We start from the raw sequence: 72089 nt of genomic DNA on the forward strand, positions 1-72089 counted from the left end.
GTGTGTGGTGGGCAGAAGAATGGTCCCTCCAAATGGTCCCCCCAAATGGTCCCCCATGTCCTAATCCCTGGGACCTGTGAGTATGTTCTGTTACCTGGCAGGAGGGAGTCAGGTTGCAGATGGAACTGAGGTTGCTAGCCAGATGACTTGGAGATGGCGAGATCATCCAGGTAGGCCCAATGTGATAACTAAGGTCCATATAAGCAAAAGAGTCGGGGCAGGAGAGTCGGTGTCAGAGTGACACAGTGTGAGAAGGATTCAACCAGCCATTGCTGGCTTTGAAGATGGAAGGGCCCATGAGCCAAGGAATGTGGGCAGCCTTCAGAAGCTGGAAAAGCCAAGGAAACACATCTTCCCCTTGAGCCTCAGAACGAATGCAGCCCTGCCAACACCTTGATTGTAGCCCAGTGAGACTCATTTTGGACTTTGGCCTCTAAAACTACAAGATAAGTCTGTGTTGCTTTAAGCCACCAAGTCTGTAGTAATCTGTTACAGCAGCAATAGGAAACACTGTGTGAAGAAGAACTCATAAGAGTCAAAATCTGGAAAGAATCTAAATGTTCATTAATAAAAGAATAGAAAATAAATGATGCTACATTTATATGAAGGAATGCTATACAACTAATAAACACTTGATTTTAAAATTTGTTAAATGTTTATGAGAAAATATTAAGTTGAAAAAAGTAGTTTAGAAACCTGTATCCGATTCTAATTATAAAAATGATACACAAATATATATGTTGTATCAGTTGGGGTTCAACTGCGGAAAAGAGAAATTAGTCAAGCTATTTCAAACAGAAAGAGAAATAGAAAAAATCAGATCCATACAGAATCATGGGGGAAACTGTAGGAGCGGGCTGTCAAGGGGCCTCCTGAGAGATCAAACCACCTGCCAGGGTTATAGCAACCTCTACCTGGATCACAGAGACTGTGGCCATGGAGAGGAGACGGTCCCTTTTCTTACTGCTCCCTCTCACAACCTCTACATTCTACTCACAGGGTATAAAGAATATTTAAATCTAACACCACATTGCTCTGCCTCCTTATTTATAGTACTTTTAGAAGACCAGCCAGAAACAAACACCAAAGAATCTATTGTCATTAGGAATGCAGGAGCCAGCACTGATGGCCTACTGGTTAAAGTTCGGCATGCTTCACTTCAGTGACCCAAGTTCAGTTCCTGGGCACAGAACCACATCACTCGTCTGTCAGTAGCCATGCTGTGGCAGCAGCTCACACAGAAGAACTAGGAGGACTTATAACTAGAATATACCACTATGTACTGGGGCTTTGGGGAGGGAAAAAGAAAAGAGAGGAAGATTGACAACAAATGTTAGCTCATGGCCAATCTTACCCAAGGGGAAAAAAAAAAGCACCAAACAACAATTAAAAACATTAAAAAAAAAAGAATGCAGGCTCTGGAGTTAGATGACCCAGATTTAAACCCAGCTCCAACTCTTCCTACCATGGCCCTCTGGCCAGTTACCTCACTCTTGGTGCCTGAGTACCTTTGTCAGTAAAGGGAAGGATATTTGTACCTACCCCACAGGGCTGTCTGAGGATCAAACGAGATCACAGAGGCCAAGCACTTAGCCAGTAGTTGGTGAAGTAGAACTGCTCCATAAAGGGTAGCGATTGTTCTTACAATACTTTCCTGTAGTTATCAGGTATTACGTATCCTGTATTAATTTTATCATCAGAAAAACAAAAACCTCATTTTAGAAAATTCCAAGCTGGATGTTAACCTTCCCAAAATAATCACAGTCTGATGAAAAAAATATAAATTTTAAAACTTCTTGCCTTGCATCAGGTTCTGTCCATAGTATATCTGCTTCCTGTTGACAAGGGGAATGATAAAGACACAGAAGCGCTATTTAAAAGTCCAGAGTCAAAAGGCCCAGAGCATTTTCACTCTCAAGGCCTTTCATTCCACATAATAAACGTCACCCTCAATTTGTTGCATAGAAAACACCCTATTTCAGCATTTGACAATGAATAAGTTTGGGAGGAAAATTTATGATATAAAAAGGAGTGAAAAAATCAGTTTTCAGTGAAGGTCAGTTTGCTAGTTTGATTATTGATTTGATCATAGAGCCGTCTAAATAAGGACTTTATAACCGATCAAACGGAAACTTCTCAGAGGCCACCCCTTTGGCAGTAGCTATTCAATACGCAGCCCGGTTCCCTCATGAGGACCACAGATTCAGGTGCCACCCTCTCTCCTTATGGGACAGGGACTCTGAGGAGTACGCTTGACAGTTTACACTTTCACATACAGGATTTGTCAGTCAGTGTGATGGTCTCCCTTTGGGATGAGCAACTCCAGATTCTGTTGCCAAAAGGAGACTATAAGTCCAGTCAGGGCTCCTTTCAGTGTCCCAAACTGCACAGGACATCTTCCAAGTGCCACACAGAGTGATTTAGTTTATAATGACAGCCATCCTTTTTAATTAATTTTAAAACCTCCAGGCTAGTATGAGTCAGGTTTTACTCCTTCCGAATCTGCCGCAGGTTTGGGGTTGGTAATACATTCACCAGAACACGGTAGCGGGTAAACCATGATTCTCGCTGAATTTCAGCACGGCGTCTTCTACGGCTTGTGCTTTTTCTGCATCGAACAACCTCATGGTCCCCGGAGAGGAACAAGCATCCAAGTACATGAACTTTAAGAGACCTAAGAACCCCAATAGGAAGAGATTTTACTTTCATTCCCAAATTCCATTACACACAAGGAAAGGAAGTAAGACTAGTAATTAGTCAGCATTCGAGATAAGGACCGAGCAGGAAATGACTTTTCATGTGATGTCATTGAGGGTCTCGTCAGAGCAGGAAGGGCAGGGCCTGTCCTTTATCCCTGACAGATCTTTCCCAGCCTCTCTGAGCGAAAGAATGGCACAGGCAGGGGCAAATTTAATAAGTTACCTCAACGTGGGTTTGCTGCTCTGTGTGACTGTGACGCAGACATTACTCTGATATTGAAAGAAAGAATGAGGAAGGAAAGAAGCCAGGTAGGAAGGGACAGAGGGAGAGGGGAAGGAGGGAGGAAGGAAGGAAAGAGTTAACATCCTAATTATTTAGTAAGATAAACCTTAATTGGAGAAACCAGGGGATGTTTCTAGGAATTTTACATCCTAGTTAAGTAATTGTGTCCTGGTGTCATTTTTAATATGGGCGTTTCTACTTGAGAGAACACCTGGGGTAGTGTTCGCAGTGTAAATCACTTTCATCTCCTCCTTTAATTATCAGGCATGAGGACATGGGAGAAAGATAAATTGCGCTCAGATCCCAGCTTGTGTGACTCTGGGCCAGTTAGTCTTTTCACCTGAAAAACAGACCAATTAATACCTACCACATAGGGCTATTGGGAGGATGAAAGGAGATGATGCATGACCGTGTCCAACACAGTTGGCACTCAATCTCTGCAGTAACTTCTTCCCATGACTGCTTAGTGGATAACTAATTGTGTTTTCAGATTTTTTTTAAAAAAATGTGGTAAAATCTACACAACATAAAATTTACCATCTCAGTCTTTTTTTTCTTTTTTTGAGGAAGATTAGCCCTGAATTAACATCCGCCACCAATCCTCCTCTTTTTGCTGAGGAAGACTGGCCCTGAGCTAACATCCGTGCCCATCTTCCTCCACTTTACATGTGGGATGCCTACCACAGCATGGCCTGCCAGGCACTGCATAGGTCCACATCCAGGATCCCAACTGGCAAACCCCGGGCCGCCGAAGCAGAACGTGCAAACTTAGCCACTGCACCACTGGGCCGGCCCCACCATCTTAGTCATTTTTAAGTGTAGTAGTATGCACTACAGTATGTAGTTTAGTAGTAAGTACATTCTCATTGGTGTGCAACCAATCTCCAGAACTCTTTTCATCTTGCAAAACTATCAGTCTGAGACTCCACACCCATTAAACAACTCCCGCTTCCTCCCTCCTCAGCCCCTGGCAACCACCGTTTTACTTTCTATCTCTATGAATTTGACTACCGGAAGTACCTCATGTAAGTGGAACTTGCCTTTTTGTGACTGGCTTATTTCAGATAACCAATTTTTTAGATTATTTTTTGAGACGACAAATTTTTACACTCAGACAAAAGTTTTGGCAACTGCATGTTATATTGCTGTATTGCATGATTACCCAATATTTAGTTAAAAATAGGAAGCTTTCCAAAATAAAAGCGATCCATTATAATGAGTTAGATCACACAAGGGGCAATGGATGGATTTCACACAAGTACAATCAATTCTCAAATCACACGTGTTGGCACTTGTGTCTTATCTCTTGTACAGCTTTGCAAATTCCTGGAGGTCAAGTAGTGCCTGGCATGCATTAAGAGTATAATAAATACTAATAGACTGATCAATAAGTTAACAAATCAATAGATTCAGATCCTATTCTATGAATTGCTAGCAGGAAAATGTTCATCACAGGGTACTTCCCTTACCGGTGCTTCTGTGTCACATCTTTACTCATCAACTGAGGGTACTTAGAGAATGAAGAATTATTGAAATATTAACCTAAGCAAAGCACAGTTTGAGAGATGAAGGGGATGAAAAACACTACATGAGTCCTTTGAAAGGCAAACCCATCAACTTCAAGATCACAGACACTTCTGTTCCCCATTAGCTTCTTCATGTCAATGTACATGTCAGATTTGTTTAGTTTTCAAATTCTGGAGTACTGACTGATTTTTAACAGTAGAAATGGCAAAGATTTAAAACATTAAAATATTCAAGACTGGTCAGGGGGAGAGAAATAGGGGCTCACATACAGTGCTGGTAGAAAAGTAAACCTTCAAGGGGGCAGTTAAAACTTTTTGTGCATTCTCTCCCCTGACCCCCACCTATACAAGTTTGTTTCGAGCTAATTTATTCTACACAGATAATCATAGAATTGTTCAAAACTGTGGTAAGCTGAATAATAGCCCCCCAAAGATGTCTGCATCCCTGTCACCAGAACCTGAGAATATATCATGTTCATGGCAGGAGGAATTAAGGTTGCAGACAGAATTAAGGTTGCTAATCGGCTGACCTTAATATAAGATGTCTCTGGATTATACCGAGTGGCCCCAATGTAATTCCAAGGGTCGTTTAAATGTGGATGAGGAAGGCAGAAGAGCCAGAGCGACTCCATGTTGCTGGCTTTAAAGACGGGAGGGAACCACAAGCCAAGGATGACAACAGCCTGTAGAAGCCTGAAAAGGCATGAAAATAGACTCTCCTCTAGAGTCTCTGCAGAGAAACGAAGCCCTGCTGACGCCGTGATTTTAGCTCAATGAAACCTATTTTGGATTTCTGACCTCCATAACTATCAGGTAACAAATTTGTGTTGTTAAGTTACCACATTCGCGAGAAATTGTTACAGCCACAATAGGAAACTAAAACAATGACTAAAGATGTTCACTGCAGCATCATTTGTGACAAAAAAATTGTAAGCAACCTAAACACCATCAATAAAAGCCTGATAAAATCTCGTGTCATTGCCATGGATGTTGAAGATTCTAGGCTTTCACCAAACAGAGCTGCTGGAGACGACCTCTCTTCCTGCTTTTGACTAGGGCTTGCCAACCAGTTAAAACAGAAGAAGGGGAAATACGGCAAAGAAATTCCAGTAATAAATTGTCCTGCTTGTAAACGCATGGCGAACAGAACACAACACTGAAGCTGTGGCACCCTGAGTCTCACAGTCCTATTTCATTCTTACAACAAACCTATAAATATACCAAGTGCCGGAAAACAGAGAAGAGAAGCGAACGACTAGAGAAGGAGGAAGAGAAGCAGGCACGAGAATTATACCAAGTGCAAGAAATGCCGAGGCCAAGGAAGCATGGGGAGCTCAGGAGCACGGGGAGGGGAACCTCACCCAGACAGGCTGGGCAGGTGGGACAGGGACAGCTGCCAGGAGGAGTAAACGCCTGAACCCAGTCCCAAAGGAGGAGTGGGATTCAGCCAGACGAACAAGACTTGGAAGGCTGTATCAGCAGAAGAAACAACTTGCAAAAGGCAGTGACATTGGCATGACATCCAATACCGATGTGTGGTGGGGTGGCCTCTGAGAAGCCCAGTAAAGGCTAAAGTGCTACACAAGGACTTTTATATAATTATCTTTTTAAGTTCTCTGAAACTCAGTTTCCCCACCTTCATAATAGAGTCATAAAACCTTCCTCACAGGAGAGGATTGAGGAATCTGCTCAGAGTCCCAGGGCCAGAAAAGGAAGACCAGCTCCTGGGAGCCCCTGCCCCATACACCTTCCTCCAGGTCGAGGCTGCTCCCCAGAGAGACCCCCCGCCCCAGGCAGACTGGAGCAGTCTTTGGTTCTTTAAAGCCCCAGTGCATTAAAAACGGAAAAAAAAATTGTGGTAGATTTTAATCATTTATATTTAACAGATCATTGCTTTTAACACAAACAAAATCCAGTGAAATAAAATGGTGCTATTCAAAATGGATTACAGATTAAACTATATTACTTTATAGTTCATTGCAGGCCCTGTGTTCTGGTAACGGAACAGAGATTTAAATGCATATGATGAACGTTTTCTTCTTTCAATCCCTTCACTGATTCTCTCTGCCTCTTTATAGGACCTCATTTAGAGAGAACCTTTGAGCCCTTGGTAAAGGAGATGCCTCGACAGCCTGCCCATGCTAGCCCCTGTTTATATGGGCTTGAAGAAAGAAAGCAAAGCTGTGCGTCAGAATCTTCTGGGAGCTTTTAAAACATACTAAAGCCTGTGCCCCTGTCTCTAAATTCTGATTCGATTGGTCTAGAGTGGGGTCCAGGCATCTTAGTTTTTAAAGTTCTCCAGGTGATGCTCATGTAAAGCCAGGGTTGAAAAAATACCATAACTGAAAGTAGGAGAGACTGAGAAAGGAATCCTTGAAAGTTTTATTAACTCATTTGCAGATGCTTGTTGAAAGACAAACAATGGTAAAAATAGATAAACAAATGGGAGCAAAAGGAAGGTGCAATAGAAAGGCTGACCAAGGACAGACAGCGGTACAGCAGAGGCACCCTGGCCCACAGGCAGAGCTCAGAGCTCACTGCGCCCCAACCATGAGGAGGAACAGGTTAAATGTTTGCACGTTAGGGAGTGGGAAGGAATCCAAAAGAATTGTGAACTGTCTGTTAAAGTTTGTGGATTCAGTTTGTAAATGTCACATGGCAACATCCTGACCAGGCAGTTATGAGGTCCCCAGGGGGCTGGAGAGGCAACTGCTGGACCCTCAACCCCTATGGTGGAGATTCCAGGCCTGGTCTGAGGTAGCCCCTATGACGACCAGGCAGACATAACCGCACTGAGAGAGAGACAAGATTCTCAGGCCACAACCAGGATGGCCAATCTACTGCTGAAATACAGATGCATGCACCCAGAACCTTGGAAGCCAATTTTCTATGTCAGAACTTTAGACAGGCTATTATACCTGCAGACAGTGGTGAGGTGGCCCCTAAGAATTTACAAATAAAATGAGTCTTCTCTGAGAGCTGACTCATAAAATCAATACTTAATAGATCAGACGACTCACTCTAAAGAGAATGAATGGCTCTGGAATAGAGCAAGATCGATTGTTAAACTATAAAGAAGTTATCGATCAAAAGGGGCAGTCAGCAGCCATGGAGGCACAGAAAACAAAGGAAGGCACTGTTCCTGTGCTTGCCAAGCTCCATACTGGGGACACGGTGCCCTGGTCAAGGGACTCCCCCCACTGTCCTCAGCCTCCCCAGCCTCCACCTCAGTGTGAGCCCATCGCGTGTGGATCATCACACAGACTCCTAACTGGTCTCCCTGCTTCTGCCTTGGCTGCCCCCAGGGAGCAGCCATAGTGACCTGTCACAGCAGCAGGCAGCTCATGCTCCTTTCTGTTCAGCCCTGCAGGGTCTCCCCATCTCACCAAGAGTAACAGCCACGGTCCTCCCCACAGCCTCCATATGGCCTCCATGACCTGATCCCCCACCTCTGGGCTTCATCTCCTCCTCCTCAGCCCTGCACCACCACTCCCCCTCCCATCTCACACTTCCTCCTGCTCTGCTTCAAACATGCCAGGTGTACTCCTGCCTCAGGGTCTTTGCACTTGCTGTTGATGCTCTGGAATGTTCTTCCCCTGGGTATCCACATGGTTCACTCTCAAGTCCTTCAGGTCTTTGCTTCAAGTTGGGAGGCCTGTCCTGACCACCTTATTTAACACAGCAAATTCTCCCACCCCTCACGACTCATGTTCCCACCCCCTTCCCCACTGCATTGTTCCCCACTGCACTTAGCACCACGGACACAGCACACCTTTCACTAATACATTGATTACTGTCTCCCTCCCTGGGATGTAAACTCAGGAGGGCAGCGATTCGGGCTGGTTTGTTCACTGCTGTGTTCCTGGTGCCCAGAACAACGCCCAGAACATAACAGGCATCGAATTAATATTTGCGAACAAATGAACGAATTCATTAATCCCAGTGTCCAGGATGTCTCTGCTGAGACAATGGCTTCAAGCTTTGAAGCTAAACGACTCAAATGTGTGCCGACACTGGGGCGACTCCCTTTTTCACAGCAACCTCTCAATGACGATTTGGTTTCCCACGGGATGAAGCAGGAGAGAATGTGCTGGTCAGAAGACATGAAGTCTGGTCTCCTTCAAAGTTTTTGTACTGAAGGAGTGAAAGAACCGACATGGCAGTTTAGTACTTTTTCATCCTATTTAGGGCTTTAGACTCCAAACAGCCTGATGGTGGTGAGTTCCCGGTCTTGACCTCTCACGAGAGCCCTCGGCCACCCACTCGGAGGCCAGCTTTCCTCGTGATTCCTGGAGCTCAGCTGGCGCCTTTGTTTCAAACTCTGCCAGTTGTATTTAGGGAGATCAAACAGCAGCAACCTGGCCTGTATTGATTTGACAGTCAAAACAACAGCCATTCACAAATGGCTGGGTAGGGCGTGATGCGAGGTCATTGTCACATTGCTGAGGCACGGATTTGAGTCCAGCGGCTCATGCACAGAAGCGGGCCTGCAGTGAACAAAGCCGGCACTGTGCCCGGCGCCAGCCTGCTCCCTCCTCCTGGGGCCGACCCCTCCGTCCTCCTGGAACTGTAATAGAGGTCTGTCTTTGTGGGAAACCGGCCTCATGGGAAGGCCACTGCTTGTGCTGGTGATGCGAACGCAGAGGGCCAGCATTTCAGCATTTCATTTCTTTCTGAAAATGCAATTTTGTGTTATTTGCAAACCTGGTGAGTGTCAAAGGTCTTCTGTTCTCCAAACCACAGTTCTCCTCTTTACCACCAGTGCTTCACAAATTGCGGGTCCCAGCAAGGTGCAAGACAGGGACCAGTCTTGTCCCCAGGGAGACTCCACACCACCTCCCCATTAGCTCAAGCATGTTCACCTGGTATTCTTGAGTGGTTGTAAAGTGATCCCACAAGCTTTGGAGTCAGGGGACCCTGGAGTCAGGTGACCTGGGTTCAAAGCCCAGCTCTGCCTCTCTCTGGCTGTGTGACCATTACTGAACATCTATAAGCCTCTGTTTCCTTGTTTATAAAATGGTTTTGTAGGGGAAGTCTGTAGATAAAATAATGTATGTAATAGCAGTTATAGTACCATACCTAGAGCATAATAAATGCTTGATAGAGTATTTGGTAAATGGTGGGAAAAAGAAATACATCTCAGCCCAGCATCTATGGGTACTCAGTTGCTAAATGCCATCACAGAAGTGATAGGAGGGCAGAGAAGGGGCAGGACACTGGGATTGGAGTATTGTGGAAGGCTTCACAGGAAAGGGAGGAAGATGGGGGGTTTGGGTTTTTTCTTTTTTGCTGAGGGAAATTCGCCTTGAACTAACATCCATGCCAATCTCCCTCTATTTTTCAGTAGGTGGGCCACCAGCACAGCATGGCTGCTAACAGAGCAGTGTAGGTCTGTGTCTGGGAACTGAACCCAGGCCACCAAAGCAGACAACACCGAACTTAACCACTAGGCCACTGGGGCTGGCCCCTGAAGGTTTTTGATTTAGAAGACTAAAGAGTAACCTGCATTATAGAAATCAACAGACTATGGTTTGGTCATATTCCCTCTTTACAGTCTACTTCACACCTTCTCATGACGCTGTTGAGCTTCAAGAGGGAATAACACAAGGAAGGCTGATTTGGTCATTTTGGCGAGTCCATTGTCCATGCAAGATTGTTCCCTCTATGCTTGTACAATTACTTCCAGGGCCCGGAGAGGCTGCCAGAGACCTCTACCCCTACTCCCCTTTTTACATCTGTTTTTTTTTTCATTGCTAGTCCCTCTGTCAATTTTAAAATTTATCTTTAGTTATTTTTATTTTTTAATAGAAAATACATTCAATCATTCAAATTCAAAAGAAATAAAAAGGTATACAATAAAAATCTCCCTCCACCCCTGTCCCCAGCCACCCAGTTCCCAGACCCCAAAGCAAACAATGTTACTTTGTTACCACTTATTTGCATGTACTTCATAATTTCTGCATAAACACACATTTATTTTTTCTTTTACTCCAAGGATAGCATATAAAATATTGTTCTGCCTTTCTCTTTTTTCCATGTAACTTTTCTTGGGAAAATTCTATATTGGTATATAAAAAGCTTCCTTGCCTTTTTTTTAATGACTGGCACAGATAGTTTTTAATCCTTCAGATAACTGTGGAATTTATCATGAGATCACTTGTCAGCATGAGTACCTAAAAGGCCAAATTTTCTTTCCGTGAATTTAGGAATAGGAGCCCTTAAGCAGCACCATTTGTCAAGAAATGCCCTTTTTTCCAGGATTAGGGGTTTCGTTTTCGGCGTAGGTATTTTGATTCAGATAAAGAACACAGGCTCACGGACCTGATGGTCTCACAGGGTTGCAGCCTTGTGCTGAATATGTCACTGGCCCCTGGCTGCTCCAGTCGGCTCACAAAGGAGTTCACAGCAGGGGCCAGGTAAAAAGTGATCGAAACTACGGACTCTGAACACCAACATGCACTCTGAAACACCATCATCGGTTTTAAGCTGAACCTGATTTGCTAAATCCTAAACTGTACTCCAAGTTTTTTTTTTTTTAAAGATTTTTCTCCCCAAGGGAACTATTTTGAATAAAAAGCTAAAACTTCGCATTTTCTAAAACTATCAGGTTGAATAAAAGTAGAACCACCAAGTTGTCCAACCAAACTCACTCTACACCAATATTTTATTTGATGCAGGGCATGGTTGCTCCAAAAGCCACTCAGACATTAAACTCAGCTTCCCAGAGTGAATGCATTGGCCATCATTCAGCAACGTCTACATGTGGCATGAGGTCACGGCGGAGACACTGGACATCGAACACCACTGCCCCTCTTCGTCCTAGGCCCCAAGTACATATTTTGGAGGTGTAAAAGCAGCAGACATCAATAAAATCATTATTAATTTGGTGAACAAAAACAGAATTCTGAGCTGCCTTCTTCAGAAGTTCCTGGTAAGAGCTACAGGACAACTTCCTAAACAGGTTTGGTATTTAGCTCTTCAAGACCAAGTGGGGAGGGGAACCTTATTGAAAACGGGTTATCTCTGGAGAGCTGGGCCCCTCCCCACCCCAGCAGGAGGAATTTGGTGAGTCTGAGAAGCGGTGGAGAATTTGGCTTCTGGGCAGAATACGCAAGGATGCTGTGCAAGGGTTCTAGGAGCAGGAACCTGGAGACAGTTTGGACCCGAAGCACAGCTGATAGAGTTCTTATTAAAATCCTTCATCTCACCCCTTCTCACATAATCACAGAGGATCTTTATTGTTCTTCCTCTTGTGCATTGCGCTTGGGGCTTTTGTCTTTGGATTCTCACACTATTTCTGTGAAGGGGGTACTATATCCCATTACAGATAGAAAACTGGCTCAGAGAGATTATGTGGTCACCTAGCTCAAGGTAACACAATGATTGGGAACACTGGTATCATTCATTAAGTGTCTACTCCCGGAACTTTTATCACTTCCCAGCTTTGTTATTTAGAGAGTACTGCAAAACGGGTAAGGACTCTGCATACTGGTTAATCTAATACTCTCAAAAATTCAATAAAATCTAAGTATGCCTACCATACCACTGAGGGAACTGAAGGTCAGAAATGGGTGGTGAGTGGCCTGAGGTCATTCGGAGAGTGGAGAAGACAGGACATGACCCCTGGCTCCAAAGCATTCACTGCCTTCCTCATGACATGCTGGGTCAGCTTTCCCACAATGCTCACAGAGAACTCCAACCCCTCAGCAGTTATTAAGTCCTGACAGCCACTTCCTGGGGTGACTGAAAATTTAAAACACTAGAAAAATAAGGTCTGATGCATCTTGGAACTTCAAACTTAGAAATCATTTCCAGACAGGCTGATGGGACCCAAGCAACAGGACAGCATACATCTTGTGTGTTTCTAAGCCCCTTTGAAGGTAAGTTCATGGGGACAATTGGCCTTGCCCTTGGCAGACTTCTTGTACAAGATCACCCAAGGAAGGTGAACTGTCCTTTAAAACAGGCAGGCCACTGTGGCCATTCTGGAAGCTCTATCTCTGTCATAGGAATGATGAGATTGGGACATCCTGGGATCAGGACCAAGTAGGAGGAGCTCAAGATCTCTAGAAACGCTGTAGCCACGACTCAATCTCAGATTAACTGCCCCCAGCTCAGGGGCCTGGGACAGAGGCAGATGCTCAGCTAGGTTAGTCCAGGCTCCTGCCCCCGGAGCCCTAGCACAGCATCCTTCTGTACTGTGCCGAGAAGTCTACTCCACCACTGCTCAGACTCACCAGAGCTTACTAATGGGGAATCTCTGTTGCTCCTACCTGTGACCAAGTGGAACCTGTCACCACTAACCCCAACCCTGACCCACTGGAATTAAACACTTGACTTGTCATGAGTTCCTGTGGTTCTGCCAAGCCCTTTCTAACGGCAAATGAAAGGTGTTTCTATTTGCATGGAGGTGGGGGTTGAAAAGAAAGGGAAATGATTGGGTTTTGGTTCTTTTCCTTCTCTCCCTTCATAACACTATTGAAATGTCACACTTGGCCTTCTTTCCCATGGAGAGTAGTGCAACACACAAGCCACCGAGGACATGGTGATGGGACCACAGACTCACGTCTTTCCCAACAGAAATGAATGCAAAGAGCAGATTTCCAGAGGTTCCCTTTGCACCTTCAGGCCCAGTGCCCAAAGAATGACAGAATCCTATCGATCCAGCAGTGGGGACCTGGGAAAGGTGTTAGAGATTTCTGAAAAGCAGGGAAATGACACCCAATATAATCCAGTTTAAAAAGCAGAGGCTTGAGCCAGATCTCAATTTGAATCTCAGATCCATCCTTCAGCTTGCGTAATCTTGGCCAAAAGATACTAGACTTCTCTAATCCTTTTAACTCATCTATAAATAGGAGATGGAATCTCCAGGTTTGTTGTGAGGACTACCAGATATAGTCCATGTTAAGAGGTACCAACCACTTCCTTTCTTCCTTCACACACCCTTTAGGACAGTCTCTCCTTCCCTCAGCTGAGCCATGCCTGGGTCCAGCTTGGGTCAGGTGTCCACCACTGGCCCAAGCAAATCTATGAACTAAAAGATGGCTTGGAGACTTTAGACATATTAGAGGATGCTGAGAAAGCCAAGCCCAGAAAAAAAAGAATAAAACAGACCCATAAAGAAGCAAACAGATTACAAACCCCACACAAAGGGCAAGAATGGTTCCAGATGGGACTTTGGGCCTGTGTGGGATGCACCCATCTATGAGCCTTTATATTCTGGATTAGACTGGTTTGAGTTGGCCTCTTTCTGGCAACCAACAGAGACAGTCCCCAAACAGAGACAGTATGTGAAGTACTTTACTTAAGCACCTGCTATGACTCAGGTGCTAGATTCATGGCAGCTATTATTTCAAAACATCTCACTCGAAATTTACTGCTATGTGCTTAATAGCTACTGAAGCTACTAACATAAGCAGATACGCAGTGGGACTACCTGAACGGCTTATGGCCTTAAATTAACCAAACTAGCTATAGAGTTTCATGAACAATTTCTATGGCCACTGCAGATGGAAGCTTCGGACACAGAACATTCCCTTTGTTTTCCTGTGTAAGTCTTTCACATTAAATAAACGCCTCCTTGACTAACGGAGAAAAAATAATTATAATATTCCATTGGAGCTGAGAAATAAAGCAACCTTTGTTTATTTTTTAAAAGATAAACATGGCTGATCTGTACTAATCAGAACATTCTGAAGGAAATAAAACACTATTCAACATTTTTAGTCTACAAATAAATAATACCCTGTTTTACTTATTCTGTTAGCCAAAGAAAAGTTGGAAATGAAAAAACTGGATACTGCTTATGGATTTAAAGGTATTAGATACAGTATTTGATTCTGAAGAAATGAAGACATAAATGGAAAAAATGGCTATAGCAATTAATTTAGTAATGACATTTAAAAGTTTATACATAAACTGTACATGCTTGACTTGACAGACTAAAACATTTTTCAAGTCCTTAATTACGAGAACAGCAGCAAAACTTAAGACAACTAAAAATTGGCATTTAAGAATCTGCTGTATTGTTATGAATAAACGTTTAAGACAACTGTATCAATGAAGCCCAAGAAAATCCCAATTACTAACCTCTTCAAGCCAGCGTGCGCTGACTCTACGTTTCACTTTCGAATGTGCTCCCTTGTTCTGGGTTTAAACTGTACCTTTTCATCCAACAGCCTGAAGAGCACTGGGGTTACACTGCACGGCTGCAGAACCAGGCTCCCCGCATTACGGTCACAGCACAGAAATGACTCCCTCTGTCATTAAAACAGCAAAACCAGGCTCAAGTGCACACCTTCATGGTGTAATACATCATATATCAGAATTATAAATTACAGAAATAAAGACAAATAATGGCATGCAGGGCGTGATAGTTTATTTTTAAAAATTGTACCACACTGATCATGACGACCAGCATACACATTATGATGGCTTTTCTCTTGGGTATTAACATTGCAGTATTTTTATATACTGAAATGTTTCAATAGGACCAAGAACGTTAGAGAAATAAAGATCTTAGAAGAAAATATGGACACTAATAATTAATTTAAACCCCTCATGAATCAGTGGCATTATAATGTTATGTAGTTATGAAGAACAAAACTTCTCTTCTACATAGGCAGCATGAACTTCTACTTCCTTGTATTTTAATCTTTCGTTTTTATAACTTAAGCTACGTCCACGCTGGCTAAAGCAGAAACATACAAGACACCTCAGATAATTTCCATGCTACCATTGCACAAGTTTAGTGATTTTACTTAAAAAAAAAAAAAAAAATCAAACCACCATCAAAATAAAGAGGCAAATAAAAGTGATTTTCAAATCATTTGAAAAGCATAGTGCTTATTTGTCCAATACAGACTTGAACTTAAATTATATGCTATAATTAATTGATCTCCAAATTTCTGTAATAAAATTAACATTTATATATATATGGGTTTTGTTTATAGAACTGTATTTCACAATCAACAAGAGAAAGTGACCTTTTAGAGAAAATATATTTGGTTACAGTTCCACGTATCTGTAGTAGAGACAAAGCCACATGATGTTAAATCTGGCTCTAGTTACCTAAGGTATAAAATTTTGATCAAAATTATGATACTCTGATCTTAAAAATTCAACCCATGTGAAATTACTTTTTAGAATAAATGTGCTGTTGACTAATCTTTTCAATAACCTTTCCTTTTCATGACTATCTGCAAACTGACCCTTTTCTTCAATCAATGTGACTCACCAAATATTTCAAACTGACCTCTTTACTTCTGTGTTACCACTTCAATACCCAGGGATTTCTGAGGCAGCATAAGTTTGACTTCATAAAAACAGTAGATACTTTAATCTTTCAGTGACAGTTTTTAAATGTGTAAACTCAAGAATCACATTATTTAGTTCAGCAACTATAAAAACATTGAGATTTTGGCATTTCAAGCCAGAATCTCTTTGTGCTTTTTAAATTAAGCTGCTTTTGAATCTTTTTGGTATTTATCAGCCATTTGTATTTCCCTTACAATAATAAAAGAGCATATTTAAAATAATTTTTAAGGTTAAATGTCCTGGGGGCTTATCAATGCTTAAAAAAAAAATTACTTTTTTCTTTCAGCATTTGGAATAGTAGAAATTGTTTCTGGTCCCTCCTTAGATCAACCAACACTACTTTTCATCACGTATAACACTGAATTTTACAGACATCCCTGAAAAGTTTTTGATTTAAGTAAACGAGTGAATCACAGTGGAGTCTCAATCAGTTAACAGTGTAGATCCATTTAAAAAAAAAAATCACACTGAATATTAAAAGAAAATCTCCAAGCTAAAAAAAAAAAAAGAAAGGAAAACCCTCCTAAGAACTAAAACCAGGTATGTGTCGTCACTGATTCTGTGCTTGTGTCCCCAACTGATTCGACTCCTCCTTCTCCGTGTTATAAGACATGTTCCTTCAAATCTCCACACCAAGTTTCCAGGACACTTGAGGGAAGAGGCTAGACTACCATCGCATCTAAGGGAGTAGAGTGGCACCGTTTTCTTCCCTGATAGACTTCATATCCAAAGATGAGCATCGAGTCTCCCTTTGCTGTGCTCACCAGCATGTATCAGGAGACAAAACTTGCTGTGCACTCTGATGACAGCTGACCCTCCCACCCCACCCCCAGCGCCACTACGAGGTTACTAGCAGTCTGTCATTGTATGCGCTGGCCTTTCACTCTTTCAATCAGAAAAGTTGTGATTACTTAAAAAGGGGAGGGGGGGGCAGGGGCGAGAAATGAAAAACCAAGAGTCTAAAGGCACAAAGTCGCATAGCTGCTCTAGTTGGAGTTTGTAAACAGAGAACAGGTTGAATTGGGGTAATCCCGATCTATGAGTAAAAGGCATCCACAGCAGGCTTTTGTCCAGCCAGCTTCTTTGAGACCCTTCATGGGTTTTGAGGTCTACAAAGTATGCACTAAAATACCCATACTTCAAAAAGCAATAAGGCAAATAGTATAATCATTATTCCAAAAGTTACAATGGTAGTGTAGGCATACATAGTATAATTTAGTTACAAATGTGGTACTGTTTCTATTATATAACCATATTAACTGTTTCTTTCCTACATAATTATATATTCAGCCGAGTTTCAGTTGAACACAAAACCATCCTTGTACCACCACTGCTAGTTGGCAAGAGCTCTTTGATAGCAGTTTTTATTCTGCTGCAGAAATTATCCTTGAATTGAAAAAAAGTCCACAATCCGATGTCCGGTCATTAAACACTATCATATTTGTGAAGAGCTTCTTCCAACTTCTGTGTCACTTTTTGGAAAAATATTATCTGTTGTTGTAAGAAATGCTGCATCTGCGATTTAAAGTCTCTTACTCGAATTTGATGGAAGTGGTGAATTTCAGCCAAAGTGGCAAAAGATATAGTGTTACAGCGATCCTGAATGCCATCAGCCTTCTGGAGCTCCATCTTCCCTTCTTCCACGTGTCGCCTACTCTCCTTCACTTTGGTAAGAGCTCCTGTAGTTAAGAAAAAATGAATTAAAAAAATATATACATGTATTCCAATGGCACAGCTACATAGTAAACAGACTCTTAGGCACTATAAATACTTGCCTAAACTATTTCGAAGTCCTTTGGAATTCAAAGGAATGACTGTAATTACTTATTTTAAAAAAAGGAATCTGGTAAAGTTTCTGAAAACATCTCCATGACTGAAATTTCACTTATCAAAACTACAGTTCACCATTGATCAAGCATCTACAGTGTGTTTCATCTCTTCCAAGTAGAGATATTATAATTAATAGATGATAAACTGCAAGGAATTGGCCCTAAAAAGGCAAATCAAGAAAACTCTACGGTTTTCACATTCTTAAGAGAAAAGGTGTGACACTATTACATATACATACATGAAAGAGAGTTATCTAAACCACAGATATAAAACAATACCCCACAGAGGATGGGAGCCCACTTCCCGAGAAAGTCTCACTGGAGAATTACTGTAGAAGACTCCAGACTAGATTCTGAAACGTGTTAGCGCCAACTCAGGTTGTGTTTTGGGAATCAGGGCATGTCCCGGAGGGGGCTTGCCAATGTCTGTGGTGTACACTTGGAGGCCACCCTCATTGGTGCTGGCCAAGCCCATGTCTTGTTGGTGATGAAGGGATGAATAATGCATGCATGCCTGCTTCTGACCCCACAGTCTATCAGGAGACCCATACTGGAGCATACGGGGCCCTGTGAAGTAAGGAGTCACCATTTTTCCTTAAGGGGCTGTAAGGAGCAGTGAGTTCTGAGTCTGCCCTAATGAGGACCTGGGAAGGAAGCTAGAGGTGCCATAGCCTCCTATCAAGAAATGTCATCACAGGATGCGTGCGGGGAAGAGGGAAGGGAACAGTCACTCAAGCAGGTGCCACATGAGGGCAAACATTCATTAAAGCGTAGTCACACGACGACGACGCAAAAGGCCGAGGATGCTGACAGACAGGAAATAAGGGATATTCGTGGCTTCTTAGAATAAGTGATGATAAAGTACAAATCACTTGATCACAGCCAGCTTGAGAATTTGGATTTCCTGACTCCATCTAACGCTCATTCTACTAAACCATGATGAAAGACAAGAGAAACATCTAGGACACCTGACTTGGCAATCTGAGAACATGATGATACTAAGGGGGGAAAAAAAGGTAGCCTGTTTAGAAGGAGGTGGGGAAGCTGAGGGACTTTGTTTCAGAAATGGTCAGTTTTAGCTAATAGTGAAATATACAAGGGAAAAAGCCCTATTTTTAAATTTCTTCAAATCTCCTACAAAATAATATAGAGTAAACCTAGTATTAAATAAAACCCTCAGAGGTCAAACAGTGTACTTTTTTTTTCAGGGGAGGGGGGCACAGTTCAAAGACCTGAGAAATTATAACCCACCAACAAATGTTAACATACATATGAATGTATGTGTATATATTTCCATCTGTTTATTCTCAATGAGATCTTCAAGTGAAAAACATTAGAGCCCTGGGGCAGAGAGAACACCCCACTTCCACTTAACCCCACAGCAGGGATGTGGGGTCTGCCCCAGTAGAGAGAGGTCGTTTGCATTAACATACCTTCAGGAAGACCCCTTACCAATTCCATTACGAAGCCATCACTCTGAAAGTATGGCACTTTTTTCTACTATGGCTGATAGGACTAGTGAAGCAATAAAATCTGCCTGCTTGTAGTTTATATTAAAAAGAGAAAAAGAAAGAGTTCTCCCCCAAAAAAAGAGAAAAAAATTTCTTGTAGCAAATTTATCTTTGTTATACTTGTACAAGTTTCACAATTTATATACAAAAAAAGAAGTTGAAAAGACAAGGAGAGCATATGAGACAGAATTAAAGGAAAAATTTTTCAAAAAGATGACTGAGAAATGAAATATGATCAAAATGGTAAGAGACAAAGAGAACGAACAGGAAGTTAAGAGGGAAAAGTCTCAGGTGATTTGATGATTTTTTCATCTGATTCCGATCCAAGGTGCCCGAGCCCAGAGTGGACCAGCATCCTCCCCTGCCCAGGTTCCCAGGCATCTGCGTGGCACTTGTTGCCTGCGTCAGTAATACTCTGCAAGGATTACTGTTCTGGTTCTGAGCGCCTGGCTTTTCCGATGGAGAAGAAAGTCCACCACAGAGGAGCTCCGAACCCCGGCCCAGGGCTGTGTGAGGGTCAATGAGGTTGCAGCGTGTCAGACTGCAGATGAGATGACCATATTCTCAGAAACTACGTTCTGTTCTACACAACTGCGGACGTGCGTCTACAAAAACCAATTTAACAACGAACAATGCAGTGAAAACTTATCATATCAGCATACATTCTCGAAACTCTTGGACACAGCAGCAAAAAACAAATTTCTCTGAGGCTCAAAGACCTTTTGGCATTTAACACCTTTTTTCACGTGTACAGATGAAAGGAGCCAAGGAGAATTTAAGACTCGTTTTTTCCCCCAAGTACGAATTTATTTAGTAAATAATACTCACGTTGCTGTCTTCAAAGTCCCCAAAATGTTGGGCTCTGGGGCAAGAATTTTAATCCGTTTAACAACCATTGATGCAGGGACTAACGGGTACTGAGCACATTGCTAGAACATGGACGCGTTCAAGTCCCCGCCCTCCGTACGTTCTGGAGGAAGCCACCTCACAAAGCACACTGAGAACAGCGCACAACCGTGACACCAAGTCAAACAGGACCACAGAGCACGTAATTCCGCGTGGGAGCTGAATCTGGCTTTCTCCAAGATGACATGAGAATTGTGTCACAAGGAGAAATGCTCAGAGGACCTGCTACATGGCTGGCACTGTGCTGGGGTGGGGGTGGGGAGGAAACAGGCATATACAACTAGTTAGTGGTGGCTGCCAAAAACAGTAATAATATATGCTAGGCACTTTCCGTATACCATCTCTAACGCTACTGCAGCTTCACAACGGACATTACTCCTATTTTCACAACAGGGAAGCTGAGAAAGCTTACCCAATCTCTTTGAGCCTCAAAGTCACCCGATAACCCAGTAAGAGGCGAAGATGAGATCTGAATGTGTAACTGACTAAAGCAAAGACTACAAATATTTAGATAGAAACTGGAGCCTGAACTGGCGAAAAAGCAAGGTGGGCCTAGGAGAGCAGGGGGCTGGGGGACAGAGGCCGGTCAGCGGAGCATCAGCTATTACCTCTCCTCCCCTTGCCCACCGGCCTCGCCCCCCCCCCACCCCGCACCCAGGCACCGCCCTTCTCCCTTCTCACTTTCCTCATGAGGTCTAAGCTTTTCTTCTGACAAGCAATTCAGAAGGCCTTGTGAGTATGTAAAAGAAACTATATAGGTTTTGAAAATTTCCCTCTGGAATCTTACTAACCTCATTCAATTTACTAATTGTGCCTGTAAAGCTTTTGACAGAAATTAAGAACTACCACCAAAAATAGTAACATGCAACCCCTTCAGGAACACATGGGCTTCGCCTCTCTTTGCTTTGGTACAGTTGGACATCCCAGCACAAAAAAAAAATCACTTTATTTCGCCAACGAGGAAGGACAGAATAAACCACGGAGGAGAGTAAGCACCCAAAAGCTAATTCCACTTGGAATTTTGGTTTAACCCACTTAATGTAATTCAAATACATTAGCATAATGATTTAGGATTGCAGTAGCAGGGAGAGAGGAGAGATAAGATAAGATAAGGGCTCAAACTATTTTTTGAGGTGGCAAGACTTACATGCCTGATACAATTAAGGACTTAGACAAAACAGCATAGGAAGGTATTAAACAGCATACTATAAAAGGACAAACTCTGCTAGAACAGTGAGTGCAAAATGAAATCAAGAAAGATTGTGGGGGCTAGCTCAATGGAGCAGTGGTTAAGTTTGGTGCTCAGCTTCAGGCGGCCTGGTGTTCATGGGTTCGGATCTGGGGCACAGACCTACACGCCATTTGTGAAAGCCACGCTGTGGCAGCATCCCACATACAAAACGGAGGAAGATTGGCACAGATGTTAGCTCAGGGTGAATCTTACTCAAGCAAAACAGAGGAAGATTGGCAACAGACGTTAGCTCAGGGCCAATCTTCCTCACCTAAAAAAAAATACCAAAAAGAAGAGATTATGTCTCCACAAAACTGTACCCATGAATTTAGAGCAAATTAAAAACCACCACCATCTCTTTTATCTGAAATGTAGCTGAAGTGATTTTCTCCCAGATCCAGCTTCAGAAGAAAGATGATTAAAGCTGATAAACAATAATAAAAGCTGATAGCAATACACTTTTTAAAAACTCCTAAGAGTTCTTGAATATACCCTGAGTTGAAGAGACAGCAGCGCAGGTCCTTCTGTAAGAGTACAAGCCACTGGCTGTTCAAGTTCAGAATGACAACCCCAAGGGCCTTCAAAATCCCAAGCCCCAAAAGAAGTTATCTATCATAAAATATTTTGAAAAGTTTTAAAATATACTATTTCCTTTAAGAAGAGAATCATTTTTAAAAAATCTTCATCTCACAACCCTCCAGTTAGTTTTTCCATATACTTTTTAACAAACAGTAAGGATTTAGCTGTTTTCTTTCTTATGAGAAAGACAAAGTCAAATTATTCAATAAGTTAATCATGGAAGTTAACTGACCAGTTTACTGCCTGGGAGTAAACAGAAAAAAAAAAAAAGACACCTTCTTAAGAGCTCCAGCTCTCCATCTGAACACATCGCAGGGTGTTTAAACACTTGGCAGCTGACAAAGAGAACCACCCTCTGGAGTTCTGGAAGCTTCTCTCTACCCCACCTCTTCCCACTGCACGTCTAAACTCTGGGTTCTCTCAAGACAAAAGCGGGAACATATTTTTCCAATAAAATATTACAAACATTGGTTAGACACAAGTGGAATAGTATTATTAGAACTAGAATTCAGGTTTTATCTCAAATGGCTGTGTTCTCATAGCCGATTTGACAATTCTCAAACTGGGAATTATCTGTCCATGTTTCTACACTTCACATATTTTCATATTTAAAATTTTACATATCCCAAGAAAGACAGAGACAGCCCAACTTTCAATCAGCTTTAGCCTCTAAAAAGTGAGAGGCCGGAGAAAGAAAACTATGGAGGCAGAGTCAGACCACTACAGACTTGGTACTTCTGGGTGAGCCTTGAAAATTCATCTGTAGCTGCTCCAGAGCTGCCACGGACCAGCCGCAGGGCTGCAGCGCAGCATTACGGCATCTTCCAAGCATTCTCTCAGCTGCGCTGTGTTTTTTTACCAAACCCAAGAGGAGTGTAAATAAAGGCTAAAAACACCGCCCAGAATCTAAAGAACAAAAGGAACGCACATTTTTATCGTGGAATCAATACGAAAACAGGCAAAAGTTTTCAAAACCTCTACTTTTTAAGTGGCTAATTTAGGAGGACTCTGCTCTCTGCCAGCCCCCTGCCCTCATAAGCATCATATTGCCTCACTTCTTTCACAACAGAAAAGGGAAACGAAAGAATAAGGGACGGAAACCATACAATAAAGTCGAAGGCGGAAAGGGCTCACCATTGGATTAAACAAAAGACCCCATAACACTCCCAGGTGGGGCAACCCAACCGTTCAAAACCAAAGAAAATAGAAAACAGGAGTGATGAGGGGGCAAAACATTTTAAAATGGGAATGTAAGTACGTGACTATGAAATTGTTTCCTGGGCTAACAGATAGACATTGGGTAGCCGCATCTGGAACAGTACACGGGCACAGGAAGATTTTATTACGAAAAGAGAATGCAGGCAAGTATTAAATTCTGAGATTAAACGAGAAGGGGCGGACAATATAGAGCAGTATACCCTTCACAAAACAACCAATAAAGTAGTAACATTTCTAGTTCAGAAGAAAACACAACTTACTAGAAGTGGTGCAGCTCCCCAAGTTACGCAACTGAAGATCAATTCTTCAGATGTACTGGCAGCACAGGAGGGGCGTCCTTGGAAGCCATGCCGTGTGTTTCAGCCGCAGCCGTCACGGTGCTCCCGGCCAGGCAGGAGGCACCGGCCACCCTCCAGAATGCCAGGCTGAGCCCACCAGGCTGCAGTGTCCCTTCCCAGGAGGTCGGGAGGAGCACAGAGACCTCCCCTTGCAAAAATGCTCACACGCCGAGAGGGAATTTTCAGTCGAGCACTCAATCTAATTAAATTAGCTTGGCGACTTATTAGAAGTTCTCCACAGGATGGAAAGTTCGCTCAGGAACTGATAACCCTAAGACTTTATTCCAAAAGCAGGAGCAAGAACCCTGAGGACCTCCTCCTCAGCGCTCCAGTCCAGACAGGACGCCCGCCAGGGAAGGTCAAGGAGGACGGACTCTGAGGTGAGAAGGGCAGAGTTGGTGCCCAGGTTTGTTTTTCTTTTCAGTAGCTGAAAGGGCCTTAGAAAAGCTTTTGGTACAATTCTCTCAACCTCACAAATGAGAGGCTGAGTCACCGGTCCAAAGGCTCACAGCTAATTCGGCTACCATCCCCGCCTGCCTGCCACCTTCCATGTCACACTGCACACAGGGCCTCCCCTGTAGGAGACAGCTGACCCTCTGTGCGGGACAGAACATGGATCAGTGCCTTAAGACCTGAGGTGGAGACTGACCTGCTACACCCTGTTTACTCCTTTCCACATTAGGAGTGATAAAAGGAAAACTAAACCAGTATTTTGACTTTGTTTTAGGACCTGTTGTTAACAAAATCTCCTGGACTCCTTCGGCCTTCTTAGCTGACTCTGTACATGCAAAATTCCTAACGGGGTTCATTTTTACACTTAGTGCAATTGCCCGGGCTCAAAGAAAGGCACTTTGCCCCTTGCCCATTGCCAAACCCAGTGCCACAAACTCGTGTCCTAATGCACCGCCACCCTGCTCCTACCATTTTCTTTGTATCTTACCAGTGTGGGCCATCTTGCACAGTTTTACAGCATGCTCAGGCTGGAAAGAGCAAAGCATGAAATAAGCACCACCTGGTTCATAATCCATATGTACTCAGTTTTAGAGGGATAATATTACACGTTTGCAACGAATACAAAATAATTAAAACTAAAGAATTTAATCATATGACAAGGTTCATTAACATTATAACCTTAAAGGGCTCAAACTCAAACAAACCCATTTTATAGATTAATTATGATCCAGGACGTCAGCCTCATTTTCAAAAGCACCACATTATTTACACAGCATGGCAGTAAATTATTTCCAGCAGTAAAAACTATGTAAGAAGCATTTCGATGCCATTTTGGCTTTTCTGAAAAGAGAGGTGCACAGCTCTGGTGTCATCTAGTCAATCAGCACAAGAGTGATGAACGGTACTGTCACTTCCTTCTGATTTGCAGAGAGAAGTCACTTTGCTGGCAGCTTCTGACCCAGCACAATGGTGTGAGGGGCGGGGGGGGGGTGGGGGGGGGTGCCTCTCACACACCGCACTGCCTCCAGCATTTTCAGCAGGGAGAGCCCTAAACCTAGCTAAGAGGCCATCTAAGCGCCAGTTTCCCTCTTCATGCCCCTCTCTTCCCTTCTTCACGCCCCAGAGGGCTTGCTGGCTGCGCCAACCGCTCCCAACCCAACCGGGTCCAGTTTTGCACCTGAACTTTGCCTTCCTTTCCTTGACCAAATCTCTTCTTCTCAGGAAGTTTTGTCCCTCCTAAGACCAAGTATACAAAAGGCCCAGTCACTAAGCAACAGGGATCCAAAGGCTACATTTTCTCTTTAAAAAAAAGAAAAAGAAACAAGCACTTTATTTAATTTTCAAATCAGGAATGTACCAAAAACATTTAGATTTTCTGTCTTCCCAGGGCCCTGCCCCAGAAAATCAAAGCCATGGTGTGAGGGACATTACAGGAGAGACAGGCTGAAGGGCAAGAGGGACAGCTGAACAGAAGTTGCCCAAGACTGGACCAGGCCTGTTTTTCTTCATTCCCTGTGCATGTAAAATCTAACAAGCAAATGCTAATTTGGCCAACGTGGCCTACTTTGCACTTAGCCTCACATCACTGGTACCCACGCCCTCCCGGTCCCTGCCGTCCCTGCTGACTCCCCATTCACTTCTTCCCCTCCCCTTTCCTTCTTCCTTTTTGGTCTCCACCCACTTGCTGATTATTCTTTCCCCTCTCTGCTCCAATATTTACTTTTCAATTTTTTCTCTTAGTAAAACGTTTCAAAAAACAAAGGCCAACCTCCACCTAACAAAGAGAGGCAGGATGGCCGTCCACACAGGCAAAATAGTCACACATGAACATGTGCTCTGTGCAAACCTGCGCTCTGTACTTTGCATGTCTCATTTTCTTCTCTAACCCTCCCAAAGAGCAATTAGCGCTCCCATTTTCAGAGGCAGAAAGTGAAGCATTGGTAAGGTGAATAACTTTACTACAGGTGACTGGCTACAAGTGAACGGAGTCTGCCCAGCTTCCCAACTCAGGCAGCTCCCTTGTCCCTGAACCAACTGGGACTACTCGTCCATGGAGATCTCAAAGCCTCGTGGATCAGCCCCAATACACAGTGCACAACGCCAGCACACGGTCGGGCCCCCTCAGGAGCCTCGTCTCATGGATAAGCAACCCACAAACTGCCTCCAGGCCCTCAAAATCCTATTCTCACATCAAGCATACTAAGTGCGCTCCAGGCTTGGACCACATTAATAAACTCTGGAGGTGCAAACAGTTAAGACTAAACCCAAGTCAGTGAGAGCAATTTTTTTTGGTTTTTGTTGTGAGGAAGATTTGCCCTGAGCCAATCTTCCTCTGTTTTGTATGTGGGATGCTGCCACAGCATGGCCTGATGAGTGGTGTGTAGGTCCTGCACCCAGGATCCAAACCTGCGAACCCTGGGCCGCCAAAGCGGAGGATGCGAACCCAATCCCTACGCCACGGGGCTGGCCCCTGAAAGCAATTTTTGAAGGGACTAAATATCCCTAAAGCCAAGAACTATCAAATTCAAAGATAAAATTAAGTTAAAATTCACTTTCAACTCATTCATAAATGACAAAGAGAACTGTTGAGTCATTTTTTAAAAAGGAGGGAAGAGGGCTGAGACAAGGATAATAAACTACAAAAGGTTGTTTGATAATAAGAAAGATCAATCATTTAAAGAATTCACGCCTCTAAGCTTGGTTTGGTCCTGAAGAGACAATAAGCAGTAGTCCGTTCTAGGTAAAAGCCTCGTTATATCCTAATTAAGCAGCCCTTACAGCTTCATTCAGCAATCACCAAGTGTGTAAGGACAGGATGACATTTACCATGAATGAAGGCATTCAGCTGAGTGTGTCACATCTTAAAACATTGGATTACTTTTCCTCACTACGCACATCCATTCATATAGCTCCCCTGGTTCCAAAAATGCAGAGGGAAACCACACGCTTCTCTCTCGTGGCTTACTTGGTAAAGCGAGCTGTTACATAAAGGTTCTTGTGTTTCAGCTTACACTGAATATTAAATATGTGATACAGTTACCAGGGTGATAGATTCAAGAGAATTCTGTAAACACAGTGTGTTTTTATTTCAGAAGAGTCTGGATACAATGGTGAAAATGTTGATCTGCCTATGGCCAAGCAAATATAAAGACTTTAAAATCTGAGAATAGGAAAAGAAGAGCGTGTATCATTTCTTAAAGATTTTATACCCACAGAATCTTAATAAAATGAGGTAGAAAGAATATCCCTGATAATCGTGAATATACAATAAAATTATTAAAAAACAACTTATTTTGTAAAATAAAATCCATATAATGGTTTAAGTTCAGAGAACACGACTGATGCCTGAGGTCTGCAGCTCATAACTCCTAATTTCCTAATCCTTTTATTCCTGATATCTGGGCATGGATATTGGTCTGTACAATTAAGGCAGCATTAGGTATGTTTGAAAGCTGCCAGCACTCTGGGTTTAGATGACCTTAGACATACAAAAAACATTTATACCAAAGAGAAGAGTGAATTTGGAAACTATCATTATTTAATCAAAGGTAAAACCTTAGTTTCTTTTTTTCTAGCAAGATAAAGGGAGACCCAAGCTAAAATCAATCTAACAGAAGCTGCTCCAGACAAGCCCCTCGACATGGGGCAGGGAGAGGGCGGAGTGGGGCTAGCTCTGGAGAACAGAAACGGGGGAGCCGTGCGCTGCACGCCCAAGGCCAGGGTCCTTGACGGCACGGATGCTTCTGAGAGCACTGCAGTTAATACTGTGGTTAGAATATTTTCTAAGAAAACATTTCTTCCTTTCAAATATTTTCCCCCAATAATGCCTAGTTTTTAACTTTAGAATTGTGACTGTAAACCCCAGTGTAACAAATTGCTACTTAGGCTATGGTGCACTAACTGGTGAGCAGCACGCATTAATCACCTTCCTTAATGCCACCGCCGTGGCCATTAGGACTGGCACCTCACATCACTTTATGATCACTAAGCTTTGCACACAATCCTTAAATCAGCTGTTTTAAACTTAAGAACACCCTCGACCCCGGGGTTTTCCTGCTTCCTCATGCTGGCAGGGACCAGGGGTCCAGTGACTATGAGTCTTTACTCTGGCTGCATGTGACTTCCTCGAATTAGATCATAATTAACCGATTACAGACAAAACAAAGCACCTAGAAACCTATCAAGATTTAAAACACACACAAAATACAAATTGCAAAATGTGAACACTTACAGATGACCCATTTAAAGATGTCTCGCTGCAGACAATGGGTGGTTTTTGTGAAAATCGCAAATGTCAATATAACTGAATACAATAAAAGGGCCAGAGAACGGGATCTCTAGGGCTCCCTTCAGCCCCATTCCTTATCTTCTCCCACTGATCCTGCTCCTCTTTCAACCCGCCTATTTCTATTACTGGCATCACCACTTCCTCTCACCCAAACTTAAAACCTCAAAGCTAACTCTAGACTCCTCAAGAGAGCCACGCCTCACCACAACCTGCCACTCTACCCGGACGGTGTCTCGAGGTCACCTGCTCCTTTCCAAATCCACCTTCGTGCCTGGTCTATCCCAACAGCCTCCTCACATCTGTGCTCAGCCAACAGGAGGAGCTTCCCAAAGCCCCGGCTGGGAGCCATGCTGCACAGGGTGAAGGACGCCTCCAAAAGCTTGCAGTTAAACTTCTGTGGCTCAGATCCTGTCTGCAAAATGGGGATAATGACGTATGTGCCTCAGAAGCTCCCATGAGGTTTAAGTGGATATAAAACATGAAGCATCAGGCCCGCCACACAGTAAGCCCTCAAAATACATTAGCTATTTTTATCACCATTCAGATGTCTCTCTTCGCTTCCAAACCTTTAGTGGCTGCTGACTGCCTACAGAATCAAAGCAGGCATACTACTTACTGCAACGCAGAGCACCCCAGTCTCAGGTCAAGGCAAAACGAACTCAACTCCTGGCCCTCCTTATCAGCTGTGTGATCCTGGAAATCCCCGAACTTCCCCGAGCCTCGGTTTTCACAGGCATCAAATGGGGATAACACTCTTCTGGGGGAGGTCATAGCTGTACTGGGTTGACTAGTATCCCCCAAATTCACATCCACCCGGAACCTGTGACTGTGACCTTGTCTGGAAACGGTCTTCGCACATGCCATCAGTTTAGGCGAGGTCATACTGGATGAGGGCAGGCCTTAAATCCAATATGACCAGTGTCCTTAACAGAGGAGGACAAGACGAAGAACCAGACACACAGGGAGAGCCCAGGTGAAGGTGGACGCCAAGGGTGGAGCGAGAGTCTGCAGGCCAAGGCACACCAACAACTGCTGGCAACCACCGGAAGCCGGAAGAGGCAGGGAAGGAGCCTCCGCTGAGGCCTTTGGAGGGAGTGTGGCCCTGCTGACACCTTCATTTCAGACTCCTGGTCTCCAAAACTATGAAAGAATCAATTTCTGTTGTTTTAAGCCGCCCAGTTCGTGGTAATTCGTTACAGCAGCCACAGGAAACTAATACAACAGCTAATAACGGATGCTTAAAAATATATGCCATACAAAATGGTTATTCCACGTTACACAGGAGGAAACCGAGGCAGAGAGACAGTAAGTCCATGGTCCAATGTTACCCAGAAAAGTTGGAATTCAAACCCATCTGGTTGTAGAGAACATGCTCAAAAGCACTCTGCTGTCAGACCCTCCCCTGAATGGAATCAGACCCAATATGCAACTGTCCAGAACACTGCTGCTCATACGTAAGTACTCCACAAACGGCAGCAATTACTATTACTACCCATTGTCCAACCTCTCAACCTGCTTGACCTCCAAGTCAAAGGTCAGCGAATATTTTCCTTGAGGGTCAAGTAGTAAATATTCCATGCTTTGCAGGTCAAGAGGCAAAATTTGCGCTATTATGTAGGTACTTAGACAACTGTTAAAAATGTAATCATTTAAAAACGTAAAAGCCATGCTTAGCACAAGTGCTGAGAACAAGCAGACGCCTGGGAGGGTCTGGCCCACAGGCTGCAGTCTGCAGGCCCCAGCTCCCTCTCCAAGCATCTCCATTGGCCCCACAGTCCCTGGTCTGCAGGTCATTTTACACTCCCCCCTCTCCCTTACCCCATGCCTGTTGGCAAACAGCCCCTTCCGTCTCCTCCCTCCCCTTCCATGGACACTGCCTCAGTTGAGGATTCATCATGTCTTGCCTGAATCACTGCAGACGTTTCCCATCTTGCCCCACCCTGAGTCTCCCTTTACACCTTTACTCCTATCCACTCCCCAGGGTTAATTAGCCCCTCCTCTGTCCTACTTCAGATCGTGGCACACGCCTATGACTGTATGTGTCACACTGTATGGTGATAGCTACTCACCTGTCAGTCTCGGTCACTGACCTGAGCACCAGGTATGCAGTGTATCTATTATTATATGCTTATCGAACCATCCTAAAGCATTTCCAAGATCAAGAATGCACTCTCCATCTATGTTCCTCCAAAAGTCAAAATATGACCATCTTTCAAAGAGGAAAACCAAATGCTACCCACCCAAGCCTCTAAGGCAAACGACAGTATCTCTTCGTCCTCTGGACCCCCATGCACTCTCTTACTCTCAGCACCAGGTTAATCCTACCTTTTATTTCAATTCTCTCCACACACATCCTACCTCCCTTATGGAACTGGAAGTGTGAAGATGAGGGCAGGGATGTACTGCTCAACACGTAAGCCCAGTGTTGTGTGTACCCATGTCATTCAACAAGGTGAACGCACTCTGTCTGGATCTTATGCTCTGAATTAAGCAAAAGGAACCCCAGTAAAAGTATTATAATGAAAGCCTAAAAAGAGGAAAGAAGTGTATATATACAAGTTTAAACACTAAGAATCAATATGAACTGAAATCATGAGGTACACAATATTGATTTTTCTGGCACATAAAGCATTTTCAAATTTCCTCTCCTCATGCCAACGAATTCTGGAAAGTCACTTCACAGATATATAAGTCTAAGACTTTTAAATCACTCACATGCTAATTAATGACTTCACCCATGAAATATATCCAGATCCTATCTTTATTTCCTGTACAGTTTTAAACTCTATTATCGTCATCATGTAAACAGAAAAACAAAAACATTCTATAAATCACAGAAGACATCTATTTCTAAATCAACCAAGAAGTACGTACTGAGCGCCTACTTCATTACTTCAACAAGCATTCATTAAGGACTCATGTGCACGTGCAGAACAGAGGAGCTACATACCAGAGGAACATAGAAACAAGATCCGCACAGGAACCAAGAACTGAGCATACCCTTCAGCATTCTATCAGCAGGATTACTTGGAAAAGGACAGGGCTCTAAGCGGGCTACTCCCAGGAGGGGAACGACATCTGAGGCTTGACTGTCTGCACACGTTTTGGGGTGGGGAGATAGAGAACAGAACGCAGGAGCCGGTCAATCTAAAAAGATCAGACTCAAGTCCTGATCACCCATCCCCACCCCCGTCCCACTCACAGCCATCCTCATCTCAGTTGATGGAAACTCCATTCTTATTGTTGGTGACTCCTCTGCTAGTGTCACTCTTAGTGACGCCTCTTTCTCTCATGTGCTACATCTGATCCCTGAGGAAAAGCTGTTGAGTCTACCTTTAAAATACATCCTGAGGGGACTCCATCATCACCATCTCCATCGTCCCCACCTGGTCGAGGCCACCATCCTCTCGTACCTGGATTAGTGGAATTCCTTCCCGTTGGCTCCTTGCTCCTACCTCTGACACTCAATCCCATCCCCCATTCTATATGCTACACAGCAACTGGGTTAAGTTCATTAAACGTCCAGTTGAACATCTTTCCTTGGCTCAAAACCCTGCAATGGCTCCCTTCTCACTTGGGCTTTTACTCCAGTCCTGAAAATGACCTACAAAGCCCTACAAATCGGACCTTCCGTGACCTCATCTCCTACTCGGATCCTCTTAGTTCCAATTCCCTGGCCTCCCTACTGTTCTCAGCCTGCCCAGGACACGCTCACCCCAATGCCTTTGCTCTAGCTGCACCCTCTGCCTGAAAAGCTGTCCTCTAGACACCGGTGTGGCTAATCCCTCACCTCCCAGGTCTCCACTTAAATGTCTCGTTCTCAGTGAGGCCCACTTTGACCATTCTTTTCAATACTTCATTCTGCCTCCCCATGCCCTCATGCCCTGCGCCACCTTTTTTTTTCCCCAACTCACACCATACTCCACCATACATTATAATTTACTTACTGGGTGTGTTTTTCCCTGGGTGTCTCCACCCTACTAGAATGTCAGCTCCACAGAGCAGCAATCTCTGTTTTGGCCGCTGACGCAACCCTAGCATCTTCAATAGTGCCTGATCTCTAGTGGGCACTTAAACATTTGTGAAATAAAATCTGGTTTACCTTTCAGAGGATCCTGTGAATAATTCTAATGATTTTAGCTCCCCCTCCTTCACCACTGTCTCCTGACCTGCTAAACAATACATAAAATTCCACCATCAGAAGAGAAAAGTTTAAATCACAGCGAGAGACAAAAAGTTCCAAGAAAAAGAGGAGGAATGACATGTGGACTAAAACTCATTCACACTAAAGTTTAACCGAGATACATATACAAGATCAATCTCAGATTGTTTCTACTTTTGGAAGAGAGACAGTATTTAAAATTCAAAGTGAAGAACAAAAGGAGGGGGACCATGACGATTTCTTTCTTTGGTGGCCCTATCAGTTACATCCCTCATTCGGGTCAGAGAAGTTGCTCCAGCATCCCCCAAGGCCGCAGCTTCAGGACACCTGGCGGCTCTCACTAGCAGGCAGGAGGCCAGGTATTGATCACTTTTGCTTTCGCAGCACCTGGCAGGCTAAGCCTGCGATACACATTTGCCGATCTAAGTATATGTGCGTGAATTTCCTTTCACATCAACTGATAAAGGATTTTCCTGCTCTTAGATTATAAAGTCACATAAGCAGACAGAACGCTACTGAAACTAGCCTGAAATAATGCCTAAATGTTCATCATATACTTAGGAGGATTTTATATTCAATATAGGAATGAAGCTATTAAAAAAAACAACCAACAAAATGGTACCTAGGAAATCATGAACCTCACATTGACAGCTGAGGAACAAAGCTTGGAAATGTTACAGTGATTTGCACAAGAACACAAGTAAGCTGGGGTGGAGCTAGCAGGAGACAATTTACACAAACCCTTCAATGTAAACAACAACAAACTGGGGCCTCCCAATAACACCCATCTTTAGTCCTCGGTCACCCTTTCTCCTGGAGGGCACACAGGACAGACAGCCGTATTAAAATACAACAGTTAGCTGCTGTACCAACGACTCCTTGGGCTTTTCTACTTTTGCCTGCAATCCTGGGCACAGGCTATCACGAAGGCACGATGGGAAGATTACTGGAGTTGTCTTTTAAAGGGGAGTGCCTCTCATTTTAAAAGAACCTTTCTACTTTTCAAAATTAAGTATTTAGGGAGTAGCTACTGAGAACCATGACATGTCATCCTCCTGATGACCTTGTGAGGAAGCGTTCCCACTCTGCCAACCAGAAAACCGAGGCTCATGGAGGTTCAAATAACTTGTTCCAAGCTCCCCTCACACCTCCGCACTGGTCCCCCAGAGTCCATGCCGGGACTCTGCACAGGGGGCTCCTGGCTTGGGACGCCCCCCTTCACTGGCAAGGCTGACTCCGCTCCCCTGTGCGACTCAGGCTGGCCCCATGTGCTCTGCGTAGCCTTGGGAGGCTCCAGCTACCTGGCACCCGGCTTCTCCGCCACTAGTCAAAGAACGCACCGAGGAGCAAACAGTCCCGTCCACCCCTCCCGCAGACGCGGATCCAGGCTGTGCCCTACAAAGGTGAGACAACCACGGGAGAGGTCTTCTGGACACAGTCTCCCCAAACAGAGCTAAGCATTACTGTGTCATTTTATTTGTGATTATCATTTAGTTAATGATATTACAGAGCTTCATAAACAGATGGCAAAATAAATCTAACTTGGTATTACGCTTTGATTTAAAAATACTGTGAGACCAAATGTTGGAAAGGTTGTGGAGAAAAAGGAACCCTCACACACTGTTGGTGGGAATGCAAACTGGTGCAGCCACTATGGAAAACAGTATGGAGATTTCTCAAAAAATTAAAAATAGAAATACTTTATGACCCAGCCATCCCACTGCTGGGTATCTATCCAAAGAACTTGAAATCAGCAATTCCAAAAGTCCCATGCACCCCTATGTTCACTGCAGCATTATTTACAATAGCCAAGACATGGAAGCAACCTAAGTGCCCATCAACTGATGACTGGATAAAAAAGATATGGTATATACACACAGACACACACACACACACACAATGGAATACTACTCAGCCACAGAAAGACAAAATTGTCCCATTCACAACAACATGGATGGACCTTGAAGGTATTATGTTAAGTGAAATAAGCCAGACAGAGAAAGACAAACTCTGTATGACTCCACTCACAGGTGAAAGTTAAACATAGAGACAAGGAAAATTGATTGGTGGTTACCAGGGGAAAGGGGGAGGGGGGGAGGGCACAAAGGGTGAAGTGGTGCACCTACAACATGACTAACAATAACGTACAACTGAAATTTCACAAGGTTGTAAACTATCATAATCTTAATAAAAAGTTAAAAAAAAAATACTGTGAGACAATGCAACAATAGATTTTCATTCGGCCTGAAGAAAAGGAACATAGTTTAAGGGAAGTGTCATGTTTGTAAGGGAACTGACATCCCCCTTCTCCTTATAAAACTTCTCGAACGTTTGGGTCCCACCATCATGTTTCAAAATCCTAAGATAATCAGACAGAAACTTGTGCGGATGACATTTCTGAATAAAGAGGAAAGTCCAAAGGAGTCCAAGAGCGAGTAGGAGTGCGGGTCCCTTCCTCCTTTCAGTTCTGTGGTGATCAGCCTAACAGACCGGCTTCCTGGTGTGATGCTGAGGACTTCGTGGCTTGAAAAAGAAGCCTGGGAAGCCAGTGACGGGGTGAGGTGAGCAGCACCAGCACCGGCATGAAGCTTCATGACCAGGACTGCCCACGCCCAGTCACACTGACGTTTAACACAAGGGACTCAGGCATCTGCTTCAGAGGCCCCAGAGGTAACCTTATTTTTACTAAGAAAATACAGATTGAGCCAACAGTTAAGGCTAGAACTGAAGTTTCCTTAGAAAACAGCTGGGGGTGGAAGTAGGGGAGAGGAGAAATGGGTTCAATTAAGACAGGGCCAAAACAAAAAAAGATGAATGACCTCAATTTCTAGCCCAGAGATTTCAAAATGAGGATGAGTCTGTAAACAGCCCGCTTAGTAGACCTCTGCACTGTATTCCTGGCACAGTCCTCTCAGGGCTATTTTTAGCCACAGGAGAATGGGGAGCCAGAGGGAAGGGCTTACCTTGCAGCCCTGCTGGGAGGGACTCCTGCTATCTTTAATTAATGTCTGAGGGACAGAAGACCCACCCCACACGTGGTGAAAGGAAGCACAACGGTGAAATTCTACCCGCCAGACTGAGAGGCCCATTACTGGTGTCCCATTCCTGAGGTCCTGGGGCTATTTCTTGTTGAAAGGAAGGCTCATATGGAACGTTTACAGACGCAATGAGGTAGACTGCATATTTAATTTAAGAGGACAGAAAACAGGACAGCCTCACCGTCTAGTTCTGTCTTCCCTGCTTCACACACTCAGACTAGAGTTTACCAACAAATCATTTTTACATTTTATACCTTCTCTCTGGAATAAAGAAATTTCACTCTAAGTGTCTCCCTCCAGATATCTAGTCCATATTCATAAACAAAGGTGAAATCAGCATTTCTCATAATCTAATCTTTAGTCTCTCCCTTTCACAATACCCCCAAGAGATAAGCCTAAAGCTTTTAAACCACAAACCACAATGACTCTCTGCCATCCAGATTTAGCCTTATTAAATATCAGAGATTAATCATATCTTTAGAAACAGAACTGAATATGCTGAGCAGCTCAAAGTGAAATATGCTCTATGTTCTACCCCAAACTCACCAACATCAGCCTATAAAGGCATACTGCAGGCAGGGATGATAAAGAGGGAGAAGACAAAATGCTACCATTTCAGGAAAAGAAAATTGAGACCCGAGGCTTACAAAGCTGCCAGTGACAGACCTGTGCATGCTGCCTAGTCGAGGATCGATGAGCTGCCTATGAACAAAGAATTTAAGCGACTCCTGTTACGACAAAGCGAAATATGAATAAAATTCAAACAGATTCTGAATCCCCATTTACAGTACTGCACACTACAGCAAACTGCCTTCTTCCTCCACGCGACTCCATTAACGGAAATAGGTTTGTTTATCTAAGACTCTATTAGTTGATGCAAAAAATAGAATTACAGAATTCTCTTTTAGCTAAAGGAACCATATGGCTCTCTTCACTTTTGCAGAAAGGACTTACACTAAAACTATTATTAAGTTTAAGCAACGGTTTCAGTACTAAGTATAGTCAGAAAAATGCTAGTCCACCACATTTAAGAGTATATGAGTTTTCCACCCTCACTCTGGAGCTGGTTCCTCACCAGCCTCAAATGTCCATCCTGAGACCAGTTGCTTTTCTGAATGAGACATGAAGGCAGGCTGCAAAATGGATGGACGTCCTCACACCACAGAAATGTTACTCACTGGCTGAGTGCCTAGGAAGTCTGTAAAGGGGGGTCTAGCAAGGCCCGCTTCCCCTCCCAGTTTTTACTACATAAGCCTAGGTGGAAAGGAGGGGAATGCCATGAGATGACCAAGTAAAAAGAAAACCATGTGGAAAGTATGTGAAAAGATCATCAATTTGCTGAAGAAACTTATGGCAGGACTGACAAACTACGGCCAACTGTCCAATAGAACCTTTAGCACTGATGGAAATGTTCTCTATCTCTGATGTCCAGTATGGTGGCCGCAAGCCAAGAAGCACTGGAAATAGAGCTAATACGACTGAGGAACTAAATTTTTAAATTTTATTTCATTTTAGTTAACTTAAATTTAAATAGCCACATGGGGCTCACAGACCCAACACTGAGTAGCACAGGTCTAGAACTCTGGGAAAGCTGATCACAGCAGTCTCCCGGATAAGAAAAAACCCGAAGAGCCCAACGTTCCTGTCCTTTCCTCCAGGAATTAAGGGAAAAAATTTAATTAACTTGCCTTCGTAACTGCTTTGTAATTAAAAAGCCCTTTCTAATCATTTTGTCTCATCTGAATGTGGACCTCTTAATATGAGAACACGCAAAATGCAGAAGTAGTGGAACTGCTTTCCTCTTATTGTAAACAATGAATCGTTAAGAGGTGAAATTAATTATTTTGAATTTTAAAATTTCTCCCTAAGTTGAAATATAAACTTTGGACCAAATACAACAAAAATATCGTTTAAATTGCTTAAAGATTTTTCATTCTTTCTTTCTTTTTTGGTTGTCCTCTCAAAAGGCACAGTAAGACCTTTGATGTGGTTACGCTTTGAGACCTTGGAGGAAAAAAAACCTGTAAACAAAATCCCCAAGTGCTCAGACTGAAAAAGATTCATTCCAATAGCAACTGTGTAGTTAAGGGGGAGTGGAGGGTGAGCTGCTCTTTATAACCACAAGTTCTGAACATCCAGGACATATTCAAAAAGCTTTATTCAGCCTGGCTTATGATATTCATCTCATCTTTATTCCTCAAAATCACCAACGCTAGCATCCCTGATAACCTCCGGTTGTAAGCGAATGCTTTTAGCCTTCTGCCTCGCACAGGATAGCTTTCAGTGGCAGTACATTCTAAACACATGTCACCTAGGGACACGGCTCCCTTTACGTTACACACCAGGGCTCCAGTAGAAACAAACTATATTGTTCTTTCCAAAGTTCCTACAGATTATGTTGAGTGCCCTTGAATCTGTTTAAACAACATAAAATTGGTATCAGTTTTAATGAAGGAAGTTTCTCAAATCTCAAGCAATAGGAGACAATTTTAGTTCTAGGATTAAAAAAAATAAACTACATGACTTAGATACAGAGACTACTGAGGTAAACTCAAAATAGACCTCAAAACAAACACCACACCTTTTCTAATAAATAATTTCCACAGCAGGGCACCTGACAAGGCTGAGTGTGTGGGCCGAATGACAGTAAACCAGTGAATGAACTGATGCCACCGTGGAGCAGCCAGTCACCTGGCTGCAGGTATCTGTTCTTAGTTCCACCCTTCCAGCTATTTACTCACAATCTGCATAAACTCACAGAAATATGTGAAAAGGCAGCCAGCTTGGGTGCAGACAGATGTCACACAATTGAATTTAAATGTAAGGTCCTGCCTTAAAGTCTCAAACCATCAGTCCCACAAGCACCAGCCAAAAAGTCAAGAATTTATCTCAATTTATGCAGAAAAAGGCATAAGGAATGTAGATGCAAGTTCCATATAGGCCACAGCACTATGGTTGCTCCAATAGCTAATTCAGTCTTAGACCGCATTTACAAAACATAAAGTGCCAAGAAAGTTACATTCTCCGCTAAGATGAGTACTGCAGATGTTTGAGGGCACTGCATTTCAGCAGGGGCCATGGCCCGGTCAGTGTCTGAAGGAGCCCCCATGGTGAGTCAGAAGGCTAGTCACACACTTGGAAGGGGAAGGAGAGCAGCAGAGGGGAAGGAAGCGAGACTGCTGTCTCCAAAGGTCTGAGGGCTGACATGTGGATGAGAAAGAGACTTATTTCAGGAAACAGAATCAAGAGAGGCGAACTTTAGTTCAATACGAGGAAGAGGTCGAAGATCAGGGTTGTTCGTAATGGACTGGCCCACCTGGAAAGGCAGTGAGCCCCTCCTTCCGGAAGTGCAGGCCTGACGACCCAAGGCGGTTTCCACCACAGAGGGGGGTTAAATTAGGTGACTCTCCTTCCTCCTCTCCCCCACAATGGCCAGAAGACATCCACAGGCAAGATCCCTCCCGAACTCCAACACCTCCCCATTCTCTCCCACTCAAGGCATTCCATCAGAATGCAAATTCATGAGTAATGGCAGGACACACATTACTGCCCTAATTTATAAGAAATAATATGCAAATCTGAGTGCTTTAACAAAAACTACTAACAAAACAAGCTCTGACACTGTGCAGCTTACTCACTGGGATTCCAGAAACACTGCTCTCAGACACAACACTCAGACTGCACATTCTGTATAGCTTCTCTACATCACTTTCCTACATAATATTCTTAATCTCAGTTAGTTAACAGACTCCAAACTCAAAATGACTGAGGTTAAGGAGATTTTCTTAAAACCTCCTGAATTAGAGTGAGTCTTTTCCCTCATTTTATGAACACCGCAAGCAAGAAGCCTGTGCAGGAAGTTCTTAAACTGCCCCAGCTAACACCACCAAGAGCTGATCCTGATTCCTCTACCAAACCAGGGACTGAAGGTACGGAGGGAAGACAGCAGACTTACCTTTATTTGCAGATTATCTGTTCTTCCCCATTATCTCCATAATTCCTGGAACGCATCCCTAAGCGACACTGCAGTGTTCAAATGGATGCCTAATATGGTTTGGGTCCGTTCTAATTCTACCCCAGACACAAGATTATAGATGCCAGAAACTCATTACTCAACTTTTCAAACTCTAAAATGATAGCACTGTCATGAAAGTACTCTCAGAAGCTTCTCTGAAGAGTACCCACTCCCTGTTTGGAAATACTTTGAGAAGGAAGCTACCTCCCCACGATCCACCGTGCACTCAGGGAACCTGCCTAGCTGTCCACATCCCTAATGGATCCCCGACCTGTAGAATATTAATCTGGCACAGACAACGGTATTTCTGTCAAAGTCGTCCCTTTCTGACTGTACAGCACATTCCATACCAACTCCTCTAAAGGCCAGGCTTTACCTTTCTGAACGTGGATGATGTCGGGGAAGTTGGCCAGGTGCCCCTGATACAGCGCTAACAGGTCCATGACGGGGTCCAGGTCCTGCCTGGGCTGATCGGCGAACAGTTCGCCGATGGCGTCGTAGGCATCTCCGGTGAAGGCGATGGCCTGGTTCAGGCCGGCCGAGAAGGCCTGCTGGTCCAGCTCAAAGGCCTGGCTGAGGCCGCGGAAGGATTGGCCCACCTTCTGATACTCCTTCTTGAAGCCCGTCACCTGCTTGCGCGCGAACTCGTTGGCGGTGTGGTTGAGCTGCAGCGCGCTGTCGTCCATCTTCTTGGTGAAGCACTTGAAGCCATCGATCTTGCTCTCCACCTCCTGCAGGTCGAGGGCGGCGGCGGGGGGCGTGCTCAGGGTCAGGAAGAAGTTGGCGCCCACCATCTCGTCCTTCTCGGCCTTCCTCTTGCCCTGTTTCCAGGCCTTCTCGTCGGTGCTGCTGGGGCACGTGAGGAAGTGCTGGAAGACGTCGCACTGCGCCAGCACCGGGTGGCTGGCCATGTGGTTCATCCACCAGATCAGCCCCTTCCTGCGCTTGGAGATGAAGTCCTCCTCGAAGCGGCCGGTGGCCTGCTTCTCGGGCAGGTGGGGCACCGAGATGACAGGGAACTTCTCTGCCAGGCGCGCGTACAGCCAGTCGAAGTGCTTGTAGCGCCGATGCACCGGCACCTGCGTGTGCGTGGGCACCAACTTATAGGAGATGTAGCTCTTCATGCCCTTGAACTTGGTCTGCTTGGTGGGGTCGTCGATGGTACACTGGAAGGGGTAGGGGTTCTCCTGCCACTCGGGGCCGTAGGGCCCCAGCACCACGCACAGCTTGTCCCCATCCTTCACGAAGCCCGACGCCTCGCCGAGCACGAAGGCCTCCCCGCCCGACTTGACGAACGTGGAGAAGCGGTTGAGGTTGCGGCTCACCGTGGCCGAGCTCTTGGCCCCCGACGGGTGGTGCTGCGGGGCCGCCGAGCCGCCGCGGGAGCCCAGCGACAGGTCCGAGCGCGTGGACAGGCGGTAGCGGCCGGCCACGCCGCCCCCCGACGACGAGCCGTCGAGGTCCGGGTAGGCGCCGCTGCCCAGCGCGCCGGGCTCGTCGGCCACCGTGGAGCTGTCGTCCCACTCGTCGTCCCAGTCATCGTCGCTGCCCTGGCTGGCCTGGTAGCCGCCGCCGTAGAGCTGCTGCGGAGACGGCTGCAGGGCGCCCCCGCCGTATGAGAAGCCCGCGCCCGGCGGCTGGAAGGTGCTCGGCGGCGGCGCCTGCTGCGGCTGCAGCAGCGGCTGGAAGGCGTCGGGCGACGGCTTGAAGGAGGCGGGCGGCGCGGCGGGCAGGGGCTCGAAGCCTCCGGGCGGCACGTTGGCGTAGCGGGCAGGGGCGCCCGGGCCGCCGTCGCCCGCCGGGCCGGGCTCGGGGGCGCGGATCACCTGCACGTACGAGGCCGGGAAGAGGCCGCGGTCGCCGCGGCTGTTGACCCCCTCGAGCCAGCCCTCGATGTCCTGCTCGCTGCACAGGCTCAGCACCTCGTGCTCCCGCAGCGAGATCTCACCCGGGTTCTCCGACCTGAAGTCGTACAGCGCCCGGGCGCGCAGCGCCATGGTGCCGGCGCCCCGGGTCCGGGCCCCGCGCCCTGGCGCGCCGAGAGGAGCCCCGAAGGCGGCGCGCACTCCCGTGCCGCTCCGCTCCCTGCGCCGACTGCCGCGCTGGGCCGCCGCTGCCGCCGGCCGGGGGCGGGGCCCGCCACCTCCCACGTCCCCAGCTGCGCTAATCCACGGCCGAGAGCCGCGCGCCAGGCGAGAGCAAGCGATAGCCGAGCCGCCCGCCCGCCTCCCGGTCCGACTCCGCAGCCGCCACTGCCCCCTCGTGGCCAGTGCCGAGCAGTGAGGCTCCGGGGTGAGAGCTCCGGTGCGGGTTTCTATTCAGAAGAGAATTGTCTGAGAATTTTATTAGGCTTTTAAGTTAAAAAACGTATCCTAGAAAGTAAATTAATGTTTGCATTCCTGATAAACGTTCCCACTCTGAGCGCTCACTGAATGCTCCTAGAATAACTTAACCCACGCATCTAATAAAGGATTTTCAATGAATAGTAGCGATTGCACTAAAAGGAAAAACGGGATGTCTGTGCTTGGGGCCATACGCTGATGGAGCAGCTCCCTTTCATCTCCTACCCCCTGGAGACTTTTGGCAAGAAAGGGAGGAAAATGCCAAGAGCAAAGTAAGGAAGATGCTGTGTCTGATAAATTAGGAGGCTAAAGGTGGTGTGAGAAGGGAGACACTGGAGAGTTTACAATAAAGTAAGTGGGCACGCACTGCTAGCATTTTGCACGTGTCCCTTCTCCTTCCTAAAACGTGGGTAGTGCAGTGAATGAGAGCTTAGGTTTACACGCCAGGCTGCTGGGTTCGAATCTACCTTCTGACAGTACCTAGCTTGACCTTGATTGAGCAAGTCACTTATGGTACCTACCTCCTAGGGTTGTTGTGAGGCTTCGATAACAATGTAATCTCTATTTACAGATAAGGAAAATGAAACTGTTTCGTTTTCAAACAGTGCCACATTAATATATGGCAAACACTCTACATGGTGAGCACAGTTTAAGTGTTTGCTGTTATTGTTATTTTGGAAAGCAAAAACTCTGCCCTCCTTCATAAAGAGAATAGGGCTCCTACAATGACAATCCCAGGGTGTATGCACCAGGAGGGGTCCTCATGTTCACACCCTACTCCTAGTCTGAGATCAGTGACCACCCCTCTCTGTGCATCTCTGTCTCACTATATTTATGTTATTTTTAAGATAAGTAGATAAAAAAATCACTTTGTGAAATATTAATCAGCTCCAATTTCCCATAGTTGCCTTGTTGCACATCTTCTTTTCCTTTAGTGTATAATTTGCTGAAAGCTTTTTCTTCTCATAATCCCCTCTTACTAAGTCTAGCCTAATTATTCCTTTGAAGACACCTCTAATTGGGATTTAGCATTCACATGTGATTAATTTCAGCCTGTCCTCTGACCCTTTTTAAGCAAATCTGGGAAACGAGCCAGAAGAGTATACAGTTATTGTAAGGGCTGTGGTATTCTAAGCATCCTGCACAAAACCACCAGCCCAGAATACCAGAATTACTCCCACAGTGTTTATCCCTAATGCAAAACCTTAATTCAATTCAGCAAGCAAATTCTGAATTACAACATTTTTAGCTGAAAATTCTGGGTTAGGACAATTCTTACAGTAAGCCATAGAGGTCATTGAATTTCAATGTCAACAATTTATGTGGTCAGAAACATGAAGTCAACATTTACGAGACGTCTAGAATACAGTTTATTTTACTTATTAACTCATGAGAAGACAACCTAGAATATTTAAGAGAAATACATTTAGTTTCACTCATACTATTCAGCTGGTACTTTTTAGGTTAAAGAGCTAATTAAAGTAACATGAAACTTGCAGTGCTTCAGGCTTTGAAGCAGGGAGACTGAAAGTCTATTTCAGGCATGAAAATTCCAGTAGCTGGAGGTGATGGTGTTTACAGACGGGTTGGGCTGCTCCGTAGAAGCGGTGGTTGAGGGACTATTGGGTGTCAGAGGTTGTTTGCAGCACCAGTGCACAAGCGAGGATTCAGCTTGTAGGATCCCAGTGGAAGGCCAGGCATCAGGCTTTGTACAGGACAGGTACAGGCTATCCATGGTGCCTGGCCCTATGGCATCCAAGTGACAAGAAAAGCCTACCCTTTAAGGATCTTCGATATTTAGAAAATGTGCTCAAGTCTTAGAAACATATAACTGTTCACTCAGGGAAGTAGACACAGTAATACATTTTTTGAAGATTTCTCTAGAAAATGGAGCATACTGTTCATAATTTAGTTTATGCAGTCATCATTATAACCATCAACTATTTCTATTCCATTATGCTTTTGTAAAAACAAGTCCTTATCGGGCACTAAATGGCCCCAAACAACCATGTTTTCATACTTCTTCCATTGGTCTGAGAGGCCTTAGGTGGCCTGCCTCTCTTTCCATCCCTCACTTCCACTAGAGAGAAACCATGATGGTTTGTTTCTTATTTCCGGAACAAGTCAAGCACATTCATGCCTTGAATGTTTTTTAATATACTTTATTTTTTTAGAGCAGTTTTACGTTCATAGCAAATTTGAGCACAAAGTACAGAGATTTTCCATATACTGGCTCCCCACACACACGCGTAGCCTCCCCCACTATCAACATCCCACACCACAAAAGAGTGGTACATTTGTTACAATTGATGAACCTACATTGACAAATCATCATCATCCAAAGTTTATGTTAGGATTCACTCTTGGTGTTGTACATTCTATGGGTCTGGACAATTGTATAATGTCATGTATCTACCATTATAGTATCATACAGAATAATTTCACTGCCCTAAAACTCCTGTGTTCCACCTGTTCAGCCCTCCCTTCCCTAACCTCTGACAAAAACTGATCTTTTTACTGTCTCCATAATTTTGCCTTTTCCAGAATGTCATATAGTTGGAAGTATACAGTATGTAGCCTTTTCAGATTGACTTCTTTCACTTAGTAATATGCATTTAAATTTACTCCATGTATTTTCATAGCTTGGTAGCTCATTTCTTTTTAATGCTGAATAATATTCCATTGCCTGGATATACCACAGTTTGTTTATCCACTTATCTACAAAAGGAAATCTTGGTTGTTTCCCGGTTTTGGCAATTTTGAATAGAGCTGGTATAAACATCCTTGTGCAGGTTTTTGTGTAGATATAAGTTATCACCTCCTTTGGGTAAATACCAAGGAGCGTGATTACTGAATTGTATAGTAAGAGTATGTTTAGTTTTCTAAGAAGCTGCCAATGGTCTTCCAAAGTGGCTGCACCACTTTGCCTTCTCACCGGCAATGAATGGGAGTCCCTGTTGCTCCACATCCTCATTGTCATTTGGTGTTGGCAGTGATCCAGATTTTGGCCATTCTAATAAGTGTGTAGTGGTATCACATTATGGTTTTAATTTTCATTTCCCTGGTGACATATCATGTGGAGCATCTTTTTTTTTTTTATCAAAGTATAGTTGACATACAATAGTGTATTAGTTTCAAGTGTACAACATAGACCCTTATTTATTGACATTTATTTACATTACAAAATGATCACCCTGATAAGACTAGTAACCATCTGTCATCACAGAAAGTTATCACCATATTGTTGACTGTATTCCCTATGCTGTACGTTGCATCCCCGTGGCATTTATTTTATGACTGAAAGTTTGTATCTCTTATACCCTTCACCTACTTTGCTCTTCCCCCAACCCCTCTCCCCTCTGGCAACCAGCAATTTGTTTTCTGTAACTATGAGTCTGTTTCTGTTTTGGTTTGTTTGTCCATTTGTTTTATTTTTTCTAGATTCCACATATACGTGAAATCATACAGTATTCTTCTGTCTGGCTTATTTCACTTAACGTAATACCCTCTAGATCCATCCACATTGTCACAAATGGGAGGATTTCATTTGCTTTTATGGCTGAGTAATGTTCCATTTTACATGTGTGTAGATATAGATACATGTATATATTTACATGTATCTATATATACACACACACACATATATATCACATCTTCTCTGTCAATTCATCTAACAATGGACACTCAAGTTGCTTCCATATCTTGGCTATTGTGAATAATGCTGCAATGAACATATGGGTGCATATATCTTTTCAAATTAGTTTTTGTCGTCTTCAGATAAAATACCCAGAAGTGGTATTGCTGGATTGTATGGTAGTTCTATTTTTAATTTTTTGAGAAACCTCCATACTGTTTTTAGTGGAGCATCTTTTCATGTGCTTATTTGCCATCTGTATATGTTCTTCAGTGAGGTGACTGCTAACGTCTTTGGATCATTTTTAAACTGGGTTATTTTCTTGTTGTTGAGTTTTAAGAATTTTTTGTATAACAATCTGTTTTGGATAACAGTCCTTTATCAAATGTGTCTTTTGCAAATATTGCTCCCAGTCTGTAGCTTGTCTTCTCATTCTCTTGACTTTGTCTTTCACAGAGTTTTTTGTTTTTTGGGTTTTTTAAATTTTTTTATTTTTTAAAGATTGGCGCCTGAGCTAACAACTGTTGCCAATATTTTTTTTTCTGATTTTTCTCCCCAAATCCCCCCAGCACATAGTTGTGTATTTTAGTTGTGGGTCCCTCTAGTTGTGGTATGTGGCACGCCACCTCAACGTGGCCTAATGAGCAGTGCCATGTCCACACCCAGGATCCGAACCAGCGAAACCCTGGGCCACTGAAGCAGAGCGTGCAAACTTACCCACTCAGCCACAGAGCTGGCCCCAAGAAGTTTTTAATTTTAATAAAGTCCAGCTTATCAATTATTTCTTTCATGAACAGTGCCTTTGGAGTTATATCTAGAAAATCATTACCATACCCAAGGTCACCTAGGTTTTCTCCCATGTTATCTTATTGGAGTCTTATAGTTTTGCATTTTACATTAGGGTCTCTGATACAATTTTGAGTTAATTTTTTGGAGGGTGTAAGGTCTGTGTCTAGATTCATTTTTTTGCTTGTGTAGTTGTTCCAGCATCATTTGTCAAAAAAAAACCCTGTCTTTGCTCCTTTGTCAAAGCTTGGTTGACTATATTTGTGTGACTCTATTTCTGGGCTCTCTGTTCTGTTCCATTGATCTATCTGTCTATTGTTTCACCAACACCACACTGCCTTGATTACTGAGCTTTAGAGTAAGGCTTGAAGTTGAGTAGTGTCAGTCCTCCAACTTTGTTCTTCTCCTTCAATATTGTGTTGGTCTATTCTGGGTCTTTTGCCTCTCTATAGGTGCTTTAGAATCAATTTATCAATATCTACAAAATATCTTGCTGGGATTTAATTGGGATTGCACTGAATATATAGACCAAATTGGGAAGAACTGACGTCTTGACAATATTGAGTCTTCCTATCCATGAACATTGAATATCTCTCCCTTTATTTAATTGTTCTTTAATTTCAACAGAGTTTGGTTGTTTCCTCATATAGATCATGTGCATATTTTGTTAGATTTATACCTAAGTATTTCATTTTTGAGGGGTGCTAATGTAAGTGGTGTTGTGTTTTTTATTTCACTTCCACTTTTTCATTGCTGGTATATATAGAAAAGCAATTGTCTTTTGTAATGTTAACCTTGCATCCTGCAACCTTGCTATAATCACTTATGAGTCCCAAGGTTTTTTGTTGATTCTTTTGGATTTTCCATGTAGACAACCATGTCATCTGCAAACAGAGACAGTTTTTTTCTTCCTTCTCAATCTGTAGACATTTTATTTCCTGTTCTTCTTTATTGCATTAGCTATGATTTCCAGTGTGATATTGAAAAGCAGTGAAGAGAGAGGACATCCTTGCCTTGTTCCTGATTTAGTGGGAAAGCTTCAAGCTTCTCACCATTTACTGTGATTTTAGCTGTAGGGTCGTTGTAGACATTCTTTATCAAGTTGAGGAAGTTCACCTCTATTCTTAGTTTACTGAGAGTATTTATCATAAATGGATGTTGGATTTTGTCAAATGATTTTTCTGCATCTGTTGAAATGATTGTATTATTTTTCTTCTTTAGCCTGTTGATGTGATGGATTACACTAATTGATTTTCTTTTTTAAAAAAGAAGACACTGTTGAAAATGAAATCTTATAATTGCCTTTTTTGTTTGTTTTTTGCAGGGAAAGATTTGCCCTGAGCTAACATCTATTGCCAATCTTCCTCTTTTTTTTTTCCCCCAAAGCCCCAGTGCATGGTTGTATATCCTAGTTGTAAGTCATTCTAGTTCTTCTAGGTGAGCCACCACAGCATGGCAACTGACAGATGGGTCGTGTGGTTCTGCAACCAGGAAAGGAACCCGGGCCACTGAAGCAGTGAGACTGCCAAACTTGAACCACTAGACCATCAGGGCTGGCTCTACATTAATTGATTTTCAAATGTTGAACTAGCCTGGCATATCTGGGAAATCCCACTTGGTCATTATGTGTACCTCTTTTTATGCATTGTTGGAGTCAATTTGCTAATATTTTAAGGATTTTTGCATTTATGTTCATGAGAGATATTGGTCTGTAGTTTTCTTTTCTTATGATATCTTTGTCTGGTTTTGTATTAGGGTAATGCTGGCCTCTTGGAATGAGTTAGGAAGTATTCCCCCGCTTCTATCTTCTGAAAGAGATTGTAGGGAACTAATATAATTTCTTCCTTAAATGTTTGGTAGAATTCACCAGTGAACACATCTGGGCCTAGTGCTTTTTGTTTTGGAAAGTTATTCATTGTTGACTCAATTTCTATATAGATGTAGGTCTATTCGGATTGTCTATTTCTTCTTATGTGAGTTTTGACAGATTGTGTCTTTTAAGGAATTGGTACATTTCATCTAGGCTATCATATTTGTAGGCATAGAATTGTTCATAGTATTCCTTTATTATCTATTATCCTTTTAATGTCCATGGGATCTGTAGTTATGTCCCCTCTTTCATTTCGATATTAGTAATTTGTGTCTTCTCTCTTTTTTTCTTAGTCTGGCTAGTGGTTTATTGATTTTATTGATCTTTTCAAAGCACCAGCCTTTGATTTCATTGATTTTATCCATTGATTTTCTGTTTTCTATTTCATTGATTTCTGTGCTAATTTTTTAAATTTTCTTCTGCTTACTTTGTATTTAATTTGCTCCTTTTTTTCTAGTTTCCTAAGGTGGAAGCTTCGATAATTGAGTTTAGATCTTTCTTCTTTTCTAATATATTCATTCACTGCTAAAAATTTCCCTTTTTACCACTGCTTTTACTGCATCCCACATCCCAAATTTTGATAAATTTTCTTTTCATTTTTATTTAGTCCAAATATTTTTTAATTTTTCTTGAGATTTCTTCTTTGACCCATGTGTTACTTAGAAGTGCGGTGTTTAATCTCCACATATTTGGGAGATATTCTAGATATTCTATTCATATTTCTAGCTATTTTTCTATTATTGATTTCCATTACAGTTCTATTGTGGTCTGAGATCAGACATTGTATGATTTCTGTTCTTTTAAATGTGTTAAGGTGTGTTGTATGATCCAGAATGTGGTCAATTTTGGTGAATGTTCCATATGAGCTTCAGAAACATGTGTATTCTGCTGTTGTTGGATGATGTAGTCTATACACACCCATTATATACAGTTGATTGATGGTGTTGTTGAGTTCAGCTATGTCCTTACTAATTTTCTGCCTGCTGGATCTGTCCATTTCTGATAGACAAGCGTTGAAGTCTCTAACTATAATAGTGGATTCATCTATTTCTCCTTGTAGTTCTATCAGTTGTTGCCTAACGTATCCTGACACTGTGTTTACACATACATGTTAGGAATTATTATGTCCTCCTGGAGAATGTCTTCTTCATCCCTGATAAATTCTCTTACTCTGAAGTCTGCTCTGTCTGAAATTAATATAGCTCTCTTGCTTTCTTTTGGTCAGCATTAGCATGGTATATCTTTCTCCATCCATTTACTTTTCATCTATATGTATCTGCATATTTCATATAGCTGGGTCTTGTTTTTCGATCCGCTCTGACAATCTCTATCTTTTAATCAGTGCATTCAGACCATTGATGTTCAAAGTGATTACTGATAGAGTTGCATTAATATGTGCCACATTTGTTCCTGTTTCCTATTTGTTGACTTTGTTCATTGTTTCCATTTTTGTTTTCCGTTTTTTCTGCCTTTTGTAGTTTTAATTGAGTGTTTGTGATTTCGTTTTCTCTCCTTTCTTAGCATTTTAATTAAACTTCCTTTTTAGTGGTTGCCCTAGAGTTTGCAACATACATTTACAACTAAACCAAGTCCACTTTCAAGTAACACTATATTGCATCACAGGTAGTATGAGTACCTTGTAATAACAAAATAGTACTAATTCTTCCCTCCTGTCTCTTGTATTATTGCTGTCATCCATTTGCATAAATATGTATGTGTGTATATATACATACATAAACATACATAGTCAAAGTGTTGCCATTCTTATTTGGAACAAACTGTTATCTGTTAGATCAACTAATAAGAAAAGTAAAAAGTTTTTATTTTACCTTTACTTAGTCCTTTTCCAGTACTCTTCATTTCTTTATGTAGATCTGAGTTTCTGATCTATATCATTTGCCTTCTCTCTAAAAAACTTCTTTTAACTTTTTTGTAAGGCAGGTCTACAACAAATTCTCTCAATTTTTATTTGTCTGAGAAAGTCTTTATTTCTGAGTACAGAATTCTAGTTTGGTGGTCTTTTTCTCTCGACACTTTAAATATTTCGCTCCATTCTCTTCTTGCTTGCATGGTTTCTGAGGAAGAGCAAGACATAATTCTTATCTTTGTTTCTCTATAGGTATTTTTTCCCTCTGGCTTCTTTCAGGATTTTTTCTTTACCTTTCATTTTCTGTAGAATAAAGTGATACGCCTAGGTATAGTTTGTTTTGTTTTTTGTGTTGTGTGTGTGTGTGGCATTTATCATGCTTGGTGTTCTCCGAACTTCCTGCATCTGTGGTTTGATGTCTGACATTAATTTGAGGAAATTCTCAGTCATTATTATTTCAAATATTTCTTCTATCCTTTTCTCTCTTCTCCTTCTGGTGTTCCTGTTATGTTGCATCTATTATAGTTGTCCCACAGTTCTTGCTTATTCTGTTTCGGGGTTTTTTTTCCAGTCTTTTTTTTCTGTTTGCTTTTCAGTTTTGGAGGTTTCTATTAAGATATCCTCACTCAGAGATTCTTTCTTCAGTTGTGTCCAGTTCCATCTACGATAGCCCATCTAAGGCATTCTTCATTTCTGGTACAGTGTTTTTGATCTCTAGAATTTCTTTTTAGTTCTTTTGTAGAATTTCCACCTCTCTGCTTACATTGCCCATCTATTCTTCCATGTCATCTACTTTATCTATTACAGCCCTTAACATATTAATCGTAGTCATTTTAAATTCCTGATCTGATAATTCTAACATCCCTGCCATATATGAATCTGCTTCTGATACTTGCTCTCTGTCTCTTCCAACCATGTTTTCTGCCTTTTAGTATGCCTTGTAAACGTTTTCTTGATAGCCAGGCATGATGTACTGGGTAAAAGAAACTTCTGTAAATAAGCCATTAGTAACGTGCGATAAGGTGTAGGGGGAAGGGAAGGGAAGCATTTTACAGTCCTATGATTAGGTCTCAATCTTTTAGTAAGCCTCTGCCACCGGACTGAGAGCTTCACATATGCTTCTCAGTTTTTTTCTTTCCCTTAGGTGGAACAAGATGGCTAGAGGGAGCTGGAGTTGGATATTTCCCTTCCCCCGGGGTCAGTTAGGCTCTGATAAAACCCCAGCAGGTTAGGCTCAGGTTAAATCATTTCTCCCGAGGGCAGACCTTGTTAAGAAGAACAGAATGCTCTGGCATGTTTCAAAATGGTTCGTTTTTCTCTCTCCTGAAGCACAAGGAGATTTTTCTCCAATATTCACTGTGAGAACGTGGTAGATATCCAGGAAATAAAACTCACAGAAGTTTGGGATACCCAGATGACAGGGTTCCCCTGGAGTTTTTAACTCTCCAAGTTGTCCACACTGAGCCTCCAGCAATTTATCAATCACAGTTCAGGTTTTCCTACCCCAGCACTAGTTCCTAAGGAGGTTGTTATTCTGGTAAGCTGTGATTCTCTGCACTGGGCTGCCTGCCTCTCCCATTTGGGGGCAGTGGTTTGCCCTGTGACCTCACTTCTCTTCCAGAGCTAAGAGTTGTTGATTTTTCAGTTTGTTCAGCTTTTTATTTGTTGTTAGAATAGAGTGGCGACTTCCAAGCTTCTTACATGCCAGACCAGAAACCAGAACTTGCCTTGGGTTCTTGTCTTTCCTGTTTTCTCTGCCTGGAATCCTCTCCCTCTGGAGATCTGCCATGCTGTACCTTCACTTCATTCAGAATCAGTATGGCTCCTCCATCCCTCCTTTTCCTGCCTTCGAGAAACTGGAAGTAAGATAGAGAGAGCCTTAGTCCTGCGTCGCTGACCCCAGTCAGACTCTGTGAGAGAAGAAACCTTTGTTGGGTAAGCCACTGAGTTCGCAGTTTGTTTATTGAGGCAGCTGGCTTTAACTATCCTGGCTGATACCATCTCCCTCCCTCCCATCCCCTTTCTATCATCCAGTGCTGCTTTTCTCTGTAGCACTTACTACCTAACAGAAACACATCTATATATTCATTGTCTCCTGTATTAGAATGCAAATCTTTTCAGGGAACCAAGTTTGTTCTGGGCACTGAGGATACAGCAATGAACAAAACAGACATGGTAGGCAACCAACAAATATTTGTATGATGAAAGAATAAGGGTGCTCACTTATTTGCTCCCTGGAGATCAGCTCTTGTCAGTGGCTCTTCATCTATCTGGGTCCATTTGCCTCTGTCCCCATGCTGCCACCTCTAACCAAATGTGTCCAAGGGTAACTAAATGACACTTCGCTTTAAATCAACAACCTTAAAGCTAACTCAACCACCCAGAACACCACTCCAAATTTTCTGAGACTGCTAGAAATTTAACCATTGGTTCATTTGTATTTGGCTATTTGCATAGTAGTATAAATAACATTATATATTGTACTTGAAAGCTCTTCATATAATATATCAAGTGTTATACAAATATATACACAATTTTATAAGCACTTCCATCTTTTAAAATCGTATTTTCTGCTGTATTTTCACAGCAGCTCTTCCATGAATAGAGCAGATATTATCTCCACGGTCACAAACCAGGAAACCCAACCGCAGGGGTGGGGTTCACTGCTGAGGTCAGTGGCCCAGTGGTTGCTCAGCTGTCCTGAGACCTTCTGTGGTTTGGGTCACAGATCTGCCCCCTGCTGGCTCCTCAAAACTGCTATTATTAAAGAGTACTGACCACTTTCTAGAAGCTTTGTAGCTGAGATTTGATAGAAGGGCTGGATTCAAGGACGGCGCCATGTCTGAAAGGAAGACCACTTCCTATGTCTCCGTGTCTACTTGATTTCACAGGGAGTGTAAGCCCCATGAGGGCAGGAACTCTCATCTGCTTTGTTCACTACTGTAGGACAGCATATTAAATCAAATAAATACTTGTCAAATGACTGAATGAATGAATGAACAGATGAACCTTTCTGAACCTTAGTTTCTTAGTCTGCAGAATGGGGATAAAAATAACTCACTTCATGGGGTTGTAGCAGGATTTAATGAAGTAATAAATTTATATGGTGTCTTACAATGCTCAAAGTGTAAAAGTAATTTTAATCTAATTTTAAACATAGCCCAAATCTTAATTAAAATTGATTTTCCAAAGTGTGCAACTCATTCTTGAGATAAGAGCTCATTGACTTAGACACATTTTCATATTTGGATTTTTATGATGTTCATCTCTTTTGCAGTGGTATTTCTAGCTGAGAATGTACCACAAGTACCTAAGAAATTATCTACCACTATTGAAGAAATCCGTCTTTTTTCAGTACTGGACCCCTTTCACACACAGCTCATTCCTACTCTGAAGTCAAACCAAAGACCTGATTCAATATTCACTACCTGACAGCTCCCTTCATAAATTTTCTTACTTCTTCAAACACGTGTTTCCTAAATTAACTCAGTTATTGACTGATGAATGTGTTCTTGTAGATACATTTCCCCATTTGCTTTTGACTACCCTGTTTTGAATCGTGGTCTCTGTTTTTCTTCCCATTGTCAATATATACACAATTTCATAGTTTACAAGTCAACATTCCTCAATGTTTTGTACTAGAAGTCACAAATTGTCAAGCCAAGGCCTGAATCTGGCCTAATGTTTAGTTTGATCAGTATTTAAAATGTAGGAGATTTCTCATTCATTCAAAAATATGGAGTTCTGAATTCTTTTAGAAAAAAAAATCAGAAGGTCTGGCTACACTGGACCAACATTTCTGCATAGCAATTATTATCTTGTTTCCTTTAGACAAGGCATGGTCTTGTGAATCCACCACAGTCCTCACTATTCTTTGGTGTCTTATACCCAAGACCACCTTCCACCTCAGCCCTGTAGACACAGGAGAGTTTGTTCCTCCCACCTCTTCCAGGGCAAAAGCAATCACCCCAGTGGCATCACCATGGATATCCACATGGATGGCATCACCATCAAATCTCTCTGTACCACAGCCTTCTTCTGAGCTCCATGCTCCTTTCCAGATATGCTCTGGATATCTCTCACAGAATATCTGCTAGTCTGTCCTTCCTTCCTTCTTTGCTTGCTTCCTTCCATCAAACAGGTAGGCACCAGGATATAAAGAAGACACCTGCCTCATCTTTCAGGGAGCTGCTGGGTGCAACTGGGTGCTATGCATAGGGTGTATGCAGAAAATTATGGAGCTTAGCAGACCAAGGCGGGAAGAGGGGTGGAGTCAGGAAAGGCTTTCTGAAGCAGACAGTGCCTAATCTGATTAATTCAGGCTACGGTGGGTTGGGAAAAGGCAGAGGATGACTGTTATTCCAGGAGAGTTGATAGAAGCTAGAAACCTATTCTGCCCCCTTGGTTTGTTGTACCAATATTTGAGTGTCTGCTATGTGTGGGCCACTCACTGTGCTAGTGAAAACCAAGAGTGAAACAGTCCCATGGAACTTAGAATCAAGAGGAGCCTGGGTGACCAATGGATGGAGGGGTCATTTGCTGAGATGAGACATGCATGACAGCAGGTTTTGGCTAGGGAAGATGAGTATAGTTTTGGATGCTGAGTTTGACATGCCTACAAGATGCCCAGGTGGAAATGTGGAGCAGGCAATTGCACCAAAAGGTCTGGAACCCAGAGAGAGACAAAAGTTGCAGACATGGAGTTAGAAGTCACCAGTCGATAGATAGTAATTGAAGAGCTGTGAAATGGAAAATTACCAGAGTGAGAGAGTACAGACAAGCAATAGGAACAGTGGGCCAATGATAGATAGCCTCCTTTACTTGCTCCTTTTCCCCTGCATGCCTGAGAAGGAGAGATCAGATAGATAAAGGGAAATTTAGGAGAGTGATATCTTAGAAAATAAGAGAAAAAAAATTTCAAGGAAAAGAAAGAAAAAGTCACATCAGAAAAAGATGAAGAGCATCCATTTGGATTCAGCCAATGAGGTCATTCAACAAATTCAGCGTCCAAACCCTGCTGACTGACCCCAGATCTGCTGCCTCCTGGGTTTTCCTCCTCAGATGATGCTGTTAGCATACAGAGATGCTCCCAAGGTAGAAACTTCAGAGTTCCCCTTAAATCCTGGTGCTCCTTCCCCTCCTACCTGTATGCTGAAGTTAGCCCCTCTTCTCCATCCACTCCACCACCACCTGAGTTTGGGCTGCATTTCTTACTATAGTGGTTCATTGCAAATGCCCTCTTAGGTACCCTGTTATTTTTTACTTTCCACTTTAGCCATACGAGATTTCCCACTTCAATAGGCTACGTGCCTATCAAGACTTGGGGCCTTTACGTAGGCTGTTTTCCTCTGCCCAGAGTATCCACCTCTCTTCATCTGCTTGGCAAAACTCTTAGTCATCCTTCGAAATCCTCTTCCCCCAAGAAGCTTCCCTTGACTACTCTGACAGAATAATTTATTTCTTCCCTTGTGTTCTCAAAGCATTCTGTTCACAAGTGTTTTGTAACATCTATTTCATTGTGTTACAGATTCATTACCAATCTACCCATCTGCACCCTTTATGGATTTCAGGGTGAAAATTCCAAGAGTTTAAGATGCTGGTTTTTACAGGCTGGCGTTATCCTTGGCTCATCCCTATATTCTCTGTGGCTATCCTAATGGTGGGGATACAGAGGTACCCAAATATTTCATGTTGGAAGTAATCAAATGTGTAGTAGCTACAGGAAATATAAGCACATTATAAATATAGACATTAGCCAACTTTGGGAGAAGAATTGAAGGATACATTTTGGGATAAATGCGGTGAGTTTCAGTTCTTGGATATGGAAGTAGAAAGAATCTTCCATTTTCATCCTTAAGCTCAGAAAAGAAAACAGGCATTTCTAAAGTTAGAATGTAGGAGATCAGGAAGAGAACACAAGAGAAAGAAGAGAAAACCATCCTGTTGCTCCAGGAAACGAACCTAGCACTCTGACAGAAGCCCTTACTCCCCTCATTGCTGGTGATGGTGGCTCTCCCTGTAGCAGCTGTGTCCCTGTCTCGCTGATGAATTCTGATGAGGGCTTTATCTCATTGACATATCAAAACTCCTTTCATTCACCTTTATCTGGAGATTGCAGGAGAATCTAAAATTCAGAGAAGTAAACCAACAAGCAAACCTAAAAGAATAAACAACCAAAGAAAACCCAAGTGATCATTTGCTAAAGATCGATTTTCACAGTCTATTAACAACTCCTCTAAGACACCTACCAAAACACACTGTCTCTAAGACTAGGGAAATGGCTTGGAAGAGAAATGAATATGCACATAATAGACAGAACATTGATCACACTAAGAACTTAATCAACATAGCTTTCCAGGAGAGTACTGCCATTCACAAATTAGATTTTGTGAGGATAAAAACTATGTGCTAGTTCAGTAATCTGATTTACACGAGAGGGTACAGAGCAGACCTATTATCTAAATATGAGAGATAGATGCTTAAATGTGAGAGAGAAATTACATTTTGAGTAAGAAGTCGTTAATTCAAGTGCCTGGACGGGACAGGTAAGTAACATAAAGAGTCCTGGTGGAGGGGTGGGGTGTGGTAGGAGTTGGGGGCCTGTGGGGAGCTGAGGAGAGCCCGCCCCATCTCAAGGGGACACTGAGACTCGGTCCTGCCCCTTGTTGACCTGCCAGAATACAGGCCCTGTATTGCCATATGGCTGATATTTCTAAGAAGCCAGAAATCCTGATTTGTATGTCAAATGTCCTGATTTTTAAAACATAGTGTGAGTTAGGGGCCGGCCCAGTGGCACAGTAGTTAAGTTCGCACATTCTGCTTTGGCGCCCCAGGGTTCGCCAGTTTGGGTCCCAGGTGCGTACATGGCACCGCTTGGCAAGCCATGTTGTGGTAGGCATCCCACATATAAAGGAAGAAGGGCACGGATGTGAGCTCAGGGCCAGTCTTCCTCAGCAAAAAGAGGATTGGCAGCGGATGTTAGCTCAGCGCTAATCTTCCTCAAAAAAAAAAAAAAAAAAAACATACTGTGAGTCAAATAACATGTATCTAAGGGCAATATTTGCTCTGTCAGCTTCCAGTTTGCAGCACCAGTTTTGAAAGTCCAAGTTATTTCTACTTGCCTTAATGCTGGCTGGAGAAGGCAATGCTGTGTAGCATGAACTGTACTTCTCCTGCAAACGTGTAAAGGTCTTCAAGGACGTGAGGCTGTGGACACGGCAGACGTCTGCAGGAGGAACGCCCATTTCCAGTCAAGGTAGGACAATAGATTTTCCCCAGAGCAGCTGTGGAACATCTCCTCCTTTAGAGAAAAGCGCTGCTCCCTTTAAGATGACAAATGTCATTTAAATGTCCCCTGTCACAACAGGAAAAGACAGCCTGCTAGTGATTAAACATTTTCTCCATCCCATTCTGTGCATATTGACCAAACTGAGAGAAGATGTTTACAAAAATTTGAGGAGCATGGAGGAGTGGCAGAATGGATCAGACGACTTTTCAACGGCATAGATAGCACCGACATCAGCAAATTCACTTAAAGAGCTACAGAGCCACTATCTGCCATTGTCACAGTTTCCAAACTGACTCAAAAATATACCTAGAGAAGAAATTACAAAAGGAAAAAGCAAATATTGGTACTTCCTTTAATTCAGAATATTATACACACATCAGAGACACTGCCTTTTTTTTTGGAGGAAGATTTGCCCTGAGCTAACATCTGTTGCCAATCTTCCTCTATTTTATATGTTGAGCCGCTGCCGCAGCATGGTCACTGACAGATGAGTAGTGTAGGTCTGCACCCAGGAACAGAACCCAAGTGACCTAAGCAGAGTGTGCCAAACTTAACCACTAGGCCACCAGGGCTGGCCCAGAGACACTGCTTTTATATCAGATAAATTTAAAAAGTTAAGATTCCAGTAAATAAAACATTTTAAGTGAAAATGAACAACTTTCTTTTTTAGGAAATCTTGCGAATGAATTTTTTAGTAAAGAACCCTTTTAACATATGAAACAGATATGTAAAGGGTCTTTATAAATTTATGTTCCTGTGTAAAATAAATTCATGTTTCTATATAAAATAATGCTCCAGTATCTTGAGATGAGTCTAACGGTTAAATCAAGCATGCAGGAAAATTGTGACCCTGAAGTATTTCTTTAAAAGCATCATTATCCAAGGCAGCACATGAGAGGCCTGAGCTTCATGCCTTGATGGAAAGAGGCAAGATGGGTTGGGAGCTGACAGGAGACCTAACACTGCCTTTTCAGTGTCCAGAAGGAAGGGGTGTTAGAACTGCCTGGCGATGATTGTCGACATCGAGCTCTCAGGAGCAAGAGATTTTGCCTCAGTGAGATAATCAGGCTTTCCTCTACCCCAACAGACACTCAGTAGACCCATGTTAAGCCAAACTACTACGAGACACATAGGGCACGGGTTCCTACCTAGCTAAAGGGGGATGTTTCCTTTCAACCAAGTCCAAAGAAACCTCTTATCATTGTCTATTTGTGCTGCTTATCAAAATCTGGGCTCCCGTGAAATATAAGCCAAGCATGAATGGCAAGTGTGTGTGTGGTCTGGATCTGAAGCTTCCTAAGTGCAAATTCTTGGAGGAACTGCTTGCTGGGGACAGCACTGAGAAGGCCAATTTGGGGACAGTTTTGTCCTTCCATTCAATCTTCAACTGTGTCTAATGAGAAGCTATGATAGGAGAGGAAAAGACTCTCCATCTTTGGCTCAGATTGGTCCATAAATACTTTTCTGGTCTCCTGGGGCCGGGGGATAGGGGAAGAAGAAACTTGCAATAATACCAACCTTAGGAGTCATTATTACTTGGCTGAGATTTTTCAGGATGTTCCCTTTGATTTTTTCCCTCTGTTCAGAAGGTCTTAAGGACTGGCCATGCTTAATTCATCAACAACTTGACAAATATTTCTTGAACACCTGCAATGTGCCAGTAGTAGAGATAAAAATAGGATAAATCATAGGAGCCTACTGTCTGGGGATGGGGATGGGGAGAGCTGAGGCAGAGAGATATGGACACAAATGGATCATTTGATCATTTCAATACAGTGTGTTAATCATATGCATACTATATTGATATATATACAAGTGTATATATGTTAAGAATATAGACAAATAGTACGTGTGTATTTATGTGTGTGTGTGTATATACATATGGTACGTATGTATAAAATACCAAGTGCTAATTGTACATGAAGCATTGTATTAGTCACATTACAAACATTATCACACTTAATATTCCCCTGAAAGGGTTGTTTTGAGGATTCCCAAATTATAAAGGAGGAAATTGAGACTCAGAGAATCTATGACTTTCCTAAGGTCAAGAAGCTGGTAAGTGGAGGCGTGGGACTAAAGCCAGGTCAGCCCGATGCCACGCCTCTGTTTGCAGTCACCACACTGAACTTCCTCTCACATGCAAGAGACATAAAGGAGCAGAGTACTGCCTGAGGTTTTGTTTTTTATTTTATTTTTCTTGTAAGTCTTTTGAATAGGTATTAAACTCACATGATTCAAACCTCAACAACATACAGTATGCAGTGGAAGATCTTGTTCCCATACTGTCCACTCTCTACTTCCAAGCCACTGCACTATCCCTGTCCAAAAGCAAAAACTTTTGTAGTTTCTTGTCATTATTCAAGAGTTCCCTTACACAAATGTACTTGCCCCTTATGCTCCGTTACACAAAGGAGGCACACTGTATGCATTGTTCTGGAACTTGCTTTTTTAATTTAATGATATATCTCAGAAATATTTCCATGTCAGGATATAGAGTGTCCTCATTCTTTTTTACATCATCACAACATCACATTATATGGATGTACCACAACTTATTTAAATGTTCCATTCCCCATTTGATGGACATTTCTGGGGGCTATCTTGACCGTGCTACCTTACTGAGTTCTCTTATTGCTTGCAGTAATTTTTCTATTGGTTGTGTTGGGTCTTCCTGGATTATAATATCATTTCCAGTTTTATACTTCTAATTTTCTCTTCTTGTAACATGTCGTTGGCCAGTACCAGACCTGAGTTTTTAAAGGAATAGGGCTTAGTCAAAGAGAGGTTTGGTTCCAGGTAGGAAAAACATCAAAGACACGAAGATGTAAAACATGGGTCACATGTGATTAGAAAACCAGGCGGAAAGGAAGTGTGTCACCTGTTCCTCTGCCATAGCTTGGCTATGTCACCATGCAGTCATCAAACAGGAATATGACTTTCTAATTTTAACCAACATTGTATATTTTATTCCAATTGCATAGAAGTAAGAATTGCCATAAGTCTTAGAAAGAAATTGTTCTGCTTGCAGAAAAATTCTTTTTTTTTCTCCCTCTTCCCATCCAAATTCTCATGTCTGGTATTTTCACCGTAAGCATCTTTGCCACAGATATCTTTGCCACAAGCATTTTTGCCATAAACATTTTCACAGCATAACAAACTGGACATAAGGCAATTTTGCAATAAAAGATAAAATCACAAAAAATAAGAGGGACATTTAAAAAAGACATAATGAAACATGAAAAATGAATAAGAAAATTAAAGTCTTTAGTGCAAAATACAAAATATTTGAATACACTTAAAATGTGTGTACATTCATGGCAATACTGGGCAAATAAATGGTTTTATTTGGGAGTTTGTATCTAAGCACTTTTCTTCGAGGTCTTTTGTTCATAGTATTATACATTTTTGTTCTGCTTGTTGATTCATCTTCTCATTTGGCATACATTGCACTTTTTCCTTTTTGCTAAAATTTCCTCATTCAGTAAGAGAAGTATCAGTTTCCAAATACCAAGACACATATTTGTAGCTAAGCTTCATACTGCATTGTGAAAGCCTTCTGCACTGTTGTTCGTTCTTGGCATATCGTCACGTGTCTGTTTCAAAGTTCTATGAGAAATGTGGAGCTAATATTTATATAATATAAAAATGAGGGTGGATGGGGCTGGCCCCGTGGCCGAGTGGTTAAGTTCGCACGCTCCGCTGCAGGCGGCCCAGTGTTTCGTTGGTTCCAATCCTGGGTGTGGACATGGCACTGCTCATCAAACCATGCTGAGGCAGCGTCCCACATGCTACAACTAGAAGGACCCACAACGAATAATATACAACTATGTACTGGGGGGCTTTGGGGAGAAAAAGGAAAAAATAATAAAAATCTTTAAAAAAAGAAAAAATAGGGGTGGAGGCCAGCCCCATGGGTGAGTGATTAAGTTCGCACGCTCTACTTCAGCAGCCCAGGGTTTCACCAGTTTGGATCCTGGGCACAGACATGGCACTGCTCATCAGGCCATGCTGAGGCGGCATCCCACATGCCCCAACTAGAAGGACCCACAGCTAAAATATACAACTATGTACTGGGGGGATTTGGGGGGGAAAAGGAGAAAGGAAAAAAATAGATTGGCAACAGTTGTTAGCTCAGGTGCCAATCTTTAAAAAAGAAAAAAAATGGGAGTACAGAGTGATGTCAGCATCATGACTGAGTGAGTTGTTCCCTTTGTCTCTCCTCTCTAAGTTACAACCAGTAGGGCATCCACTAACCAAGAAAGGACTCCCTGCACCACACACCAGAATCCCTGAGAGACCTACACATCTATACATCTGAAGGTGGGTAGACTGGACCTCCAGGAAGCAGTAGAACTAGGGGAGCAGCTCCTCCCTCTCTCCCCGTGGCAGCAATTTAAAACATGGATACCCCCAGCAGGGGCAGTGGTGCCCTGACCTGAGATTTCAAAGACCACACTGGAGCCAAAGACCAGAGGCTGCAGGAACAGCAACGGCACTTGCAACTTAGCCCCTACCCCTCTTCCAGCGTTGTCAAGTGGCACATCCATGACCTGACCCTTCAGGAAACCCAACGGTGCCAGAGACCCTGTCCCCTCTTCCTCCCCCAGAAGCAGCACCAGTCTTTTCAACAGTGAAAAGATGCTGGGGACAGCATCCAGAACATGAATACCCCCAGCAGGGGCTGTGGGCCCCTGACCCGAGGTTTCAAAAAGCACACTGGAGCCAAAGACCAGAGGCTGTGGGAGCAGCAGCAGTGCTCAGGCTCATCCCGTCCCCCTCCCCCAGCAGTGGCAGGTGGTACCTGCAACCTGAGGCTTCAGGAGCCACAGCAGAACCTGTGACTTAGTGCCCAGTGGTGGCACCCCCAACACTGGCCCTACCAGCAGTGGGGGCTGCATACAAGATTCCAGGCTCCAGGCTGTGGCAGCAACACCTATGAAACCAGTGCCTCTGACTGCAGGGCTGCCAGCATCCACAGATGACCCAGGAGCAGCAGCACAGGTGGGTGCGTGGGGCAGTAGCATCTGAGTCCATGGAGAACCCACAGAGTGCCACTGGGGGAAGACAAGATCCAGGTGGCCCTGGAAGCAGCAGAAGTGCTCACAGCCTAGTGACTTGAGTGGCAACCCCTGTGACTGCAGAGGCATCATAAGCAGCATGGCAACAGCAACCTGAGAGGCACAAGCAGCACGAGGAAGGCACTGATGATGCCTCTGGCAGAAACAGTAGAGGGTGAAAAGCATAGGCCCTCAAATACAACCAGAAGCAGCTCAGAATCAAAGTAACCAGAGCCTTACCCAAATAAGAAAGGTGTTTACTACTACAAATGTGCCTGCAGAGGATCAGCTCATCAAGCACCATGAAGAACTACAGTAACATGGTAGAACAGAAAAAAAACAACAACTCTCCAGAAACCAAACTTGAAGTCATAGAAGATTGCAATCTAACTGACAGAGAATTCAAAATAGCTGTCATGAAGAAACTCAACAAGTTACAAGAAAACTCAGAAAGTCAGTTCAATGAGCTCAGGAATAAAATTAATGAACAGAAGGAGTATTTCATCAAAGAGATTAAAACTCAAAAAAAATAAAAAAACAGAAATTCTAGAGATAAAGAACACAATTAATGAAATGAAGAATAAAGCAGAAAGCATTGGAGACAGAGCAGACAATATAGAAGAGAGAATTAACAAGCTCAAAGATAGAAATGTAGAAATGGTTCATGTGGAAGAGGAGAGAGAACTAAGGTTTTTAAGAAAATGAAGAAATTCTACAGGAAATATCCAACCCTATTAGGAAAAGCAACATAAAGACAATGGGTATCCCAGAAGAAGAAGAGGGGGAGAAAGGAGTAGAGAGCTTATTCAAAGAAATAATAGCTGAGAACTTCCCAAACCTAGGGAAGGAACTAGATATATGAGTACATGAAAATAATATATCTCCTAATTATCTTAAATGCAAAAAGACCTTCTCCAAGGCATATTATATTAAAACTGTCAAAAGTCAATGACAAAGAATATTAAGGGAGGCCAGAGAGAAGAAAATAACTTACAGAAGAACACCCATCAAGCTATCAGTGGATTTCTCAGCAGTAGCTCTATAGGCTAGGAGAGAGTGGAATGATATATTTAAAACATTGAAAGACAAAAACTATCAGCCAACAATACTCTATCCAGCAAAATTATCCTTTAGATATGAAGGAGGAATGAAGGCTTTCCCAGACAAACAAAAGCTGAGGGAGTACATCACCACTAGACCTGTCTTACAAGAAGCATTGAAAGGAGCCCTCCTACCTACCTGAAACAGAAAGGCAAATTTTACAAGCTTTGAGCAAGGTGATAAAAAGGCAGAATCAGAAAATTGCAATTCTATATCAGAATAGATTAATAAACAATTATAGCATAAAGGCTAAAAGGAAAGAAAGCGTCAAAAATAACTATAACCACTTCAATTTGGTAACAAACTCACAACACAAAAAGAATAATTTGTGACAACAAAAATACAGAAGGGGAAGAGAAAAAGGAAAGAACCCGCATAGGCTAATAGAGATAAGAAGCTATCAGCAGAAAAAGGACTATCTCATCTATGAGACGTTTCCTTCAAACCTTTTGATAACCACAAAACAAAAAATCAGAGCAGATTCACGAAACATAAATAAAGAGGAAACTGAGAAAATCTTCACAGAAAACCACCAAACTGAAATGGCAGGCAGAAATAGAAGGAAAAAGAAACAAAAGAAATATAGAACAACCAGAAAATAAAAGATAAAATGGCAGTACTCAGCCCTCATATATCCATAATCACTCTAAAGGTAAATAGATTGAATTCATCAATCAAAAGACATGGAGTGGCTAGATGGATTAAAAAACAAGACCCAACAATATGCAGCCTCCAGGAGTCCCACCTCAGCTCTAAAGAGTGAGGGGATGGAAGACCTCTAAACATAGGCTCAGAGTGAAGGGATGGAAGATGATACTCCAAACAAATGGCAACCAAAAGAAAGAAGGCATAACTGTACTTATCTCAGACAAAATAGACTTCAAGCCAAAAGAGACAATAAGAGACAGAGATGGATATTATATAATGATAAAAGAGATATTCCACTAAGAAGATATAACACCTATTAATATATATGCACCTAACATAGGAGCGCCAAAGCATATAAGGCAACTATTAACACACCTAAAGGGAGAAATTGATAGCAGTACAATAATAGTAGGGGACTTTAATACTCCACTTACATCAGTGTAGAGATCATCCAGACAGAAAGTCAACAAGGAGACATTGGCCTTAAATGAAACACTAGACCAGATGGACTTAATAGACACATATAGAACAGTCCATCTAAAAGCAGTGCAATACACATTCTTCTCAAGTGCATGTAGAACATTCTCAAAGGTAGACCATATGTTGGGAAACAAAACAAGCCTCAATAAATTTAAGAAGATTGAAATGATATCAAGCATCTTTTCTGACCACACTGGTATGAAACTAGAAATGAACTACAAGAAGAAAGCTGGAAAAGTCGTGAATATGTGGAGACTAAACAACATGCTACTGAACAATCATTGGGTCAGTGAAGAAATCAAAGGGTAAATCAAAAAATACCTGGAGACAAATGGAATTGAAAACACAACATACCAAAACTTATGGGATGCGGCAAAAGTGGTACAAAGAAGGAAGTATATAGCAATACAGACCTACCTTGAAAAATAAGAAAAAAATCTCAAATAAGCTAATGCTATACCTAAGAGAACTAGAAAAAGAAGAACAAATGAACCCTAAAGTCAGTAGGAGGAAAGAAATAATAAAAAAATGAAATAGAGACTAAAAAGACAATAGAAAGGATCAGTGGAACTAAGAGTTAGTACTTTAAAAAGATAAACAAAATTGACAAACTCTTAGCTAGACTCAATAAGAAAAAAAGAAAGAAGTCTCAAATAAATAAAATCAGAAATGAAAGAGGAGAAATTATAACAGATATCACAGAAATGTGAAGGATTATAAGAGAATATTATGAAAAGCTATATGCCAACAAATTGGATAACCTAGAAGAAATAGATAAATTCTTAGAATCATATAACCTCTCAAAACTGAATCAAGAAGAAATAGAGAATTTGAATAGACCAATCACAAGTAAAGAGATTGAAACAGTAATCAAAAAACAAAAGTCTGGGACCAGATGGCTTCTCTGGTGAATTCTACCAAACATTCAAAGAAGATTTAATGCCTATCCTTTTCAAACTCTTCCAAAAAATTGAAGAAGACAGGATGCTTTCTAACTCATTTTATGAAGCCAACATCACCCTGATTCTAACAGCAGACAGGGACAATAAAAAAAAAAGGAAAATTACAGGCCAGTATGGCTGATGAACATAGATGCAAAAATCCTCAACAAAATATTAGCAAGTCGAATACAATACTTTAAAAGAATCATATACCATGATCAAGTGGGATTATTCCAGGGATGCAGAGATAGTTCAATATCCACAAATCAGTCAATATGATACACCACATTAACAAAATGAAGGATACAAATCACATGATCATCTCAGTAGATGCAGAGAAACCATTTGACATGATTTAACATCCATTTATGATAAAAACTCTCAATAAAATGGGTATAGAAGGAAAGTACCTCAACATAATAAAGGCCATATATGACAAACCCACAGCCAACATTATACTCAACAGTGAAAAACTGAAAGCTGTTCCTCTAAGAATAGGAACAAAACAAGGATGCCCACTCTTATTCGACATAGTATTGGAAGTCCTAGCCAGAGCAATTAGTCAAGGAAAAGAAATAAAAGGATCCAAAATGGAAAGGAAGAAGTAAAACTGTTTTACTTCTGCACTATTTGCAGATGACATGATTTTATATATAGAAAACCCTAAAGAATCCACCAAAAAACTACTAGAAATAATACAGTAAATTTGCAGGATACAAAATCAACATAGAAAAATCAGTTGCATTTCTATACACTTAACAATGAATTAGCAGAAAGAGAAATCGAGAATACAATCCCATCTACAATCACAATAAAAAGAATTAAATACCTAGGAATAAATTTAACCAAGGAGGTGAAAGACCTATATACTAAAAACTATAAGACATTATTGAAAGAAATTGAAGAAGACAGAAAGAAATGAAAAGATATTTCATGCTCATGGATTGGAAGAATAAACATAGTTAAAATGTACATATCACCTAAAGCAATCTACAGATTCAATGCAATCCCAATCAGAATCCCAATGACATTCTTCACAGAAATAGAATAAAGAATCCTAAAATTTAATGGAACAACAAAAGACTCCAAATAGCCATGGAAATCCTGAGAAAAAAGAACAAAGCTGAAGGTGTCACACTCCCTGATTTCAAAATATACAACAAAGCTATAGTAATCAAAACAGCATGGGGGTCTGGCCCAGTGGCATAGTGGTTAAGTTTGCACACTCTGCTTTGGCAGCCTGGGGTTCGCATGTTCAGACCCTGGGAGCAGACCTATGCACCACTCATCAAGCCATGCTGTGGCGGTGTCCCACAGACAAAATAGAGGTAGATTGGCACAGATGTTAGCTCAGGGACAATCTTCCTCACAAAACATAAAAACAAAAAAAACCCCAGCATGGTATTGGCAGAAAATAGACACATAAATCAGTGGAACAGAACTGAGCACCCAGAAATAAACCCACACATCTATGGATGGCTAATTTTTGACAAAGGAGCCAAGAAACTACAATGGAGAAAAGAAGTCTCCTCATTAAATGATGTTGGGAAAACTCGACATCACATGCAAAAGAATGAAAGTAGACAATTATCTTACACCATGCACAAAAATTAACTCAGGCTGGATTAAAGATTTGAATGTAAGACCTGAAACCATAAAAGTCCTAGAAGAAAACGTACGCAGTATGCTTTTCGATATTGGTCTTAGCAGTATCCTTTTGAATCTCATGTCTCCTCAGGCAAGGGAAACAAAAGAAAAAATAAACAAATGAGACTACATCAAAATAAAAAGCTTCTGCACAGCAAAGGAAACTATCAACAAACCAAAAGATAACCCACCAACTGGGATAAAATATTTGCAAATCCTATAGCCAGTAAGAGGTTAATATCCAAAATATATAAAGAACTCATACAATTCAACAAAAAAAATGAACAACCTGATCAAAAAATGGGCAGAAGATGTGAACAGACATTTTTCCAAAGAAGATATATAGATGGGCAACAGGCACATGAAAAGATGTTCAACATCACTAATTATTAGGGAAATGCAAATCAAAACTACAATGCAATATCACCTTACGCCTGTCAGAATTGCTATAATTGACAAGACAAGAAATAACAAGTGTTGGAGAAGATGTGGAGAAAAGGGAACCCTTATACACTGCTGGTGAGAATGAAAACTCATGCAACCACTATGGAAAGCAGTATGGAGATTCCTCAAAACATTAAAAATAGAAATACCATATGATCCAGCTATTCTACTGCTGAGTATTTACCCAAAGAATATGAAAACACTAATTTGAAAAGATATATGCACCACTATGTTCATTGCAGCATTATTCACAATAGCTAAGATGTGGAAACAACATAAGTGCCCATCAATGGATGAATGGATAAAGAAGATGTGGTATCTATACACAATGGAATACTACTCAGCTATAAAAGAAGATGAAATCCTGCCATCTGTGACAACATGGATGGACCTTGAGGGTATTATAAGTGAAATAAGTCAGACGGGAAAAGTCAAATACCATATGACTTCACTCAAATGCAGAAGATAAGTAAACACATAGATATGGCGAACAGATTGGTAGTTATCAGAGGGGAAGGCGGTGAGGAGAGGGTAAAAGGGGTAAAGGAGCACATATGTACGGGAATGGATGGAAACTAGACTTTTCGTGGGGAACATGATGCAGTCTATGCAGATGTCGAAATATAAAGATGTTACACCTGAAATTTATATGTTATAAACCAATGTGACCTCAATGAAATTTTTTAAAAATTTTAAAATGAGAGTACAAACTGTGAAACCAAACTGTCAACCAGTTCTTTTATCTTTTATGGCAAAATTGCCTTATAGACAATTAGTTACGCAGTGAAAGTGCGGCAAAAATGCTTGTGGCAAAGATGTCTACAGCAAAGCTGCTTATAGTGAAAATACCTATAACCCCAAATTCTACCCCATTTTTTAAGAGCCAGTCTAAGTCCCACTTACGTGAAACCTTTTTCTGTTGCTTCAGCCTACGCCAAACTTTCATTTCTGGACACGTTCATATGGTAGGTCCACTCTGTACAACTTAGCATTGAATTGTTTTTGTAAGGTAGTATTTTCTATCGGGGTCTCCGAGGGTCCCCTCAATAAATTGCTCTCCACTTCTCAGACTGAATTCTGAATAAAAGGAGAATAGACCAAATGGTTGGCAGATGGAACCCAAGTTATCACCTTTATCACTGACTGAGTTAAATTGTAGTATTTACTATAGAATGAGGGTCAAATGAGCCTCTAACTGCCATGGGAAATGCACTTCTTCCTTGTGGGGTTGCCTCCAAAGTCACCCCACTCCAAGCGAGTCACACAAGATAGATATGAGATCTATCTTGTTCTGCTGGGGAGAACAAGAACATGAGCCGGTGGACGTTTAAGGAAAAGTCCTCCTGCAAACCAAGAGGTGGGGTAAAGGCCCACCCCTGCAGCAGGATCTTCCCATGCTCATGATAAACTCTCTGAGGGCAGGGTCTATATCTTAAGCTTCTGATGCATTCTCTATAATACCGAGAAGGATGGGCATGTAACAGCTGCCCAATAATAATAATTCCAGGCTCTGTTCTATTCACTTTCCATGTATGAACTTAATTCTTACAACAATGCTATGAAGCAGCTGGTAGTAACACCGATGTTCTATAGCTAAGGAAACTGAGGCACAGAGCTCACATCGTCGATAAATGGTGAAGCTGGGAGTTAAACCCAGTCTGACTTCAGAGTTCATGCTTTTAACCACTATCTTATCCTGCCCTGGTTGAATTTCAAGGGCGATAGTCTTGGTAGAAATGGAGATTGCGCGAGTTGAGGAGCTGGGTGGGAAGAGCCTGTTAATGTCCAGTTAAGGGAAGTTCTGTAACAACAAATGCTCAGCGAGAATCATTAGGATAAATTCTACAGCACGTATCATTTTTTCTCAACTATCAGAAATCTGTGAAATAATCAGTTATGTACTGCTATATGAACTTGGAAAGAAGTCTGTTAATTCAACCTAAGGAACTACTGAAATAACTTCTTTGTGTAATACTAACTCCTATGTGCAAAAGTGAATCAAAGTGGCTCACATTTGATTGAAAAAGAAAATATTTTCTGGCTCTGATTCTTTTGTTGCTCATATGATTAAACTGCAATTGGTTTTAAGATAGATAAGGAAATTTTACTTTATCTCATTGTTTTTACTGGATGGTATAAAAGTTAAAATCCTGTCCAAATATTAATTATATTTGATCCCATAGCTTTACATTGTATTTCTGTAATCAATTTCAGACTGAATCCTAAGAGAAAAATAAATGTCCTTCAGGCATTTTGTGTGTTTACCACTAGAGGACACTATGTAGTCTTTTATCTGTAAAAACCCCTACGTGTTCTGTTTCCTTTGTGTTGATCAGGGAGAGCGAAGCTGTTACATTCTGTCTCAGGTTTATTCTCACGACGTCGTCTAAAGCAGAAATAAATTTCAAATCAAGCCGGCTGATCTGCTTTCTTGGATGGTGACCACTGTGGAGTCAGGGCCTGCTTGAGCCATGTTCTGCATCAGGCGCTTTAGATACATTTCCTCTGGATCCCACTTTGCTCTCATTTTACAGATGAGGAAATTGAAGCTCAGGAAAGTCATATAACGTCCCCAAGGTCACACAATTGCACAACAAGGACTTAATTCAGGCTGTGAACCCAGATCAGGATTGGTGAATAAAAAAGGAAAATTTCCATGAAGCTGCTAGCTGATTTCCTGACCTAACAGGGCCAGGGGAGTTTATTCCACTTAGCAGAACATTTGGCACTTCACTCTGATGATGGGAGGCTGTAAGGAGTTAAAAGACAGATAATAGCGACAACCCTAAATGTAATGTACAGCTAAATAGAGTCTAACAAAACAGCTATCCAGATGCTCTAGACCCTTTGTTTTCAGTTCCACTTAATCTAATTTGTCCCCACTCTGTTGGCTTGAATGTAATTAGTGGGATCATTTAAGGGCCCAGATATAACAAGACAGTTTATTTCTTGAAAGAACTGTGTTTCTGCCTTAGACCTGTAGATGACCTTCATGACTTGCTCTTTCTTGGGTGATCATGATGCAAGTGTAAATGCCTAGGAAAGGGGCCATTTTTACATATAAGATCTATGGATCTTGATAGTATGATTTCTGGTATGAAGTTGTGCTGTAAGAACTCCCCATTTTTCCACAAACATGGCTGCATTTGGCAGTGATGTGCATTAAATTGATCCCACATACTAAATAATGACTTCATTGAATTTGATCAGGCATGCACTTTACGCCATCAGTCTTGATAAATATCATTCCAGGATTGTCCTGAAATTGAATTGAACCTGTTCACTCAGATCATAATGAGCTTAGAATTATTCTTTATAATACCCTTGCATTTCCTAATCTAGGTGCTGTTTAACAAGCTGATTATTTTCATATGAAGAGATGGAAAATCAAATTTCAGTCCTAACTGTACCACTCACACGTAGAAAAAGGCATTTGGATTCATCCTGTACGAAATACTTCCTACCCCAAGATAAAACTACTTAACCCTTAATCTTCAAGGATATGAATAAAGAGCATGTAGGGGAGGAAGACATTTCCTCTACCCACTCTAGGTCCTTCTGGCCTGACTGTGAATTAAATTCACATGAGACAGAATAACAGGAGAAAATTAAACAAAGCTTTATAACATGTATACATGGAGGAGGCTCAGGAAAACTGAGTAACTCAACAAAATGGCAGAAGCTCTCACCTTAAATACCATCCTCAGCTAAAGGCAAAGAAGGATGTGGGGGTAGGGGAGTCGGTTATGGGAGATTACCAGAAAAGTACAGTAAACAAAAGTAAGGTTATTATGCAGATTTAAGTCCTTGCCTTCTGCATTGATAAGAGTTTCTAGAGATGAGGTCATCTTCCCTTCTTCCTGGTACAGAGAGGGAGACACCTTTACAGATGGCGATTTCCTTTACAAATGTCAATGTCTCTTAACAAAGGGTAAGTAAATTCTACTTTTCAGAGTTTCTCTCATGTCTGGAGTTTTTTAAAGTAACCAGTCCAAAATAATCCTCAGGCCAAAGAGACATATCTTGGGGTGGCCAATTCCAATCCCCTACAAGCACATGCTATCAGTCAGAGTTGTTTTGTAAACAGGACCAAGAGTTGTAATTTTTGTTCTGTAACCTCAGCCTATGAAGCTGTTTATTAAGTCCATGAAATGTAAAGTCATAGAGCTAAAAAAAGAAGTACTTGGAAACTTTATGTATTCCACACATATTCCAAAGACACATTTCAACTGAGTCAGATGTCAGGCACTCTCAGTCTAGGAATGGCTTAGGCTGGGATCTGGTTTTCAATTCTCCCTTTTTCCTCTGGAATCTTGGAGCAGCTGTTGTTCCCCAGATGAACCAGCTAACGTAGATATTTTTTAATTATTACTTTATTCTAATGATAAATAAGCTAGTGAATTCCATTAACTAAAAGCCACTGAAAGAGAGCGACAGTACCTAAGGATTTTAAACTGCCCATGCAGGGTACTTCTATCACAACATCTGTGCAAGAAGCAGACCCAGGCGTGCACATGGGACAGACCCAATTATGATCTATTTTGGTTACTGGCTTTGCGAGGCCTCAGACCTCTCTCCTGGGCCTGAGA

General features: G+C 42.3%; 1 protein-coding gene across 1 annotated transcript; it reads right to left on the reverse strand.

The window, feature by feature from the left end:
* Positions 1-14869: 14869 nt before the first annotated feature.
* SNX18 (sorting nexin 18) lies at positions 14870-41525 on the reverse strand. The gene is made up of 2 exons (XM_070587595.1): positions 39769-41525; positions 14870-17503 (listed from the first exon to the last, which is right to left on the reverse strand). Exons 1-2 carry the CDS (start codon positions 41387-41389, stop codon positions 17250-17252), a joined length of 1875 nt encoding a protein of 624 aa, XP_070443696.1. The 5' UTR covers positions 41390-41525; the 3' UTR covers positions 14870-17249.
* Between the last annotated feature and the right edge of the window lie 30564 nt (positions 41526-72089).

This window comes from Equus przewalskii, chromosome 20 (genome assembly GCF_037783145.1).
Source record: "Equus przewalskii isolate Varuska chromosome 20, EquPr2, whole genome shotgun sequence".
NCBI classification, from domain to species: domain Eukaryota; kingdom Metazoa; phylum Chordata; class Mammalia; order Perissodactyla; family Equidae; genus Equus; species Equus przewalskii.

Bases quoted from the DNA above. Each gene is read 5' to 3' on its own strand.
- SNX18 (XM_070587595.1), bottom strand. From the start codon at position 41,389: ATGGCGCTGCGCGCCCGGGCGCTGTACGACTTCAGGTCGGAGAACCCG. The intron at 17,504-39,768 runs GTAAAGCCTGGC...TCTTAACTACAG, and splicing joins CATCATCCACGTTCAGAAAG to GAGCTCTTACCAAAGTGAAG.